Raw genomic sequence first — 72089 nt, 5'->3', positions numbered from 1 at the left:
AATCAGACAAAAGCAGTATCAAAATTCCAAAAAGCAAAAATTGTATTCTGTTGTTCCATGTCTAGCACCCAGGGCAAGCTGTAGTGAGATATTAGCTTCAAAGGCTTGGACAGCCCTGCCTCTATGGCATCATTGGCTGCAGCCTGCATGGCTTCTTTCTTTGGTGACTCTACTCACTGCCTGCAAATTACTATAGTAGACATTCCCCACTCCTGACATCTCCAATTTTCTGGGACCTTTATTTCCCTTTTGGCTTTACTTTCAAAGCTTTCCTCTCAGGAGCATAATGCCCATCCTACTTCTGAAATCTGGGTGGAAGTTTCCTTGACCCTATTACTCTTGCATTTTGCATGCCTATCATGTGGATGATGTCAAGATATACTGTCAACTTCAGCAGTAGCCAGGTACCATTGTATTATGGTTGCAGAGGCCTCTCATAGCTGAGCAATATGAGACAAATCCCAGGGAACCAATTCTCTGGGTCCCCTTCTCTAGCAGGAGGACCAGAGGTTCTCTTCTCATATGAAAGCTTTACAGTTTTGTGTCATTGAGCCTGTTATGAGTAGGGTCTTGCCCATTCCTGAGATGCCTTCAAGCCATCTTTTCTATTGCCTTGATGCAAGAAACGTGGCTTCTTTTTAATGTTAATCTCTTCAGCAACCATGTTGTCCCTTGCCCCCACTCTGGAAGTACTTTCTTTCTGATGAAATGAAAAATTTTCCAAATCATTCAACTCTGTCATTTACAACCAAGAAGCAGAGAGCAAAAGAGGGAGTTGGGGACAGGAATACACCCGTCCAGGTCACCCCCCAGTGACCCACCTTCAATTAGGCTCCGCACTCTAACAGCATGCTCAGCTTCTGAACTGGACAATGGATGAATTTACTGAGGAGTATAGTGCTCCCATGATCCAGTTGCCATCCAAACACATGAGGATTTGGGGGGACAATGTTGAAGAAAAGCATAACTCCTCTTTAAAGTGAACCTGAGCCAATAAACCTGGAGAGTGAGCTTTTCATCTCTTGTTCTTGCCCCTTCTTTCCACCCAGGCTTAGAACTTTCAGGATTGTTTGTCAGTCTTACTTTGCACATGTTATCCCGCTCTCTCTACCTCTAGTTCTGTCTGCTATTTAGAGATTTATTACAAATATTTGGTAAAAAAAAAAGGCAGTGGACATTTTCTATTTTTTCTTCCATATGTATAGGGAAAAACAGAAGATCAGTAGTTTAGCAGATTTGTAGAATATACTTTGTGAATCCCAAAATTTAAAGTGCATAAAAATTATTGGGATATTTCATATGCTATTTTCAGGCCCCATACTTATAGATTTTGATTTAGTAGTTATGGCCCATGGCCTTAGAGTCTGCATTTAACAATCAATCCAGTTGATTCTAATGGTGGTAGTTTTTAGACCACATTTTAAGAAACTGTTTAAAAAATAAATTCTAATGTGTTCCCATTTTAATAGACATACAGATATCTACATGGTTGACAGGTAAATTTATGCCTGGCCCCTGTCTTCATGCTAATCTCTCTCTCTCCCCTCTCCTCTCTCTCTCAACATTTTTTTTTTTTTGTACTGGGGATCAAATTCAGGACCTTGCACTTGCAAGGCAGGTGTGATTCCACTGAGCTAAATCCCCAGCCCTCTCTCAACATTGTTAGGGAAGTTTTCAATCTATAAAAAATTTCAATAAAAGTAGACCCTCTAAAAATTCCCTGTGCTCTACTGATTCATCCCTCCTTTTCTCTCTGAAAGTCCTAGAAATCACTCATCTTTTTACTATCCTCATAGTTTTGTCTTTTCCAGAATGTCATACAGTTGGAATCACAGTATTCAGCTTTTTTAGATCAGCTGACTTCATTTAGCAATATGCATTTAAACTTATTCCATATAATTTTATGGTTAATAGCTCTTTTCTTTTTACTGTTGAGTTTGAAGGAATGTAATGAATAATATTCCATTTTATGAAAGACATTTTATGAAAGATATATATATGTATATATGTGTGTGTGTATATATATATATATATATATATATGTACACACAAATTTACATGCACATAAATATTTTTAATTTGATATTAAGGGTCCAGGGATTTAGCTCAGTGGCACCATGCCTGACTTGCAAGCACAAGGTCCTGAGTTCAATCCCTGGTATCAAAATTTTAAAAAATTATGTTAAGGACATCTTAATGCTCCTAATTTTTGACAATTGTGTTACTTAAGTTTCTGTTACTATAAAAAATACATGAGATTAGGGCCAGGGATTTAGCTCAGTGGCACTGCACTTGCTTTGCAAGGGCAAGGTCTTTAGATCAATCCCTGGTTCAAACAAAACAAAAAAACAAAACCTGAGATAATCAACTAAAAAGAGAGTATTTATTGTGGCTAGTTTTGAAAGTGTGAGTGCATGGTCAGGTGGGCCCATTGCTGGTGGGCCTATGGGGAGGAAACATACCATGGTGGGGTCCATGTGGTTGAGTAAAGCTGCTTATCTAATACCTGGTAATTAATAAGACTGAGGAAGAGACCAGAGTCCCACAGTCCTTTTCTAGGGCATTTCTTTAGTGATTTAAAGTGTCTCACTAAGCCCTAGCCCTTATAGTCGCTACCATCTCCCAATAGTGTAACTGGCTGGGGGCTGAATCTTCAATATATAGCCCTTTAGGAAACATTACAAATCCAAACTAAAACAACTTATTAATAAAGCTTCCATAAACATTCATGGTCAGGTTTTTGTGTAGACATAAGTTTTTACTAATTTGTTTAAATAGTAAGGATTGCAATTGCTGTATTATATATTAAGATTGCTCAATTTTTTATTATTAGTTCATATATGTGGTATGTGATGAATGCCTTTATTGTGGATCATTTGTACATGTACAAGACAAATTTTAATTCTTTTTACATTCTCTTCCCCCTCCCAATATCTCCTTCCTATTTGCCAAAAATATATCTCCTTATTTCCTATTATCGCAGATAGCTAAGTTAGTTAGAAATCATTATAAGGCAGTAAGACAAAACTGAGACTACAGTATAGAAAAACAATTGAGGTACATTTGTTGGATAGCAATTGATATTCTATTTTTTCAGCTTTAATTGAGTTTATTGGTACATTTTAGGGATACAGTACAGTTACATTCATTGTTGGGATCATGTACCTCTACATGGCAAGTCTTGATTCTCATTTTTTCCCCTTATCCCTGCCCTCTCTTCACCCCCTCCTCCCCTCCCCATCTACAAACACTTTATTTTCATCTTTTCATTATCTCACATTTTTTCCTTTTCCCTTATTACCCTTCCCCTACCCATCCCACCTTCCCTACACCTTTAGCTCCTTTCTTCCCATTTCTAAATGTCAGTAATCTTATTAGGATCTTATGTATTATTGCAGATTATTCACACCAGGGAAACTATTTGGTATTTACATATGTGTGACTTATTTATTTCACTTAGGAGTATATCTTCAATAAGGAATTGATATTCTAAATAGACATTAATCCACCTAACCCAGTCCCTTTCCAGAAAATCCTTATATGTCGCTTGTTTTCCCATTTGACCCCCATTTAATTAATATTACCTGGGCAACTGTACTTGTAATCAAATTTGTCAGTTATGGTTTTGTCCCTCCTCATGCCAACTTTGTAATTTTCCATTGGGTCTTACAGTTTTGTCCAACTTTGTACCCACCTCACCTCAAGGCATGTAAAATACCTTTGAAAAATGGGGTGGGTGGGCAACCCATTCTCTGGTCTCCCTTCTGTCTCTCTTAGAAGCTATCTTTCTCTCAATAAATTTTTCCTCTTCTTATCCTGCATCATTCCTAGAATTCATTCTTCTATTTTAAAGAAATAAATTTACATTTCAGATACCTAGTAGGTTTGGGAGTTATATCTATTTCCCCTATATCACTATTGTCTATAATTAGTTTTGTGAGAAACTGCCAAAATGTCTTCCAAAGTAGGTGAAATATTTTGCATTCCCAACAATGAGTGACATTGTTTCATATCCTCCCCCGCATTTGGTCAGTGTCTTGGTTTAACCATTCTAAGAGGTATGTAGTAGCATCTGATTATCATTTTAAGTTAATGTTTTCTAGAGACAACATGTTGAACATCCTTTTGTAGACTTACTAATCATTTGTATATCTTCTTTGGTGAGCTGTATGCTCAAATCTTCTTTTTTTCTTTTGAGATAGAGTGTTGGTATGTAGTTCAGGCTATCCTTGAACTCCCTCTATAACTGTAAGGGGCTGCTGTGAGATGTGTCAAAGCCCAGGTGTCTGAAGGATTTGAGGGCATTTGAGGGCAGCTGAGAGCATAATCTCATCATTCAGAGCAGGTGCACAATGGGGCTTCATTGTATAATAACGAATCAGCATAGACAACATGCATGTGCAATGGCCTACAAGGTCTCCCAGATGTTTTGTCTCACTATGTCTCAGTAAGCTGATAAAAACTACTGTAAGCACTGCGCTGTAAAATAAAGTTTTGTTCCTGCTTTCTTGTGATGTCTGCACCAGGGATGTTCTTTTCTTTGGGAACCTCACCTAATTGGGCCTCCTTTCAGCCCACCAATCCCAACACTTGGTGTAGTGGGCAGGATGGTCAGGTCAGTGTCACCACCACAGCATCTGTGGAAGCAGTGCTGGACCACACGGAGGAACCCCAGGGAGCTATTGCAATGCATACCCCACCCTTATTCTGGCTGCTGGTAGCAACTTTTTTGGCAGCTTGGAAATCTCCTGAGAACTGAGAGGCAGACCACCTGACACCTGGAGATGTTTTACAGGCTTTAGAAATGCTGGAGACACAAATTCCTCTCCTCTGCTGTGAATCAGTAGCTTGGTTGTTTTTTAATCTCTTCCACCTTATGAGACAGGAGGGAGGAGACCTTGTCCAGCAGGTGAAACAATTGCTGTGAACTGAAGAAAGCTTGGAACAATGCATGGCAGCTCTGAAAGTCAAGTTAAAGGGTGTCTAGAGAGCACTACCTCCTCCTGGAGTATAAGTCCCACACACTGGGAGAGGCCCCTGGTGTTGCAGGCAAGATCTGCTGTCCCCCAAAAGGTGGAGGTAGAAGAGCCCTTGACCCAAGAGGGGTGACCAGGGGGTCCACCTAATAGGTTTACCGGCCACACAATGTGTACGACCTACATAGCTATGGAGCTATGGGAACTGGCAAAACAACCGAAGCAAAGGGTGGTGAGACAGTGCCTGTATGGTTGCTATGGCTCTGCGATGAAGGGGCTAATAATACAGAAGTAAACCCATGGGAATTGGCCCAATTAGCCAGCTTTGCTGGTATCCCCTCTATGCACTGGATTTTGCAGAATATGTAGAGGCTGGCCTAAGGAGCAGGTAACTGTGCCATGATACATTGGCCCAAACCCAGGCAACTTGCTGGAGCAAGTCATGAAATGGACAATCTGTCTGGGCTTGGTAGGTGTGGTGTATGAAAATGGACATGTGGAATATAATATTTGCTGCTCGCTATAGCAGCCCCAATGGAGAACTGCTCACAGCACAGCATCCCCATCATGCACTGATCCTGGCCAGCATCCCAGCTGGCACATTTGGCACAGTGGCAGCCCTACTAAGCATCTTTTGCAGATCACCCAGTTCATGATGCAGAGGACAGCTTAACATGTCTGGGTGATGTAAAAGTAAGTGCCAAGGTAAGGTGAGACCAGTAAAAACACAGCCACCAAAGGAGAAGAAACAAGCAGCCTCAAGAGGAACAAGATCAAACCAACAGGACAGATTCTTGGTGCCTTGAAGGTAAGCCAACGTCAAATCTGGATGGACCTGATAGCAGCTGGCTTAGCCACAGAGAAGCTGTATGGGCAGCCCTTAGATATGTTGTATTTGTGGAAGCATTTGCACCCTGACCAGTGATACTGGCTGATGGGCCCAAAGGTAAAGGCAGCCCCTGTGATGTAGGATGAGCTGACGCTGGCAGCCTTTTACCCAGACTAGGAGACAGGCCAAGATACCCAGGAGACCAGAGGCTACATGTAGAATTAACTCTTTATTGGTCCTCAAAATATGTTCAGTATATACTGGCACTGGTGGATACTGGAGCCGAGTCAACACTAATCAACAGCAACTGAGACTGTTTCACAGGGCGCGCTGTATGCATAGAACGGTATGGAAGTCACAATACTATGGTCTGGAAGACCAAAGTGATTTTAGGCATTTGGCCCTGAGTCTCTTGATGTTTATGTTTCCCTGATTGCTGAATACGTCCTGGGGATAGACATACTGACTGGTGCCCAGTTAGACACCATGCAGGGGAATTCTGTTTGTAGATTTGTGTGGTGAAAACCATTGTCAGAGGACATCCCCATCATGCACTGTGGACTCCTGCTGTGTGTGTGGAGCAGTACTGGCTGCCTAGGGGTCATGAGGAAATAGGATAGACTGTTCTTGGAAAAAGCAGGGGTGATATGCCCTGCACAAAGTCCTTTCAATTCACCAGTTTGGCTCGTGTGGAAGCCAGATGGGACTTGGTGAATGACTGTGTACTGTCAGGAACTGAACAGTGACTCCTCCTTAGTACCCAATATTGCTGACTTGATGGACTGGCTGACCTTACCTTGGATCAATACCACTACGTAGTGGACTTGGCCAACTCATTCTCCATCACTATCATGCTGAGAGTCAGGACCAGTTTGCCTTCACCTGGGAGGGCAAACAATGAACTTTTGAAGTGCGCCCCAAGGGTATTTTCAAAGCCCTGCTTTGTGTCATGGCCTGATGTCCCAGGATCTGGCCACATGGACCAAGCCACACTCCGTCTTTGTTCCATTATATTGATGATGTCATATTAACCTCTGACTGCCTTACAGCTGCTGCACACAGTCTAAAAGAAGCTTTACTGGCCTGGGGATGGGCCATCAATGAAGACAAGGCCCAGGGTCCTGGATTGTATGTCAAATTCTTGGGTGTTATCTGGTCAGATAAGACCATAATAATCCCCCCTGCAATAATTGAGAAGATGCAGGCATACCATAGACTGACAACTGTACATCAATTACAAGCATACGTGGGCTTGCTAGGTTTCTGGTGGATGCTCATTTTGCACCTAGCCACCTTGTTATGCTCTCTATATGAGATGACTTGAAAGGGTGCAAAATGGGACTGGGCTGACCTAGGGGAAACTGCACTCCAGGACTCAAAGAGGGTGGTCTTGTAAGTATAGGCCCTTCCAGTCATTGACCCTACCCTGCCTTTCACCCTAACTATGAATGTGAATGAGGTGGGGTTTGGCTGGGGTTTGTAGCAAAAGTATGGGAAGTGGAAGCACCCTGTTGGCTTTTGGGCACAGTTGTGGAAAGGAGCCAAGAGTAGGTACTCCCTGACTGAGAAGCAGTTGGCAGTGATACATGGTGCTCTGCACGCCTGTGAAAGAATCATGGGGTAGCAGATGTGGAAGTTCAAACTGAGTACCCGATAGAGGGCTAGGTACACACATAGTTGTCTCATCCCAGGAGTGGAGTGGCCCAGGCCCCCACCCTGGCACGAAGGGGAACATATCTATAGCAGAGAGCCTCTTTTTTGACTGACCCACTCGTGGTCAAACTGACAGCGGTTCTGGGACTCATGATGTACCTGGCCCAAGAAACTGTACAAGATAATGAACTATTTATTAGTTACAACTCCTAGTTCCTATGTGGAACAAAGAGATCCCCAGCTGAGGCCTGGTATACTGATGGCTCCAGTCATGGCACAACCTCACAATGAATGGTGGTTGCTGTTCAACCCAGTATGGAGTCACTTTGGTGTGAAATTGGGACAGACAAGTTGAGCCAGTGGGTAGAACTGTGGGCAATGGACTTGGGAGTAGCCCCCAGATCCCATGCTGAGAAATTAGGTGTCCCTCTTGGAGCCCTGGGAGGAGAGACTGCGCTATGCCATTGAGGTGCAGCCTGGATTTCAACATGACCCTTGAAGGCCTCGGTATCCTCCTCACTGGATCCCAGGGCCACCATTCTAAAGGGAAGTGACATCGTGGCTATGTGGCCTATTCCCCTAGGGTTGATAGACCTGGCTCCAACTTCCTCACCTCCGGTGGTGACGAGGACACAGGTCTGGTATTCTAAACCAGGAGGAAAAAGGATCCCAGCCACTGTCCTATCTCAGGATGAACATGTGGCCTGCATCTTCCCCAAAGGGCAAGACCTCCCTATGATGGTTTCTCTTTCTGCCCTGTTCTTCCAGCTAGGATAAGTCAAACTAACAGCACTGTCTTCTGGGCACACTCATTTGCTCATGTGCAACAGCAGTCACACTGTTGGATATGCACTGAACTCCCAACAGATTCAACCAAAGAACTTCCGTGGAGAATTGTTCTGGCATCTCTGTGTAATTGGATGGACTGGACCTGCCTTGGATCAGCAACACCAGGCTGTTGAGGCACTGATCTGGAAGAGCACAACAACTTGACAAGGACTGGGACCTGGGATACATAGTGATCAGGGTGGATGACAGGAATCAAGTAATATTGTTGGATGTTGTCTCACTGTGTCTTGAACAGATCAGTTCAACAGTGGGACCGCACAGTGAGACAGATACCACTGCACTTGTGTGATGACACATGAAGGGAAAATAACACAAATGCCTGCTGGGATGGCCAAAGACTCATAGGTACAGTGCTCACTGATCAGCCCATGGTGGATGCCTTATGGACCTGTGGCACAATAGTTAGCCATACCTCTGAGCACACTGGATGGGGTGCTACACCTGGGAGTTTCTCTATATTCAGGGTACTATCAGGCCCAATTTGACAAACACACCTCACAACTGGGACACTATTTATCACAGGTGGTACTGCATCAAATGGGTGACCTGGTGGTTCTATCCTCTGGCAGTACTGGTACTGGGGCAGAGACTATTAGACCTAGCCCTCCAAGTTGAAGCTCTAGCTCAACACATTGCACAGGCCCTAAATATCATGCACCAGTTTCTGATGTTGCTCATGGGTGAAATGTCTCCAATAAAAAAGGTGGTGTTACAGAACCATATGGCTCTGGATCTGCTGACCGCAGCATAGGGAAGCACTTGTGCCCTTCTTCATGTAGAAAGCTGTATTTTTATTCCTGACCACCAGGAACAAGTACAAGAGGACTTGCAAGAGATGGATATGAAGGTGTCCACCATCCAGATCTTGCAACAATACCCCTGACCCAATGGTGGGAATCCCTGGGATCCACCTGGTACAAGGTGGATCTCAGTATTGCTGCAATAGAAATAGTGTTGATGATTATGTGTTGTTCCTGGTATTGCTTTTTTTTGGCGGGGTGGTACCAGGATCAAACTCAGGACCTTGTGCTTGCCAGGCAGGAGGTGGAACCACTTAGCTAAATCACCTGCTCTTGTAGTGCTTTTGTGGGCTCTGGGTGCAAGGGGCAGCCTTATGTGGTGTTTGCAAGAAGTAATAGCCCCAGATCTTTGAAAGGGTGGGATATAGGGGGCCACTGTGAGATGTATCACAGCCTGGGCATCGGAGGGCATTTGGGGGCACCTGAGAACACAATTTCATCATTTAGCGCAGGTGCACAATGGGGCTTCACTGTAATAATGAATTAGCTTGAACAGCCATGCATGCGCCGTGGCCTACAAGGTCTCCCAGATGTTTTGTCTCACTATGTCTCAGTAAGCTGATAAAACTACTGTAAGTGCTGTGCTGTAAAATAAAGCTTTGTTCCTGCTTTCTTCTGATGTCAGTTTCACATGTGTTTTTTCTTTGGGACCCTTGCCTGATCTGGCCTCCCTTCAGCCCACTGACCCCGACAGTAACCCAGGCTGGCCTCAAACTCAGGGCAGTCTTCCTGCTTCAGCCTTTTCTGAGTGATAGGATTTCAGGCAAGCATCACCATGGTTGGCTACTATTCAGATTTTTTATACATGTTTTAATGGGGCTGTTTTGTTTTCTTATGATTGAGTTTGAAGCGCTCTTTGTATATTTTGGTTACCAGTATTTATCAGATACATGTTTTGCTGATATTTTTTTATATCCATGGTTACCTTTTCATTTTTTAATGGAATCTTTCATAAGTGAGTTTTAATTTTTTTTCTTTTTAAAATTTAAAAATTTTTTTGCAAGCTTAAATTTTTTGGTACCAGGGATTGAACTCCGGACATCGTGCTTATGAGGCAGGCATGGCACCACTGAACTAAATGCTCAGCCCATGCAACTTTTAATTGTAATGAAGATTAAATTGTCTATTTTTTCTCTCATGGATTATTCTCTGATGTTATCTGAAAAGTTATTGCAACCAAACCCAAGGTCATCTAGATTATCTCTGGAATTTTACAGGTTTACATTCGAGTCTGTGATCCATTTTGAGTTAATTTTTATGAAATAGTTCTTTTCAAAGTAAAACACTGACTTACTCTAGGATTGCCTGGCCTTTTCCTGTTCCTCCTTTTCTCCCTTACTTTTTACTATAGAAATTTAAAACCACATATAAAAATAGGGGAAAATAGTATAATGAACCTCCAGCTAACAACCATCTACCATTTATACCCTTAATAGTTTATATGTAATCAATTTTATTTCATATATCTTACTCTATCATCTATCTGTCTGTCTGTCTGTCTGTCTATCTATCTATGTGTTTGTTTGTTTGTTTTACTAGGGATTGAACCCAGGGTTCTCTCATGAGCTACATTCCCTGCCTTTTCAAAATATCTTTTTATTTTGAAACAAGGTCTCACTAAGTCACTATGTTGCCCAGGCTGGGCTCAAATTTGGGATTCTCCTGTCTTTACTCTCCCATTATTTTACTTGTTTTTGCCGAAGTATTAACAAGCAAAATTTAAAGCCAGACATAGTGGTGCATGTCTGTAATCTCAGCACTTGGGAGGCTGAGGCAGGAGGATCACCATGAACTTAAGGCCTACCTGGGCTACATACTGAGTTCAAGGCCATCCTGCACTACAAAGTGAGACTTTGTCTCAAAAACAAGCAAAAAACAAATTCTAGGCAACATTAACTCAAAAGAAAACATGACTATGATTACAATACTTTTATCACAGTAATTGCTAATTCATCTATCTCTTAGTAAAGTTCCATTGTTCTGATGTCCTTAGTTCTTTCTCAGTCCAGGTGCATTTGCTTTGCTGTCCCAGTAGAAGGTAAGTGTTCCATGCATTGCTTTATTCCCATCCTTCTTTGGGACTGAGGGCCAGGGGTTTCTCAAACAAACACTAGGAAGAAAGCAGTTTCTCTAGAGGTTTTGACTTGGGCTGCTGACAGAGAAAACTTTATTAAAGTTTTGAAAATGATATTATTCAAGAGACTCACAGGGAGATGAGTGGTGGTAAGAGGAGGTACTATAATGAAAGTAACCCAGGACATTAGGTTTATCCCAGAATCTTTTCCATGAATCAGTTAATCTTTTCCATTTTAGTTTCAGGAAGGATATCCTACCCCATGAAATTAGAAGTCTTTTCCCAGTTTTGCCAAACTGCTAACACCAATGAATATTCAGGTGAAACCTTATCCAAATTTGGAACCCTGCTGACCATAGAAGATTCTCTGAGTTATTGCTCCTGAAACCTTCCCACAGCTGCCTCTGGAGAGAGAAGAGTGGGGGCCAGGTTTCTTGGATGAGCTGTGGTCAGTTTTCTGAGGATGTGGTTGATCCCAGAAAATACACAGCTAATCTATAAGAGACTAGGAAGAAGGCAGCTGCTTTGGGAATAACATATTAAGGATTCCAGAGGTCAATAAATGACTTCAATTCACATGAGCAAATTTCACTGGTGTGAATAAAAAAGCCTCCATGAAGCTATAGTCCATCTAAAAGCCCCTGTTGATGCTATTTCAACTTTTAGACAAAAAACTTAAAATATAGACTCATTCTCTGCATTGGCTGAGAGGAAGTTGGGACTCCTTTATCCTTCTGGCACTAGTTTCACTAGGATCACTATGATTTAACCATTATTTTTAGTTTAACAGAGCCCAAGAGGGAAGGAGTAGAATCATCTTCACAATCTTTGAGTCTCTGGAAGCCAATAAATCACAGAGCTCCAGAGTATCTGTCTTCTTCATTCTCAGTGCTTCTCTAAGATCATATATTATTTCACAAGATTGGAATGTGACAGAATCTATTTTGAATCTTCCAATGATTCCTTCATTTAGCCTTTCTGAGAACCAGGGTTCAAAAGTGATTGTACCACTGGGAGTCATCCCCAGTTCACTAGACTTTTGCAGGCCTGGTTTCAAAGAGGTCAGTGTCTTCTTAAGAGCCATGTGCAGGCTCCACTGTGTTCTCAGGAGAATGAAATCCTTGTGCTGAGAAGTTATCTACAGAGCATCCTTGACAGAGTTCTATTAGGTGATGTAGTAAAATGTCTGTGGGCTAAATAACTTTTGAGCATTTAAATAGCAGAACTGTTTTAGTGAACCCAATAAACTCTAATTAATGAAATTCTCTACTGATATGGAAAAAATTTACTTCCAATGAAACTAAAAAAATTAGAAACTCACACAAACAAGTATACTGCCCTAACTTGTTATATAATGCAGCAGCCGAAAGCTTTGACCATCTTACCTCTATCTCCTTTACTGATAATCTAGTTTGTTCAAAATACTCAGCACATGTCCAATGACCTACTCAGAAATCATTTTCGGTATCCACTACCATTTTGAATTCTAGGATGGCAAGTTGATTGAGAGAGAGAAAGAGAGAGGAGGGAGAGAGAGGGGGAGAGAGGGAGAGAGGCACACTTCAGTAGCATTAAGTTTATTCACATTGTCATGCAATTATCACTATCATCAATCTCCAGAAGTTTTTCTTCTTCCCAGATTGAAACCCTATGTCCATTAAACAATAACTTTCCATTCTTTTCTCCACCCAGCTTCTAACAATCACCATTCTATCTTATGGATTTGACTACTATAGGTACCTTATGTAAGTGAAATCATTCACTATTTGTCCTTTTGGTGTCTGCTTTATATCACTTAGCGTAATGCTGGCAAGGGCCATTCATGTTGTAGCATGTGTTAGAATTTCCTTCCTTTTAAAGGAAGGAAAGAGTATTCCATTTCATGTATATGCCTATCTTATTTACCCACCCATCCATCAATATTCACTTGGTTGCTTTAACCTTTTGTCTCTTATGAATAATGTTACTATGAATACGAGTATACAACTATTTTTGAGACCTTGTTTTTGAATCTTTTGCTGTATATATCCAGAAAAGGAATTACTTGATTGTACAGTAATTCTGTTTTCAACTTTTGGAGAAATCCTCAGACTGTTTTACACAATGGCTGTTCCATCTGCATTCCTCCTGGATGTACACAAGGAATCCAGACTCTCCATATCTTTGTCAACGGTTGTTATGTTCTGACAAAACAGTCACTCTTTTGGAGGTGAAGGGGCATCCATTTGTGATTTTGATGTTCATTTCTCAAATGATTAGATATTAAGCATATGTTTACTGGCTATTTGCTTATCTTTGGGAATGCCTATTCAAGTCATATGCCCATTCCTCTTTTGTAGTAAGATTTGGAATCAGGAAGGTGAGACCTCCAAATCTATTTTCCCAGTTTTTTTTTGGGGGGGGGCAGTATTTAGGATTCCTCGAGATTCCATAAAATTTCGGAAGAATTTTTCTATTTCTGCCCAAAATGTCACAGATATGCTAAAAGAGATTGTATCAGACCTGCAGACCACTTTGAATAGTATTTACATTTTAATAATGTGAAGTCTTCCGGTACATAAACTTGATGTTAGGGGATGGGGCTTGGACAGAAGAGGAAATGTGACCTGGAAGGACTTCCTCTCTAGCTCCTCCCTTGCCTTTCTGCTTCTGGGCAACCATGATGCGAGCAGCTTTCCTCTGTGGCAGACCCCACTACCATGACATTTCTTCAGTGAACCTGCTGACCATGGACGGAGACTTCTGAAACCATGAGTCAAAATAAATCTCTGCTCCTTTAAGTTGCAGGTGTCAGGTATAGGTGAAATCTTTAGGTTTTTCTACATATACCATCTTATCATCTTCGCACAGAAATAATTTCACTTTTTCCTTTCCAACTTGGATAGCTTTTTCCCCCCTCTGAATTGATTCTTACTAGGAGTAGTTTCAAGTGCTTTGTCAAATAGAGGTTGTGAAAATGAGCATTTTCTCTTTTTCTTATCTTAGAATAAACATTTTTTTCATGAAAAAGATTGAATTTTATCAAACACCTTTTCTGCATCAATTGAGATGATCATGGATTTTGTAACTAGGGTAATGGCTCTAATTTTTAGGCCAAGAAAATATTGTCAACAGCATTAGCAATTCAGAAATAGTATTGTTTCATAAAACCCTATTCCCTTCAGTGATTCTTGGTGAGGTCAAACACTGTTGTCACTTATAGCAGTTAGGCCTAGATATTTTCCTTTCCCACCTGGTTACTGTTTTAAGGCCAGCAATAGGAGCTATAACATCCCCTTCTTGCTTGTTAATAATTTGAGGGAAAAATCAATTGGACTAATCAGTAAATAAGAACCATTTTGTTATGGAATAAATTTACTTTCATTTTATTTTTTTAACTGTAGTAAAATTGAGCTCTATTTGATGTATAGTTTGATGAGTGAATACATGTGCAGGTTAACATAGCCACCACTACAATCAGGACAAGAAAAAAAATCCATCATTCAAAAAACACTTTCATAAACTATCCCTTTCTTATCATACCTACCTCTTCCCTGGAAACCCTGGCAACTACTACTAATGTCCCTCATTACTCTAGTTTTACCTGTTGGAGAATTTTAAACAGTATATAACATACTATATCTGTGATTAAAATCTTAAATACAAACGATTTTGCCAGAAACCATTTTGAGCAACATGCTTCCTGTTTTGCAGAATTGTCCTAAATTGTGAAACTTGGTATCATTTTTATAGTAGGGCATTTTTTCTTTCTTTCTTTCTTTTTTTTTTTTTTGGTACTTGGGATTAAACTCAGCACCTTGCACTTATGTGGCAGACGCGGTGTTACTCAGCTAAATCGCTGGCCCTATAGTAGGACATCTTAATTATAGATTTATATGTTAGCTTCAGAACACTAGCCTCTGAGCTTCTATCAGTTTCTACCTTCTGTTAAGAAATGGTATTAGCCATGGGGCTGGGGATTTTGCTCAGTTGTGCCACTGCCTGCCTCTCAAGCACAAGGTTCCAAGTTCAATCCCCCGTACAAGAAAAAAAAAAAACCCAAAAATCAAAGAAATGGTATTAGCCAGATTATAAAGCTAATGATTGAGGGTAAAGTTCAAAAATTTTTTCATGTCAAATTTGTATTAAACATCTTAGCTATTTTCTAAGTGAATATCTTTTTTATTGGATTTTTCCCAATTACAAATGAAATTTCATTTTACATTTATAATTAGAAACATATTTTTAGTACCTTGCCTATACAACATAATAACAAGTAAGATTCTCATCTATGATAATTCACGGACCTCCATGTAGTAACATCTCCACATGAAGGGCAGTGAGGAGGAAATGTATTAAACTTGAAAGTAAAGGACTGCAGAAAATACTGTCTCAGTATAAATCAGATATGGCCAGGGATTTAGCTCAGTGGTTCCACCACCTGCCTTGCAAGTGCAAGGATCCGAGTTTGACCCCTGGTACCAAAAAATAAATAAAATAAAATAAAGCAATTATGTTTTGTTCTTACTGCAGGAGTTGATGAATTAACTCTCTCATTTGTTAAATGAAACCTATCTAGTACAATAAAATGGAAATATTCTATATTGGAATATAAAATATTATAATGATTCTGGCCACAAGTTAACAGAATATCCAGCTAAAAATAATTAAAATAATAAGGGTATTAATCGACTCACATAAAAAGATCTTTAGGGCTGAAACAGTGGCCTCAACAATGTCATGGAAAATTCAGTTCTTTTCATCCTCCATCTTCTATCTTCAGTATGAAAAATTTTGGCCTTTTATTTGCAAGGTGGCTTCACAGCTCCAGACATCATGTCCTCTTACAATTGCATTCATACTTAGGAAGTAGAGGGCTGCTAAGGTGACAAGAGAGTTCAGTCTCATGTGCACTGTTTCTTTTCCTTCTTCTTCTTTGGTCTGGGAGGAAATTCTTTACCCAAATCACTCCAGCAGCCTTGCTCTTAGAGCCCATTGTCAGAACTGGCTCCCTTATTTATTTACAGTGTGAAGGTAAAGTACATATCTAGCATTCTGACATGTTATCATGTGATATGAGTTTGCACAGAGTGGGTGGAGTGTGAGGACATAACTCCTGGAAGGGTAACAGATCTGCCTTACCCCATTGTTGTAAAAATTAAATATAGCAGTGTAGATAAGGCACCTCCAACTGACTAGGTGCACAAAAGGCTCAATACTCATCAATTTTCTTTGTTTCATTTTTCTCCTTTTTCCTTTCAATTCTCCATTATCATTTTTCACATTTAAAAGAAATATAGAAATCCAAAATATGGCACAACCTCCTACCCCTGCCCCTGTATAAAGGCATTGCTTATCTTTTCCACTTTAACTTACTCTTTGGAGTTCTGTAGCTCTAGTTTCCACAGACTATTTGGCATTGCCTTGACTTTTCAAGAAAATGCCTAAATTTCAATCAAGTAATACATTTTTATGGCCAGTCCATATATGTCAATCATGAACAAATAACTGAGAAATCCTTATAAATGGGAGCAAAATATCGAGTATACTATTTTTATATTGGCCTACATTGAAAATCATATTTCAGTGGAGTGAAGCTCTTTCCATAGAGAAAGAAGCAAGACGCATCCCAGCCCAAGTCTGTCTGTACTGACTGCTGGTTATGAATGCCACAAGATATTTCTTGCCATCAGAGCAATGACTTCAATTTTTCCATTCCAACTGTGGCGAAAATTAATAAGAAAACTGGATCCTGCCTCTGCAAGCAGGGTACAGGCTTCACACTAATCAAAAAAGGAAGAGTCATTGTTAGACAATATTTCATTTCTCAGACTTTGAGGAATTCCTGCATTTGTCAGAGTAGCTCTGAATCATTTTGTGGCTGCCACAGGATTAGAATGGGGATATTGTACAAGCCTCAATCTTTGCAAGAAAGTTTTTTTTCCTCCCTTCTAAATGAGCTGGCTCTGCTGTTCGGAATCACTATAATTCACATATCATAATTTTACCTTCTTCCCTTCTAATCATTTTACCAGATAATCTTTTTAAGGAGGAAAAGGTTGAGATTAAAAAAAAAAAAAAGAGTGGGGTCCCTGACGTACCTTCAAGTGCATGTAACTATGAAGTGTCAATAAAGTATTGGCACTGAAGCCAGGTGAAAGGAGAATAAAGTTTTAGGAACCTGTGTTTGCCAAACCAAATCTGAGCGGCAAAGGAACTGTGAACCAGTCCTGGTGAAGAGACTTACAGCTGAATCCCTGAGTGACTCTCCTGGCTCTGAGAAGGAGGAAGGGACTTCCTTTGTCTTATCTGGCAGAGAAACCAGCAGAAACTACTCAGCAGCACAGTTACTTTTGAACACCCAGAGACAAAAATGTTGACAACCACAGGCAACAGTGCTATGGAATCCTGTTGGACACAATGCAGAGGAAAACCACCAAGCAGCTGTCTGAAGCTGGTTTTAACATTTGGTTAATAACATTTCTATACCATGAAACACAGCGGATGAAAAACCAGCATTCATTTGGAAGGCATTATTGCAGGCTGGGGAAGATGATGTTTTGTCCAAGTCAGTGGGTGTTCTGATACAGTTGTTTGGGGATTACACAGAGAAAGTTGGAAGCCTGATCCTGCCCTGTGGGAGCATTTCTTTTCTCCATTTGGAGAAGCCAAACTGACCTATAGAAAACTGACAAATATCCAAATAGGGAGAATATGGTATCATGCAAAATGGTGGGGTGAGTATGAGCAGGTATAGAGAGACACAAAGATCTGTGTGAGATGGGATCCCTTCACAGCCCAAATCACAGCTGGCTTATGTTGATATCCTCAGCATTGTGAATTTGTCACAAAAGACAGGGGTTGTATAAGTAAATTTCAGTAAAGGTCAACTCTATACTCTTATTCACTCATCATTTCATCTTACTCAGTTTTATATTTACTGTTTGCCAATGCACTTAAAATCCTGAAATTCTGAACAGTCACTCTCATACACACCCATCCACTCAAGCATGCACTCATAAGCTTTCACTCATTTTGTTTTCTTCTCTTGATCTCACACTTACTTTTTTCTCTTTTCTCCAACATTATTGCACCAGACTATCACCCACTTTTTCCAAACTTTTACGATCCAGTTCACAAAAACCCAAAGTGAACCAGGTGTAGTGATGTGCACCTGTAGTTCTACTCAGGAGGGTGAGGCAGGAGGATAACATGAGTTCAGGCATTTGAGACTAGCATGAACAGCACAGTCAGACCTCATCTGAGAAACAAAACAAAATTAAAGAAAAAAGACAATGGTACACACAAATGAAGAATTAGAAAAAGTGGAGAAAGAAAATAAAATATGATTGGGACTGGGGATAGAGGGGTCAAATAGGAAAGAAAAAGACAATCAGAAAAGTCAAATTAGTGGTGGATTACTATACTCTTCCTCTGTCAAAATCAAGGAGGATGGCTCCTACCCTTTATAGAAAGGTAAGGTCCTATGAAGACAAACTGCTTTGAGTGTACTGGCTTATGGGAGAGCAGAGGGGAAAACTGCAAATTTACACTCTGTTGATTTTTCTCAGTTTAGTTTCTTTCTTTTTTTTTTGGTACTGGGGATTGAACTCGGGTTTTTGCGCTTGCGAGGTTCAGTTTAGTTTCTTGTGACTATGGCTTGTGTTTCTGCATAGGTCCTTTCCATTAAGCTAACTCTATCACAAAGTGAAAAGATGAGAGCTGTTTTGGAATACTGTTTGACTACAGAATGAACATAAATGCCTTATTGGTTAACTTTGTATGGCAGCTTGCCTGGGTCATGGGGTACCAAGGTCAAATATTGTAGTGGATGTTTTTGTGAAGGTGTTTTAGATGAGATTTACACTTCACTTGACGGACTTAGAGTAAAGCAGATTGTTCTTCCTGATGTAAGAAGACCTAAATAAAACAGAAGGCTGACCTGCTTATAAACAGAGGGAATTCTCCAGCACCCTATTTTTAGACTTCATCTGCAACATCAGCTCTTCTGGTTTTCTAGAAATGTAGCTCTTTCCTGAGCAGGCCTTACCTATCTGATTTTAGACCTATCAAGTTCCACAATCATATGATTTTTAAAAATAAATATGCCCACACATGTGTAAATACCGAATAGTTTCCTTGTGTGAATAATCTGCAATAATACAGACAATCCTAATAAGATTACTGACATTGAGAAATGGGAAGAAAGGAGCTAAAGGTGTAGGGAAGGTGGGATGGGTAGGGGAAGGGTAAAAAGGGAAAAGAAAAAAATGTGACATAATGAAAAGATGGAAATAAAGTGGCTGTAGATGGGGAAGGGAAGGGGGTGAAGGGAGGGCAGGGACAAGGGGAAAAAATGAGAACCAAGACTTGTCATGTAGAGGTACAAGATCCCAACAATGAATGTAACTGTACTGCATCCCTAAAATGTACCAATAAAACTTAATTAAAGCTGAAAAAAAATAAAAAAATAAATATGCCCAATGGCCCATCAAACACACAAGCACATACTTTCTCTCTCTCTCTCTCTCTCTCTCTCTCTCTCTCTCTCTCTCTCTCCTTCACCCTAATTGTCCTATTTATATAGAACACTCACTCACACAGCACCAGGTAAATGGACAAACAAGGCTGAGATACAGCAAATGTAATCTTGTCTTTCCTAATCAGCACAATAACTAAGGAGTATGGACCAAAAGGCCAAGATCCCAGGATCTTAAGTCAGCAGGCCTGGTTCATGCAGAAATTCTGTCACTCCCTTGTGCTATGTCCTGGATAGGTCACCTACACCCAAGAAACTATTGCTCAGATGCCTAGAGCATTGCCAATCTTTAGAGTACTCATTTTACATCATTACTATAACAAATCACCACATACTCTTTACTTAAAACAGCATAAATTTATTAATGTATTTCTGGATGTCAAATCAAGATATTGATTGTGCTTCTGAATGTTTCAAGGAGGCCGTTCTTTTTAGTTTCACATTTTTGGGGTCATGGCTCCTTCCTCCCATCACTCCTACCTCCTGCTTCTGTTGTCACAAGCACTACTTCCTGATCTTCTGCTTCCCTCTTATAAGGATCTTCATGATTACAATGGGATCATCCAGAAAATTTAGGATAATTGTGTCATATCAATACCCTTTGTCACTTAACACAAAGTCTTCTTTGATATGTATACAGTAGTGTTTACAAGTTCCAGTGATTGGGATATGGATATCTTTGGAGACGATGGGTATCTTGGTTGATTTTCTCACTGCTGAGACAAAATACTGGATGCCCAAAGTTAAAAGAGGAAAGGTTTATTTGGCTTATAGTTCATAGAGGTTTCAGTCCATAGCTAGCAGGATAGCATGGCAGAGGGGCACTGTAGAGGATAAACAGTCCAGGGCAAAGCAGGGTAGGCAGAAGGCAGCAAGTAGCAAGCAAGCAACTAGCAACAAACAACAACAGTAGCCTTCTTTCTGTCTCTTATAGTTTATGTAGGGTTATAGTTTATCCATGTAGCACTCATACCCTTAATCCTAGCATCTTATCTTTGATCCCAGCATCACACACCTGAAATCCAGCCCCCTCCAAAAAGCCCCACCTATAACTCTCTGAGGCTTTGGGGGGGCATCTAGATGCAAACCATAGCAGTGGACATTATTTAGCTGGTACACAGGGTCACCACAAATAATTGGTTATACATGAGAGCTGAGGTGGGGAAGGAGTCTAAGATTTCAGAGTTAGTAGTTAAACCATTTCATCTTTTAAAAAGCACTCTATTATTTGGTGAATGCAGAAATATGCAATAAAGAAATGCTTTCTTGGATGTAAAGAGACAAATTTATTGGTACTGTATTTTTTTGTTTTTTGTTAAACATGGCAAATCTGTTCTTAGAGTCATTACAGAGTAAGTCTTTTTCTCCTCAAAAATTAATATAAAATATTTCAAAATATATTTTCCTTGGGGCTGGGGATGTAGCTCAATGGTACAGTACCTACCTAGCATATGCAAAGCCCTGAGTTCAATTTCTAGCACACACACAAAAAATCGTGTTGTCATCTAGGGACACAAGTCTTTGTGCCCTGGCATGTTTATTAAGCTTTCTAGTCGAGTTTCCTGTAAGTGACTTTGGCAGCAATTAAACACTTTTAAAAGATGGAACTTGAGATGCTCCCTCAGCATATATATTTCAAGTATCATAAATCCATGTCATCATTTGTATTCTAGAGTATGTTATCCCATTATAAGTACTAGAATTGTTTTGCACCTTTAACATGCTGAACACAATTTTTGAGTCAGTAACTTTCAATGATTCCCTCCTGGACATAAGACAGCTATAAGAAGACTTGGCCTCTCCTTTTTGTGTACTGTTGTATTTTGAGTGCTCAGGGTATTGCCATCACCTTTACTTGGTTTATTATTATTATTATTATTATTATTATTATTATTATTACTATTATTTTTATTATTATTGTACTGGGAATCAAACTTGGACTTTGTACTTGCAAAGCCGGCGGCAGAACCACTGAGCTAAATCTGCAGCCCACTTGGTCTATTCTTAGCAGAGAAAACTTAGTTTTTGACTCCATAGAAGAAAACATTGAATAAATCAAATTTCAAAAATCATTCTGATGCTCAGTTCAACGATTTCCTTGGGAAGGCCATAATAGTTTCAGCCAATAGTCTGAACCCAATCGGATAGTTGAAAGCATTCACTGAATTTGGACATCCTAGTCTTGCTTACACTTGTCTGTTAATGCTGTTGTTCTTGGCCATTCACCTGCTCTCAGGCACACGGACTTCAAATAAATAGCTGAGACTTAATTTAGAACTCAGGATGATTTATTGTTTCCTTTCCAAGAACATTTTACTACATACAAATATTCCTTCTCCTTCTCGTCCTCCCACCTTCTATTCCTCTTCTACTTTCAGCCCTCCCCACCTCTGAAATTCTCATTGTTTATTTTTCTGGGATTGTATTTGTTCAGTCAATCCAGTTCCCCTCCTTGAAATATCTCAGTCATTTCAAGCCACGTCAGAAATTCTTTGCCTGTTACTTCATTGTCCATTTCTGTTTTCCGTTTTTCTTCTTAAAGCATAACTTTTCTTTTGGTAGGCGATTTTCTTTTTTTTCCACATCAAGTGAACTGCCATTAAGGCAAAGGAGGCCAACCATGTCAGTGCTCCTGTCACTGTGTAGGCAACTCCTAAGAAAAAGCCACCACCTCCACACCATGTCAGGGTGGAAAGAACAACGGATTTTTCTCCATGGAACCTTGTTACTGGAAAATCTAAGAAAATGTGTTAAGGACATGTCTTAGCACTTCTCATCTTCCCCACTGCATATACCAATTATGTTAGGTTAAACCATATAAAGTTGCTCTTTTGGTAGTTAGAAAATGGTTGAATATTTAATCTCATGTGGTTTAACCTAAAAAAATAATACTTTGTATCCTGGTAGAATAAAATTAAGTAAAACAAGCCTTCACTATACATCATTTTAATTGACAAGAGATTCTGATACAGATAGATCTGAACGACTTACAGACAGCTAACTAATGAAATAATAAATAATTTTTCTTAATGAATCCAAGGGAGTTAATATAGATAGGTTTTATAGCAAACCTAAATTTTTATTTTTTAATCGGTAGACTCAGGGAAGACTAAGTTTCCTAATAGGTTAAAGTTTGAGTTTCTACTTCAGGGAAAATTTTTCAGGAAGAATGAAGAACAAAAATAAATAGATGGATGGATGGATAGATAATAGGATAGTGAAAAAACATTTTTGGTGGAAAATCAAAGTTGGTACATTTGTTTGGGTTTTGAAATGGCTCACATCCTTGCTGCTGGGGAGAATGCATTTGAAGTGGGTTTGCTATCATTAGTGTTTTAATGATGTCATTTTGATTATGCTGTGGCCTGAGGTTTTTAAACATCTGGTCTTTTGTAAATAGAACTAATAAGCAAAGGCTTCTCGTAGCAACAACAGAGGACAGAGACATTTCCCAGCAAAGCTCTTAAAATGCCTTAAATCACTTGGAAACAAGCTATTTAGAGACTAGAGATGTGAGGAAACAACTTGTTAGGAAACTAGCTCTCTTTTTCTTTTACATCAGAATTCTTCATTGTCACTAGGCCCTAGAATGCCACCCCAACTCATCTGCCCAAGTGTGTTGTTTCTCACTTCCTTTTGAAAGGTAGGGTCCCTTTCCCTTACCTACCAAGCAGTTTTTCTCGCTTAGAAGGGGTAGGCACTTGTCTGTAGCGCATGCTTGGTTTTTCTTGCCTGGCAGTCTGACATTTGGCTAGTTGGGTAATATACCAGGGCTACACACAGGAGAAAGAAGTGTAGGACTGAAATTCAGGACCACAGTTCTGTATGGAGATCTAGTTTTGAGAGTGCTCAACATTAAAGCATGACTGTGAATGAAGGTACAACAAAGAGCAAGTTCAGAGAGGAAAAACAGAGTGCCTTTCATGTGGAACACAGCCTTCTTTTCTCATCCCCAACCAAACTTTATTGCAATGCACTGTGAGGACAGCAGTGCATGACTTTTCTCCCATTTCTTGAATGCAGCTATAACTGCGTTACTGATAAGGCAGTCACAAAGTGGATGGAGTTAGAAAGTCCAACTTGAGAGACAGTTGTTAACAATTTTCAACCTATACTTAAATTTTCTTGAGGGAGAGAGGGGTTCATTGAAATTTCCTTCAAGAGGTAATCTACAATTTGCTCTTTGACCAATACCTATATTGAGGCATTTTGTGGCTTTTATTTTCATAAAATAGATTTAGAGACCCCGCTAACAGCAAAGTAGTACGAAAAGATGCCCCATTCCCCTGTCAGATGGAGATAGCCACACCCCTACTCTAGGCAATGAAGAAGAAAACATGTAGTGGGGAACCAGAACACATGCTTCATGTTTCATTCATATTTGACATTTCCCATTCAACCTCCACTGGGGGTAATGAGATTAAGGAGGTGAACAATTTTGTGTTAAGAACCTCAGGCTTGTTGGAAGTTCCACTGAATAAGAAGCTCTGATACCCAATCTGGGTGAAGTTTCAAAGATGTACACAAACTGGAAAAGATTCTGCCTCCAAGAGATTTTTGCCTGGGGGATAATCAGAGACTTAAAAATTAACTTTACAGACTGGAGTGGGTATAAATTATGTTTAAGTATATAACTTCTTATCAAAAGTATTTGTTGTCATTTTAAGTTTAAATCCTTTTTGCTTTTAAATTGACCCATACTTCTATTTTTAAATTCAATGAAAAATTCATAATCTCTTATTAAAGCATATGTTTTCTAACTTGGACCATATTTCCATTACTAAGGCATTATTTGCTGGTTCTGTACCTAAGGGTAGGAGGAATATGGCATCCTCATTGTACAGCTTGTAGTGTACTTGGCATGGGTTGGATTAACTGAACATATTTCTTGAGCCCATGGATTCATTGATCTATGATACTTTCATCTAGAATAAAATATTCTAAAATATCTTGCAGTTCCTGCCAATTTTAGTCCATATTCCAAATTTACCTCTTATCAAACTCTTTTTCTCTGTTTTCATGATTCTTCATCTTATCCTATCCTAAATGATATACTTCTCTTTCTTCACTGTTTTAGATCTTTAGGCTCACTATATGTAGTTTTTCTTTAAAACAGGAATATTCCTTCTATATTTATCCATAATATTCTTTACCTGAGACTGCTAGTAATGGTTATTCCTTCTTTTTAAAAGTACACATTTAGGACCAGGGATTTAGCTCAGTGTTTCCATTGCCTGCCTCGCAGGCGCAAGAACCCTTGAGTTCCATCCTCGATACCAAGAAAAAAAAAAGTATGCATTTAAGCATATATTGTGGAGACAAACAGTGGTTAAGAAGAGGCCACCCCAAAATATGCCTCTTTGGCATGTTATTTTGAGTTAAAGGGACTTGAAAAGCAGGGAGTGCAAGAAGGGCATTCTGACTTCCTATTTTCTTCTCAAAGATAAGAGATAAAATTCCTATGTGAAAGACCTCCTTCTACTACAAGAGAAAAATGTTTTAATCACCAGAGATTAGGTGTTGAGGCCAAGAAGAATCTGTGCAAACAAACTCAGACTGTTAACTTTTAATTACCTTCCTGTAATTGCTACTCTTTTCAACCTAGTGTCTATATATATATATATATTTAGGATAGGTCACTTCTCTGGGTGTTCATTTTTCTTTTAAAGGTTCCCAGATATAAGTAAAAATTTCATATGTTGTTGATCTGTCTTATGTTAGTCCCAGTTGGAGACCCTACGAAAGTAGAGGATAATTATTTTCCTCCTCTACACAGTATTGCTTATAAGAGAATTTACAATTTTTTGATGTAAATATTTGGTTGGAGAACAGAGAAGGGAATGAAATAGTTTAATAACTAGTAGCCAGATTTTCCTTTAGCTTGAAAAGTAAAAGTGGCATAAAAGGATACTATAGGATATATTGAAACTGTAATTACCAGCAGGCAAACCTTCAGTAAAATAGTGAATTCGATAGAGTCTACGGTACAGTTTTTTGAATGTGGGAAAGGCAGCTGTCCGCATCCAGACAATGAAGTCATCATTGAGGAAGCCATTGTTTTCTACATTGTTTCTATCCAGATCATAGATTGGTTTAGGCCAGTATGGGGGCTTTGTGCTTCCTGAGAGAAGAAAATAGAAGATATAGTAGAGAAAAGTAGTCTATTCCCTTTAGTTTTCCTTAGAGTGTAAACAATGAAAGAACTGCATGCACAGGAAAAGAGAAATTACAAATACAAATACAAATTACAAATATAAGGGTGTCTGTGTAAGCTATTTGAGTATGCAGCCATTAAAAATAATAGCTTTAGGGCCGGGGATTTAGCGCAGTGGTTCTGCAACCTGCCTCGCAAGCGCAAGGACCTGAGTTTGATTCCGAGTAACAAAAAACAAAACAAAACTAAAAATAATAGTTTTAAAGAGGCTGACACAATGCTCATAATAATTTCGAAAGGTTAAAAAAAAACAGTACAGGGCCAGAGATTTAGCTCAGTTGTTCCACTGCTTGCTTTGCAAGCCCAAGGTCCCAAGTTTGATTCCGGTACAAAAAAAAAAAGTATAAAATTATATGTATACTATGTCTTCAACTATATTAAATGCATGTAAAGATTAAAAAAAGCATAACAAAATGGTAAGGATCATTTTCTTCAGTGGTATTTTCATGAGAAATATATGTATTATATTAATTTCACTAGCAATATAAAGAAAGCAAATTAAAAACACGATTGTTTAACATTTAAAGAAATTATTGGTGAGGTTATGAAAGTGGGGAACTTCTATTTGGAGCAGATATGTGAATTAACATCTCTAGCAATTTAGGAAACTTCATTGAAAGCTTTGCTATTTTGGGGTCTAGAAATTCTACTTCTAGAAATACGTTCTAAGGAAATAGTCACGAAAGTGCAGGAAATTGAGTCTTCATCCCAGCACTGCATCTTAGAGTTCAAAGCTGAGAGTGAGACAGAGGAACTGATAAGTGGGAGGGGGTTCATAGCACAGTTCCTACAAGCCAGTTGGAAGCCAAAAAGCCAGGAAGGTTTGGGCACTGGAGGAACTTTGGAGGCACAGGGCGTCAGGTGGGCCAGGAGATGTGTCTGTTGACCTTACCCTTATAGTCACACTTCCCACTTACAACTGTCTCTCTTACTCTACAGCAGACACTTGAGAACAATATTGTCCTCACCTATTTTCCACTACCATTTAGTCCAGTGCCCGACACATTATAGTACACAATAAATATTTGATACAGAAATGAGGGATTCCAATTAATCTGTCTGGATTTCCAAGAAGGCTGCCAAGTTCCTTTCAATACCTAACAATTCAATTATAGGTAAAATGACTGCATGTAGCAATGTGCCAAGGACAGTCCCAGTTTGTATCTATGGTCCACAATCTTATCTGATAATTTAGCATTTTTTTTTTCACATAAGTAGTGTACACATAACTTCATCCATCCTTCCAGCTTCCAGGCTTAACCTTACCTCAATGTGAGCTCCCCTGTGCAGTGAATGGGGTGCTTACTTTAACTTGTGATTATGTATGAAAAATGAGTGGATACTCTTCTCATCAAAACATAATGTAACTTATCCCTGTCACTCCTGCCTGCTGTTTGACATTCCAGCCAGCTTGTCCATAGTGTCTGTCTTGGCCCATGAGATATATGAGGCTGCCAGCTGCAAATCAGTGGGGTCAGTGGGAAATGCAGGAAATTATAGGTTTGGTTATGCATACATGTTACTATGTGTGGGAAACAGATGCTTAGCAGCCCTGCTGCGAATAGTTTGCACTCTTTTGCAACAGTGGTTTTGTTATTTATTTTACAGTGTAATGATATAACTATTGTGTTGTTTGGTATTCATTTTTTATCTGCTAATAAATCCTCTTAGCAGTGAAGGACTAAAAAAATGGAACGTGTGTGTTTAATGTAAAATTCAGTATGGTTTCTTAAGAAAGTTAATTATTATGATATTTGAAGTATTGGTTAACATTATTCTATCATGGGAACCATAGTGATGTCAATGATAGTGTGGAAATAAAAAGTTATAAATTTGCTCAAGAATTTCAGAACCTGCTTCAAAAGACTGGTAAATTTTAAATGTATCCAATGGTGGTGGTTTAACTTCTGTGAAGGTCTATTTATATATCATTCTGTGAGTATGACTTTTCATTAAGACCAAATGGATTTCCTTCTAGTTATACTTTTTTTATTTTTATTTTTGTACTGGGGATTGAGCTCGCCAGGCAGGCACTATGTCACTGAGCCACATCCCCAGCCTATTATACATTTTTTTGCTTTGTTTTGTTTTTGTTTTTGGTAACCAAAAAGAATATGTTAGTGTGTTGTTGACATCATGATCACACAAAAAACTTCATAAACAGTTAATTGAAGCCAGATTTACATGAATCTCTTCAAATAGAAAAATTGGGTGAGTTAAGTATATTAATAGTTTGATGGGGGGGTTAATTTCCCATGGAACCAAAGGAAAGCTTTTAGAAATTTGATCATTCAAGATGAAACCTATGACATTATTACAAATGTTACTATAAATTCAGTTAAAAATTTCAACAATCAAGTTTAAATTGTTAGATTTTGTAGTGATAATATAAGGGCATCTTTGGTGGAGCATAACATCAGAGAAAAGATAATGCTGTTAGTAAATTGAGAAATCAGCAGAGAAGTAGTATACTTAAAAATTGGCTATGGTACATACACAATTATCTCCACAGAAGTAACAATATTTTATTAATCAAAAGAAAAGCTGCAATTATGCATAACTAAATGTTTTTGTATATTCACAGAGAAAGTAATTGTGCAATTTCTATAATGAAACAGATGATAAACATATACTTCAGTATAATAGTAGTCTTATCAACCAGAATTTTAGAAATGTTTGAGGCTTTTAGGAAATGTTTTGTATATCAGATGATGTATCCTACAATGATCCTGAATTTTTCCTGTAAATGAGTTCTCCAACTTTGTGATACATTTTGTTCAAAGTATTTTTTAAAAATATCTAAAATATGGAACATGTAAAAATCTTAGTTTTTGAAGATTTAGTGTACTGGATTACTGACAACCAAGCTTGCAAACAAGAAAAGATTGATATTTAGTTTTGTAAGAGCAAAGGAATAATTGAACATATTACATAATGAGAATTCAAAATGTATATGAGAATGGGGAAAAAATAAGAACCAAGATATACCATGTAAAGGTATAAGATCCCAATGATAACTGTAACTGTATCATTTGCCTTAAATGCACCAATAAACTTAATGAGAAAAAATGTATATGCGTTAACTTTAAAATTCTATAGTTATGCTCTGGAATATCTCAATTTATGTGATGACTATTGATAATACTGTGGATAGGTAACAGGTAACTTAATTAGATATCTTGTAGGCAGTCAGACAGGACTGCCCCACAAGGAGCCAACATGAAGGAAAATTAAAACACATTCACTGAAGGCCAAAATTGTAAAAGAGAAAAACTACTACACCCTTGTGCTTCCCCTGAGGATAAATAGCAGTGATTGATGTCTTAAATAGGTATCAATCACCTGGGTGGGGGGGCCAAGGTCTTAACCCAGCCTTTCCAAGAAATATCCCTGACTCCCACCCTTATTGAAAATCCTTGTACTCTTGCTCGGGGACTTGCTCTCATTTAATCAATATTATCTGGGTGACTGTACTTGTAATCTTATTGGTTGGTCATGGTTTTGCCCCACCTCATGCCCACCTTGTAATTTTCCATTGGGTCTTACAGTTTTGTCCCACTTTGTATCTATCTCACCACATGGCTTTGCTGTATAAAATATCTTTGAGAAGAGGGGTGGGTGGGCAACCCACTTTCTGGTCCCCTTTCTGTCTCTCTTAGACAGAAGCTTTCTTTCTCTTAGTAAATTTTTCCTTCATTTAACCTCCGTTGTTCCTAAAATTCATTCCTTGATTTTAGAGAATGCAAACTTGTATTTCAGATATCTAGTAGTAGGTTTGGGAGTTACATCTCTTCCCCCTATATAAACAGCTCTTCTGTTTTAAATTGGGTAGAATTTTTCATACCAGAATGAAATACTGAGAAAGTCTGAGATTTTTGTTTTAACATCTACATTTCACAATGCATTCAAAAGAATCAAAAATACAAGTGAGGCTTAAAAAATGTGAAAACATTTGGATTAAAATACTAGCATATTTCACTAAAAGAAATTGAAATTGAGAATTCCTCCAGCTAGCAAAACTGATTGTAAGTATAATAAGATTTTGAAACCTGTAGAATATTTTTTTTTTCAGTACTGAGAATTAAACTGAGGACCTTTTCCTTGCCAGGCAGGCATGGTGCCACTGATCTAAATCCCTGGCTCCAATACCTATAGAGTATTATCTCATTAAAACAAATAAATGACAGAGAAGAATCAGTTAGAGGTATCAAAAATTTCAAATTGATTAATTATAAAATTAAAAAAAAGACAATTTTTGTGAAAAAATTAGTAAGACCATTATAAAAAGAATAAATTCATTAGAAAAATACAGGTGCATATAATGAAGACAGATATGGTCAAGAAATTGATTAAAGTATGTGAAAATATATGTAAAATAATTGTTCTGCTTCTTATTTTTAAACTTTCAGACAGTTTTAAAAAGTTGCTTCAATGTATACATATACGCTGCTTTAATTTTTGAAAGAATTGCTTTCTTGCTTGTGTGTTGTTTTGAGGCAGGGTCTCACTATATAGTTCAGACTGACCTTGAACTCACCACGTAGCCTAGATTGGCCTGGAGCTCATGGCGATCCTCCTCACTCAGCCTCCCTTCATAAGTACTGAGACTACATGTGTGCATCATCACACCTGGCTCTAAGAACTGTAGTTTTGAAGGTAGATTTTTGGTAGAATTATTGTGTAGTATGTTCATCAATGTGATATTAGTTTATTTGTCAGTATATGAAAACTTTAAAAAACTCTGTACCTAGTTATTCTAGTACCCCTTTTTAATCTCAAAAGGAAATCCAGGGCGGGGATTTAGTCCAGTGGTTATGCTGCCTTCCTCACAAGCACAAGATCCCAAGTTAGATCACCGGTACCAAAAAAAAAAAAAAAAAAAAAAAGGAATCCAGTTCGATACTGAATTATATGGTCATCTTAATTATACCTGAAACATCAAACATCTTAAAACATTGCCTTTTTCTTAGTGGTAAACTGGAAAACAGGAAACCAATCATTTTATATTTCTGGTAAGTATTTAATGGAGGTATCCCAACAGTGGGAAAACTTAAAGCAAAAAAAAGCCAACAGAGAATTAAAAGAGGACTCATAATAATCTCCCCATCCATAAAAAAAACAAGATTTTTAAATAAACAGATAAGAATATTGAGTTATTATATGAATCTTACCTGCAAATTTGCTAGAAAAATTATTGAAACTTGGATTCTGAAATTTGACATACTTATCTGTCCACCATGTAAGTCCATTCTTTAGCATTGGGACTGTAATATGCATAGATGAATTAAGTTTGTATGAAAGAATTATGGTATCTGAAAAGAAACAAAACACTGTGTCGGACATACAAGCTAGCAGTTTTGTTATCCTTCAAATGCAGAACCAGACACAGCTACAAAATAAATCAGAGTGCTTGTAGACTTTCAACATGCCTGTATGGCATAGATGCTGCAAACCATTCTTTTTCCTGCCAAGGTCAAATCAGTTATTGAAAAATACTCTTAAGCTCTATTTAACTCATGTACACTGACTACTTTTCTATATTTCTGGGAAGAGAGAGCTTATTTTCAAATGAAAATACATCAGTGCTCTAGACCGGACAGGATAATAGATTCAGTGTTTAAAAGACAAAACAAAACTCTGCTACTCAGCTGCTGTGGTAATCTGGACATCAAAATGGTAACACACTTATGAAAAGGGACATCACAGAAACAGAAAAACATCACCTACCATTGAACATGCTGTTGGCAATAGCACCACAAGGAACAATGGGAGTACCATGGTGAGACACTTTGAATGGAGCACAATCCTCAACATCCTGAATGCAAGATGACAGAGCAATAAGAAATGCTTTTGGTAAACTCTCTTAAAATCTCAAAAGAGAACACTGGCCAAATAGATCATCCTACACTAATTTATTGGCATGGGTCAAGCTATGAACCACTGTATTTTTCCAGTCATTTGGCTCACTTAGGCTAGAAATCTTTGTGTTTCAGAGCTATGTGTGTATAGTACATATGTACTGTGTCTAAGAATGCTTTTACCTCAATAATATATAGCATTATGTCTGCAGGAAGGATTTTTTTCTCATCAGCTCTCCTGTATATTACATTAACTTTACCCTGGAATGCATTTTTAAAATCTTTTTATGGAAGTAAAATTTATATTCAGAAAAGTGTACCGACTATGATACTATAAATAGATGACTTAGACGAATTTCATCCAAGCACTTACCAGATACATTTTAAAGAATAATTACTGAAAATCATTTGATTATCATTTTTACATAATGTCAGTATGGAAAAGGTTTCTGTTTACCTTTCTTGCTAGCATGGTAAATATCATCTAGCAAGAGTTAAAGTTTGTATTTCTAGGTCTTGAAAAGATATTTGGTTAAACCAAAGGCATTATTCAATCAAAAAGAACCCGGTTTCCTCAAAGTAGGCTGGATTGAAATTCCCAACTATGATAGATATCATTGGAAGATAATGGTAGATATCAAGTGAGCCAACCTGAAACAAGATCTCTCAAAATAGTGTATGAGAGAACCTTTTAGGTGGGTAGGATTACTACTGTAAAAAGACAGTATTCTTTCTCAGTAACAGTTATTCTGAATATCCAGTCCCTTCAATTCATATAGAATGAAATGAATATTTCTGTTTTGGAAAAACTTAGCTTGTCAAATCTTTGGTTTTTGAGTTTATTTCCCAACCTTCCTTTTAGACTGAAAGACCCACCTGGTTTAAAAGAAAGAAAGAAAGAAAGAAAGAGTATTATAGCAAATTAAATAAATCCTTACCCTCAAAGCCTCACCCACCAGTTGATTATTACTTCTGGATTGAATATATCGATAGAGATTCTGATAGAAGCCAGACAATTTGTAGTACATATAAACATTACCCTGTATGAAAAAAAGCAAGAAGAAGAGAGTAAGAGAGATTACCTGGAATGTTAATAAACATGAGCAAGAATTTAAAATTTAAATTATTTATTTATTTATTTAGTTGGTTGGTTGGTTGGTTGGTTTAGACAGGGTCTTTTATTTTGTCCAGGTTGGCCTCAATTCTCCTTCCCCAACCTCCTGGGATTGTTGGCACACACCATCATATTCTGCAGAAATTTAAAAAATATAAGGCAGTACAGAAAAAAAAATGATGGGAACTGAAAATTTCTGGAAAACAGAAACACAAATCATTTTAAAAAGTCACTGTTGGAAGTCCTAGTCTATAAAGATAACTGAAACGATTAAAAACCTATTATATTAAAAAGAAAAGACTGGGTGTGATAGCACACGACTATAATTCCCAGCTCCCAGGAGGCTGATGTAGGAGGATTACTGTAAATTCAAGGCCAGCCTGGACTACATAGTGAGTTCAAGGCCAGTCTAAACTACATATGGAGACCCTGTTTCAAAAAATGAAGCAAAGCAAAACAAAACAAGAGCCACTACATATTTGCCTTAAAAAAATTATAACCAGTTTCTGTACATGGCAATACTTAAAATTTGGTTTCAAATATATTGTTCTTTCCCAGAAATACCCAGAAAAATACTTTGCTAGGTGTTAGGATAGGTATTAAAAAATCACCAATTCAAAGTAAATCCATGTAATATATTTTAAAGTTGGAGCTAATGAGTATATTTTGGTGCCTTTGTATACTAGGCATATGAAAGGAATGAGACTAGAAGCACCTTGTAGTTGGCCTCTGGGTTTTTTGTCTTTTTAGTACCAGGACCTAGCAGTCTCTGGCACTTAATACTTACTCAAGAAATGGTGAGGCATTTGCAATGGAATAAAAAGATGGAATAAGTCACTGATTCACAATAAAGAAGGTGATTTTCACCTTAGCAGTAAGTAGCTTTGTTGCCATGAGAGAGATGCCTCGTTGTTTGAAGAGGCAGTTTCCCATGAGACTATTCATTTTGCAATGTCCTAAACCTGTAGTCGCCTTAGATTCCAAGGAAAACAATACCTCACAGCACCCCCCCTCCAGCAGGACCAATAATCTCATGGGAAACTGCCCCTTCAAACCATAGGTATTGTTCTGAGCACTCTCAAAGAACAAGTCCTTAAAAAATGACTGACCAAACCATATTTTGACCAGGATTGCCTACATTGCCAACTGTGGAAAACTCCACCCCTTGGCCTTTGTTCCCTTTTCTATAAAACCCCAAAGTTTCTGTCATCCCCTTGAACCTCTTTATGTGACTTTTCCAGCAGGACCATGTTGATTAAAGCACCTGACCTTGAACAATGTTCGTCCTGACTGATGTTTTGAGAATCATGGCTAAACCTACTCGTTAGGACTTTGGACCTGGAGCTTTCGCCCTAAAATTCTGTATCACTGAGGTTTGAATCTGAAATGTCCCCTGAGGGTTCATGTGTTAGATGTTTGGTCCCCAGTGTAGTAATGTTCAGAGGTGTGGTTTTTGGAAAATGGTTGGATCATGAAGGTACTGGCCTTATCAATGGACTCATTAATGAGTTCGTAATTTAATAGGCTATTGGGAGGTGATGAAATTTTAGAAGGTGAGACATAGTTGAAGAGAGTCCATCATCCTTGGGGGCATATTCTTGGGAACTATAAGTTGTCCATTCTCTTCTTCTCTTTTGCTTCCTGTTCACCACAAAGTGAGCAGCCTCCTGTGCCACATCTTTCTGCTGATGGTCATTATGTTCTACCTCTTCACATATCTGTAGCAATGGACCCAGCTGACCGACCATAGGACTGCCGGCTCTGAAACCGTGAGCCAAAATAAACCCTTCTTTGCTCTGTTTTTCTCAGGTATTTTGTCACAGTAACAGAAAGATGACTATGACAAGGCCTTTGACATTTTTGGGGGAGACTTGAGACAGATTTTACTAACAGTATATAGGAAATAATCATTGCATTTAGCTAACATATGCATTGATTTTATTACCAGCACTTATAGGAATGTCCAATGTAGCTGTTTATAATTAATAGAGTAATCTCATCAAAATAATTAAAGGCTATGTCTCAAAATAAGAAGGCCTAACTATTAAGTGCCTCTCTCATGTTAGGTGATATATTCATGCAAGATATATTTGTGCAAGAAACCAAAAACCTCAGTTGCACGTGAATAAGCAGAAAGAATGAACAACTGGGATCTCTTCTTAATGAAAAGCTTCTGCACAGCAAGAGAAATCATCAACAAAGTGAAGAGAAAACCCACAATCTGGAAACAATTTTTACCAGCTGTTCCTCAGACAAAGGTCTACTATCTAGAATATACAAAGAACTTAATAAACCAGACTTCCCAAATGTGAAGATCCAATCCAAAAATGGGCATTTGAAATGAATAGACATTTCTCAGACAAAGAAGTGGAAATAGTAAATAAACACATGAAAAAATATTCAACATCACTGGTCATTTGAGATGCAAATGAAAATAAAGCTGAGATTCCATGTCACTCAGAAAGAATGTCTACTATAGAGAAATCAACCAATAATCAATGCTGGCAGGGCTGTGGAGAAAAAGGAGTCCTCCACTGTTGGTGGGAGTGTAGACTGGTGCAACCACTGTGGAAATCAGTATGGAGACACCTCAAAGAACTGGGATTAGAGGTCCCATTTGACACAACTATTCCCCTGCTTGGTATCTTCCCCCCAAAACTAAAACAATCATTCCACAGTGATCTATGCACACACATGTTTATAGTGGTAAAGTTTGTAATAGCTAAAACTTGGAAACAGCCCAGTTGTTCATCAATGATAGACTGGATAAAGAAAATGCCTTTTTAAAAATAATAAAATAAATTACTACTCAGCCATAAAGAATGAGAAATTAGAGACATTAATAGCCAAGTGGATGCACATTGAGGTGATAGTGTTAAGTGCAATAAATAGGACATGTGTAAATACTGAATAGTTTCTCTGGTATGAGAAACTGAAAGTATAAATAAGGTTCAAAATGTATAATAGATAATGTGAAATAGGAAGAAAAGGGGCAAAGGGAAAGAGGAAGTAGGAGAGGTAGGGGAAAGGAAAGAAGGGAATGGAATTAATATAAGAAAATGAAAACATGGAAACAAAGTCTTTGTAGATAGAGAAGGGCAGAGGTGTTGAAGGTAGGGTAGGGGAATAGGGGAGAATACGAATCAAGATATATTATGCAAAGGTACAAATCTCCAATGATGAATGTATTGTATACCTAAAATTAATTTTTAAAAAAAGAAAAAGAGGGCTGAGGATTTGGCTCAGTAGTTCCACCACCTGCCTCGTAAGCTCAAGGGCCTGAGTTTGATCGCTGGTACCCCCACCAAAAAAGAAAAAAGAAAAGGAAAAAGGAACACAAAAGCATTCTTCTTCAGTTACTGGAGTCCATTGATTCTTTAAGCCTATGCAAAAACAGCACTTTGAAAGGCTTTTGGCTTCACTTTTCAAAGACCTGAAAGAGGATGAATGTTAAAATGGGAGCTGGTACTCATGGTAAGATCTGAAGGAAAGTCATGGCAAGTGTGGCCAGGTATAGAAAAGGGAGGCTGAAGAACTTGTTCACTAGTAAGAGAAATCTCTCTGAACACTGGAAAGGGGATATCCTGGGCCATGACAAAGAGGCAGGCTGCAAGGTAATAAACAGAGCACTGGCATGAAGGCAAATACACCATGGTCACATTTCCTCACCCAAAAAGAGAACCTCCATTGTTGACCCATGACCATAGAAAGTATGAAATCCACAGAATGGAATTTACCACACATTATTGGAAACCAAAAAGTGAATTCCACTTAACCAGAGTTACGTCTTTATATCAGTGACAAAATAAACAGGCAGGGAGCACTTGCTACACCAGGGACGGGAGTGTTTCAATAACGTCTTTTCAGTAACACTATTCCAGATTTAGCTTAGCAAAGCCTCCATAGTCATCATCTTTTTTACTTACTCTTGGAGGCACAGTTCACTTTATGGTCTTTCTTCTCTTTAGGCTCAGTGGCATTGTAACCAAGTAATTTTCCAGGGAAGAGTCTTTTACAAAATTCCGTTCCTCTCATCTTCTCCCTAATCTTTTAATAGCCAATTACTTTTACACAGTATCCTAAATTCATTCTGGGTTTGTTGGTGCTGTTGTCGTTTTTTTTTTTTTTTTTTTCAGTACCAGGAATCAAACTCAGGACATTGCGCTTACAAGGCAGGTATGTTGCCACTGAGCTAATCCCAGCTATAGTATTCTAAATTCTAAACAGAAGCCTCTGTAAAGTTACTCTTCTCCTCAGCTCATATGAATTGACTTGCTGAAAAGTAATGTTTCTGTCTAGAAAATGTAGCACCTGCCTTGCAAGCACAAGGTCCTGAGTTAAATCCCTAGTACCAAGAAAAAAGAAAATGTAGATTCTGTTCTGTTACCATGAGAAAGGAGGAGGGAGGAAAAAAAATATGTTCAGATTCCTGCCCATTATTTCATTGTATTCCCTTTTCTCTTATATAAGCCCTTCAGAACCCGCTGTAAGTGCCTTAAAGAGATTTGAGACTACAAAGAGGTCCCTTCATGTTCTTCATGACTGGCTTAAATAAGCCTATTTCCTTCCATTAACTTCTGTGTCCTGAGTTTTTGGTTTGAGCCATGAGTAGTAGGAAATTTAAAGTCTGGTAACTGCCCTTTGTGTAGGATCACTATGTATGAGATAAACATTTGTGTACATTCATGACCTAAGTTCCAGCACCTGCAGTGATGAGCACATGTTCAGCTGGAGAGCTGAAGGCCCCATGATTGTCCTAGGTAGTTTGGTTGGGTTTTCACAGAAACCTCTGCCTGAAGTGAATGATCAGCCACTGGTAACATAGCAAATGATTTTTGAAGGACAGACAGATGGGCATTTAAGCCCTTTACGGTTTTGTCTTTGAGATTTTTCTTCACAAAAGTATTCTGGGCATTCAAGAAGGAAGGAAGGAAAATGAAATGAAGGAAGGCAAGTAGGGCAGAAAAGGGAAGGAAACAGCAGGAGGAAGCAGACTACAATACATTCTGAAAGTTTCAGGGGCTGGGAGTGTAGCTCAGTGGTACAGTGCTTACTCAGCAGATATGAAGCCCTGCCTCCACCTCTAGTACCGCAGGACTGGGTGTGGTGAGAGGGGGAGTTCCAGCAAGCTGACAGGTGGTCCCCAAAGAGGCTCGTCAGAGGAGACCTCTCTTTCAGAAGGAGATTATTCCTCACTGTCTCTGCTATCCTCGGACACTGTAGTGGGGCCTGGAGAACATAGTTTTGGGGCCAACGTAGGATGATTTCAGAGCACAGCAACTGGGACCACCCTTCCTTACACTCCCTGTGGTAGCACTAAGAGACTTTTCATGGCCTCCACAGTCTTCCTTGATAGTCAAGAGTTAATAAAATGAAAAATGAATTTTCCTCAATACCTCAAAGTTATTCCATGGCCTGTTCTACCCTCTGGAATTTGTACCTCTTCATCCTAACCTGAGCCCTCTTTCCCTAGCAGATGATTCTACGTAGGATGAATCTGAGTGCAGCATCTTTTCTTGTGAGCTTCTCACTGAGCTTCTACCTCAGCTCAGCTGGTCTGAAGCCAAACTCATCATCACCTCCTGAAAACTCTCCTTACTTCCCTACTCCCCTCCTTTCCATTTCATCTCCTTGTCTTCTCAAGGGTCAGAGCTGTCTTGTGGTCTGACAGCTATCCCAGCCTCTTCCTGCTCCCTTCCCATTTCCCTCCCAGGGGTCCCTCCTATGAATCTCTTGCATGTCCAGTCCTGTCCTGGCATCTGCTTCTCAGAAGACCTGGATGGATAGACTAACATGTGACTTTAACAATTGCAAGAGTAGGGCTTCGGGTCTTAGTATTTCTTTGGCATCTCTCACAGTACCTGACAGTCAGGCCAGAGTGACTTAAGAATTAGCAACTGAGTATGTAGGATGACTTGGAGTGGGGGATGCAAGGAGATCCCTCCACACAAGAACCCTAATATTAATTTGCTGTGTGACTTTGACCACATCACTTAACGTCTTAGCCCACTAATTTTTGGGTTATAAAATGATTGGTTAAATTCAATGATCTTTACAGTCCCCTCCAATGCTGACATTTGGAATAAAGCCTGTTTGACTATAAAAATTCTGAAGTTGGGTCAGTAAAGCATCTTAAAACTTAGAAACAAATATACAAAGGAGAAGAATAATCCCAAATAGGGAGGCAGGCACTCAACAATTTATAAAATTTATCATTCCCAACCTGCTTTACTTTTAATATTTTTCAGTCTTGGAGAGCTTTTGATGGAAATTGTGAACTCACCCTAGACAGTTAAATAGAAGTATTCATAAATGAGCACAAAGTCAATTGAACTTTTCATTTTCACTTACCTCCATTTTCTCTGGAAGGTAAAAGGGTATAGAGCAGATGCATTCTTTGTCAAAGTTAAAGGCATTTTCCCGCAATTGAGCACAATTTGAGCATATTTTTGTGTAATTAATCTGTTCAAGCAGGGAAAAGAACAATTATTAATTTAAAAGTTATAAATTACAAGTCATAAAATTTAAGTCCTGAGTCACCAAAACTTCCACCGTATTGAGGGTGATACCTCGGTCATGACTGAAAGGCAGCCCACTGTGCAGGTAAGTGTTTCTGGGCTGTTGGGGAGGAGTGGGCCTATTTACAGTCTTCCATTTGGGGACCTGGCAACATTTTGCAATTGGCCTGGAGTTTAGTGTTTGTGTTGCATAGTTATGTGACATGTTGGGATGAAGCCTTGTTTTTCCATCATAATGAGGTGTCACTGGGAAGGTATGAGTCAACGACTCAGGAAGACTGGGCTATGGCCCGAATCTAATCACATTTATGGTGAAGATGCTTCGCTGTTTTTCCATTTTACTATATGGAAACTATTCATACTAATGAATTATTTTACATGACATTCAGAAGAAGTTACTAAAACTGACCAAACATAGAAAAAGAAGCATTTCCAAATAGGATTATTGATGTATGTGGAATAATTCTAGTATTAAAAACTATTGCATTGCACCTTTTAATAGCTAAATTCTGTGGAAAATAGTATAATGAACTCTTTAAAAAGCGGTCCTGTGATTGTTTTTTGGCCTTTAGGCTAAGTTCTAGTGTAGAAACGATTTATGTCCCAAATGGGGGACTCCTGTGAGCTCTGGCTGACAGTTTTTTGAAGACGCAGTCAGAAAACAGTAAGGAGGGAGGCTCAGAGATCAGGGTCCAGGAGCTGTGTGGCTCCCTTACCCTACAAGGATGCCCACCTCTGGGGCCTGGGACTACAGGGGGTGCTGTGGTGGGCTGCTTCTGCTTTTCTCTCACCATGTTGAAGAATAATTAGGGAATTATAGTGGTATGAGACAAGAAAGTAGCTTTCTCCTTGATAAAGTGCCATTTGATTTGGGAGAGAATGCTAACAAGAAAGACAGAAGTTTTCAGTCTGACCAAAGCTACTGAGGGTTTTGAAGCCTAAAGGTAAAATATAAATACTAAAGATTAGTGAAAAGGCTGTTTTTGTACTATTTACTTAAACCATTGTTTAAATAGGCAGCATGGCTTTAACTATTATTTTGGATATATTTATTCCTTTTCTGTTTGTGAAATACATCTCAATTTAGAGAAAGTAATAAAGACAGGGCTATATCCTAATTGGAAGAGAGCACACTGAACTCTCACCAAAGACACTAGCCCTACTTCAGCCAACCTCTGATCTTGGGTGAAGTACTTAACCCTAAGGGTCCACATTTTGTTCATCAGCATCATTTTATGAATCAATGAATCCATCTATGAGGTCACTGTAATAGTAAACATTCTGCTTCACAGATTTCATTTTGAGTTATATGAATGTAGAATTAGAAAAATGTCTCATGGCAAAATAATTTTTGAGATGATATCAATGTTGCCTGCTAGCTTTGAAAAATTTAATGAGAGAAATACGTTCTTAATTTACTGTCTATGTAATGACAGTATCCCCAATTTGGTGCTTGAATGACTCTTTTGCACTGAGTCTGTGCTTGGTTTCACACTGGCCTAGAGTATGTACTCTACCATATCACTCAATATAGTGGAACATTTTCACATTCAGAGAAACCATTTGGGTGGTTTCTGGTTTTTCTGCATAAAAGTAAAGTGCTAGAACTAATCATATTATATACAATTAAAAATATCTATTGAAAAGAAAAAAATATGATAAAGTGAAAAATGGAAATGAAGTGTTTGGAAAGTGGGAGAGGAGGAGGGGTGAAGGGAGAGCAGGGACAAGGGGAAAAAATGAAAATTAAGACCTGTCATGTAAAGGTACAAGATCCCAATGATGAATGTAATCGTACTGTATACCTAAAATGTACCAATAAACTCAATGAGGAAAAAAAATCTATTGAAAAGTGTCCTTACTCTCTATGAGAGAAAAGCATTTTGTCAATAGTTGTTTGCAAAGGGGCTTAGTCAGTAGCCAGTGATGGCGTGAGGTTACCCCCTGATACAATAACCTGATGCAGCAATGTCTGCCTTTTAAGGAAGACTACACTCCAATGGGTGAGGATGGGTAACTACAAGGTAAGAAGAAATGACTGCGAAGCTAATAAAAAACGTTAGTAAGATGCCCTGTTTGTGGAAATAAAAATCAACCTTAGAAGACCATTACTGTGCTTCCCCCTTTAGCAAAACAAGTTTAATTTCATCCTGCCATTTTTCCTCTGTACTAAGCTGAGGTCTGGTGAAGGTTACATATCACAATGGAGAACTCAGGAGAGTTTGGGCGCATTAAACTCCTGGGGAGACAAACTTATAGGAGCTAAGCAGGGGGATCAGAAAAATGTAAGCAGAGAGACAACAGAACAATGTGCAATGGAATAAGGGGCAGGATCTGCTGTTTGAAATCTATGCTGTTTTCCCTAACTCGCTGATCACATCCTGGGCAATGTGCAAGGAAAGTGATTAGGCCATGGCTGAGTTCTCTTACTTCATTCCATCATTGGGTATTTGTTAAGGCTTCTCTGCAAATAACTGGTTTCTTTTCCTCATTGAGTTTATTGGTACATTGTAGGTATACGGTACAGTTACATTCATCATTGGGATCTTGTACCTTTACATGACAGGTCTTGGCTCTCATTTTTTCCCCTTATCCCTGCCCTCCCTTCACCCCCACTCCCTTCCCTATTTACAAATACTTTATTTCTATGTTTTAATTTTCTCAGGTTTTTTCCTCTTTTCCCTTATTACCTTTCCCCTGCCCTTCCCACTTTCCCTCCACCTTTAGCCCTTTTCTTCCTATTTCACATTATCATTAGGATCTTATGTACCATTATAGTTTTTCACACCAGAGAAACTTCGGTATTTATACATAAGTGACTTATTTATTTCACTTACGAGTATGCAAATAATTATTGAAAAAATGCATTTATCTCATGGAGCCTAACAAACAATATTTTCGAAATTTTTTCAGTGACCCTCCATATCTGTGGGCTCTGCATTTGTGGATTAACCACAGATGGAAAATACTGAAAAAAAATTGTGTCTACTAAACATGCACAGGCTTTTTTTCTTGTCATTCTCTAAACAACACAGTATAACAGCTATTTACATAGGATTTATATTCTACTAGGTTTTAAAAATACTCGAGATGACTTAAAGTAGGTAAGAGGACATGTAAAGTTGTATACAAATACACCATTTTGTTTAAAGGACCTGAGCATCTGTAGATTTTGGTGCCTTTTTTTTTTTTTTTTTTTAGATTTTGGTATCTTTTAGGTTTTGGAAACAATACCCTGCAGATATGAGAGACAACTGTATTATTTAATGTTCACTATCCTTAGTTCAGTGATGATAGGCATTTTTTTTACTTATCAACCTCATCTGCATACCCAACAGAATTCTTAAGATACCTTCTGAAACTCAAAAATGTTAAATTAATGTTGAAAGAAGTGGCCTTCATTATAAGTTTGCCAGTAGCCATATGCAGTGTAGAAACAGGTCTGCTTTCTGTGGTTGCTTTCTGAGTAAATATCATTTTGTCTGGGTTGTTTGGTTGTCTATTTAGAGCTAATTTAGAGGAAAGGGCACTTAATTCATTATACATTACATTGAATATAAGCATCCTTAAGATATCAGAAAGTTTTGGGGTCTTGTCTAGATCTCAGAGGGTGTTCATTTGCAAAAAGAAGGACTCAATTCTTGAGAGAAGTAAAATTATTTCTGTTTGCAGATGACATGAAAGCATATATTTATATAAATAGACTCTACCAAAAGATTATTGGAGCAGATAAATGATTCAGTGAAGTTGTAGACTAAAAAATAAACACACAAACATCAGTAGCCTTTTTTATGCACTGATCACAAACAAGAATATGTAACTTGCTCACAAATTTGCTGAAAAAGAAATCATGAAAGCAGTTCTATTTACAGGAGCGATAAAAATAAAATAACTAAGAATAAATTTATCTGAGGAAGTGAAAGACTTCTAAAATGAAAAACTAAAACACTGGTGAAAATAATTTAAAAAGTTACACACACAAAACATGGGAACACCTTCCAGTGTTCATGAATTGGAAGAATTAATACTGTTAAAATGTCCATAATACTAAAGCAATTTACAGATTTGGTACAATTTCCATCAAAATACCAATACAATTCCTCACAAAACTAGTAAAACAATTCTAAAATTTGTATGGAAACATAAAAGATCCTGGATATCTAAAGCAATCTTGATAAAATAAAATAAAACTAAGATATCACAATACCTGATCTCAAAATACACTATTAGAGTATAATATCCTAGAGAGTATACTGCAGGAATAAAAAACCAGCACATAGATAAATGGAACAGGTAAAGCTATGCATCTACAGCCAACTCATTTTGACAAGGCTCCAGAAGCATACATAGGAGAAAGGACACCCGAGAAAACAGAATATCCATGTGTGGAATAATGAAGTTTTATCCTTATTTTTCACTCTATGCAAAAATCAACTAAAAATAGATCAAAGACCTAAATGTTGGCCTGAAACTAGGAAATGACTAGATGAAAACTATAGGCAATGAAAGCAAAAATCTGATATATGGGATTATAACAAACTAAGAAGTTTCTGCATAGCAAAAGAAAAATCAACAAAGTTAAGAAATAACTTGCAAAATGGGAGAAAATATTTGTATACTATTCATCTTGATAAAGAATTGATATCCAGAATATACAAAGAACACATAAAGACCCACCACCAACAAAAAATAATTAATTCAAGTGGTCAAATGATCTAAATAAACATTTTTCAAAAGGAGAGGTATAAATGGCTAAAAAGTATATGAAAAAATGTTCAACATCATCAGCCATCAGAGAAATGGAAATCAAAACCACAGTAAGATATCATCTTACCTCAGAGTCAAAATGGCTATTATCAAAAATACAAAAATAACAAATGCTAGTGAGGGTATGAAGGAAAAGGAATTATTATACTCTGTTGTTGGAAATGCACATTAATGTAACTATTGTGGAAAACAATATGGAGGTTCCTCAAAAAGCTAAAATTAGATTTACCATGTAATTCAGCTATCCCACCTGGGTTAACATCTGAAGAAAATGAAATCAGCACATCAAAGATATGTGTAACCCCATGTTTATTGCAGCACTATTCACAATAGCCAAGATATAGAATCAGTCTAGATGTCCATTGGCAGATGAATAAAGAGGATGTTGTATATGTATGAGGGACTATTATTCAACCATGAAAAGAATGAAATCCTGTTATTTCCAGCAAAATGGATGAATGTGGAGTACATTATATCAAGTGAAGTAAACTAGACACACAAAGACAAATACTTCATATTTTCACTCACATGTAGAAGCTTAAAAAGTCCATCTGGAAGTAGAATAGTACTTAGAAAGAATTAAATAGAGTGTGTTGGTTTAATAGCGTCTATTAAGATGGGAGTGGATAGAAAGGGTTTGAATAAGGGCATCAAAGCACAGCTAGGAGGAATAAGTAACACAATAAAGTGACTACAGTTTACAATGCACTATTACATATTTTATGGAGAACTGGAAGAAAGGAGCTCAAAGGCTCCAAATAAAGAAATAATAAGGAGGAGCTAGAGATGTAAATTACTCAGATGTAATTAGTACAGATTGCATATATGTATTGAAATATCACTTGTATCCTACAAATATGTGAAATCTTTACACGTTAATTAAATGGAAAAAAGTATGGAAGACCTGTAGCTTTGGCTCTGTGCTTATATCAGCATGATTCCTGTCTCTGGCATCATTGGCTTTGCCTGTTCCTCTCATTTCCATTCAGTGTTTACTAACTCCTCTGTCAGGGTAAAAAGCACTTAGCTAAGCTGAGTTGCTCAAGAAGTGAATGTCCTCCAGAAGGAAGTAACAGCGGTGAATACAGCCTTTTTGCATGGACACTTTGACTATTTGGTTCTGCCAGCTGAAAGTGGGATGGTTCAATCTCATCTAGTTTCCTGTTGAGGCACTGTGTTCTCAGATTGACCGTTTCCATTTATAATCTCAAACTGAACATTCTCGGTAATCCTAGGTGTGGGAGGCTGAGGAAAGACGATAGAGATTGAGGTCAGCCTGAATTCTATAGGAAGTTGGAGAGTTGGAAGTCAGCCTGTGCTCCAGTGAGCCTCTGTGGGGAAAAAAAAAAAAAAAAAAAAAAAAAAAAAGAAAAAAAAAAAAAAAAAAAGAAGGAAAAGACAAAAAAAAGTAAAATGGACACAAACCTCTATTTTCTTGGTGCTCTTCACAGACAATATAAGGATGACACCCATGCAAAGGCAGAATACTCCTGTGCCAAAAAAAATAGACAGGACTACCGTAGCTGAGAAACGTAGTTGATAGGCAGGCAAATTTTGCTGCTTCATGGCAGTGTTGTCTGGCATTCTGGACAGATGATGTTCAGGTATTCCCTTCATTTTGGCTCTGTAGATGACTCAGATACATTTTTGGGTTATTTAGAACATTTCTATTCATAGTAATACCATGTAGTATTAATGTTAAATGAAAAATAATACAAACTTTCCTTTGCAATTGCAGTCTTTCCTGATTCCTGGAACTATTTCTTAACCAGACTTAATGTTCACCAGGAGCACAGTTCTCTTCAGCCATTGTTAGGTATATTTTACTTAGGCTCAGAGTCTGTTGTGCTAAATGCCATGCTTAGGAGAGATAGTCCCTTAGAAGGTCTGTCAGAACCAGTATCTGGTGACACTCAAAAGTAGTCACTATGGACTACTTCTGGGGTTGATGATTACAGGCAAGCCTTTGCTGAAAGGGGCGCAATAGATGTATATGTGGAAACCTGCTTAAATCCTTGGAGACTGATTAAAAAAAGGGATTCAGCTTTTTACCAAATATGGATGTTATGTAATATGAATATAAAGGGAGTAAAAAAATGCTCTCAGTTTACAACTAGTTTTGCTATTTGAAACAATGAAAGGAGAAGCAAACAGGGAATTGCATAACAGTGGTTTAATATGAATATAAAGGAAGTAAAAAATTGTTCTCAGTTTACAACTAGTTTTGCTATTTGTAATAATGAAGGGAGAAGCAGAGAATTGCATAACACAGTGTTTAATTTCAGTAGTTTCCAGTGTTTTTCTTCTATCCATAAGAAGGACCCTGGTAGAAAATATAGATTAAAATTTCTCCCCTAGCTTCTCCCAAGTGCACGGTTTGGAGTAACCCAAATGAGGTGAAAGAATGATAATTAATATTCAGCATTGAAATAGGCATTAGTTTGGTGTTTTTTCCCTTGTTACAAATCCATTAAACATTTCAGTGTTAACTGTTAATTTCAGGTGTTAATTAATAATTACTTCTTTAAAAATGGGCATTAAGGATGTAGGAAATAGAATTTTTACAAAGAGGCAGTGTATTCTTTTCTAATTTCTTCTTTTTATTAGTATTAGGCAGAGAAGCATTGCTACATTACTTTTTTATGGCAAAGCTGGCAGACTTTGTGTACCTAGTTTAAAAGAATACAAAATAAAGGCTAATACTTAAGGTAGGAAGTTTCCAACTAAAAATAAAATCTCCCTACTTGCAAAATTGTAAAAAAGGCAACATACCAATGGGAAACTTTCAGCATGCTATTTCAATCTGATAAAGGAATGGAGACTAGGATGGCTCTTATTCACCTTCTGTAAGAAGACAAGGAATAGTTAACATTTACCTTTTTTTTTTTTTGGTACTGGAGCTTGAACTCAGGACCTTTGTGCTTGCCAGGCAGGCGGCAGCCCCATTGAGCTAGATATCATGTTATACTAAAGAACCTGAGTTTATGTGCAGGCCTGGCCTACAAAATATTAGATATGTATGTGACTTAGATGCTTGTTCCATTGTTGGAACTATAGTACATAGATGATGCTTAGTAAAAGGGTCATTCCTATAACAAACCAATAAAAATAGTATTTCTTAGGCTTTTCTAAAAAAACAAAACCAAACTAAGATCCCAAACTAGCATGAACTTCACATGTAAATGTATTAATCCTTGTTCTCCAGAGATACAGCACCAACAGATTTTGATTACTTATATGTAATTATAATTAGCTCACATAAGTTTACAGGCGAAGTCCAAATCTGCAGAGCGAATGTCCCAGTTGAAGTCTGAAGGCCAACTGGCTGGTACAAACTCAGGAAGTGCTAATGCTTCAGTTAGAAAGTACCAGGTGGGAGAACTCTTTTAAACCTTTTTTTTTTTTGGTACTGGAGCTTGAACTCAGGACCTTTGTGCTTGCCAGGCAGGCGGCAGCCCCATTGAGCTAGATATCATGTTATACTAAAGAACCTGAGTTTATGTGCAGGCCTGGCCTACAAAATATTAGATATGTATGTGACTTAGATGCTTGTTCCATTGTTGGAACTATAGTACATAGATGATGCTTAGTAAAAGGGTCATTCCTATAACAAACCAATAAAAATAGTATTTCTTAGGCTTTTCTAAAAAAACAAAACCAAACTAAGATCCCAAACTAGCATGAACTTCACATGTAAATGTATTAATCCTTGTTCTCCAGAGATACAGCACCAACAGATTTTGATTACTTATATGTAATTATAATTAGCTCACATAAGTTTACAGGCGAAGTCCAAATCTGCAGAGCGAATGTCCCAGTTGAAGTCTGAAGGCCAACTGGCTGGTACAAACTCAGGAAGTGCTAATGCTTCAGTTAGAAAGTACCAGGTGGGAGAACTCTTTTAATTGGGGGAGGGTCAGCCTTTGGTTCCATTCAACTTTCAACCAATGGGCTGAGGCTCACTCACAGTCTGTTTTACTAAAGTCCATTAGTTTAAATGTTAATGTCGGAAAACACTGTGTTAATTACTTTTCTTGTTTGCTAAGACAAAATACCCAAAGTTAAAGGAGGAAAAGTTTATTTGGCTCACAGTCTGTAGAGGTTTCAGTTCACAGTTGCAGGCTCCAAGACAGGGTGGCATGGCAGAGGGACATCAGAAGAGATAGTTCATGGGAGGCAGAAGGCAGCAAGACAGCAAGCAACAAGTGACCCTCTTTCTGTCTGTATACCTTATCCAGGCTACTCATCTTAGGACAGGTAGCACTCACATGTAGGGTGGGGCAGCCTTGATTCTAGCATCACACCATAAATCAATCCCAGCATCACATCCCTAATCACAGTATCATGAACCCTAGTTCCAGTTTCCAAAAAGCCGCACCTATGACTACCCAGGCTTTGGGGGTATATCTAGATACAAACCATATCACACTCCCACAGAATGCCTAGAATAATGTTTAAGTGGCTACCTAAAAATTAATTCATAGGTAGCAAGCACAAACATTTCTGGGGGGACTATTCTCTAGAGATAACCAGATATACATTTTACATTCACCTATTTCTCCCTTCTAAATAAATCTAGTTTAAGTTTTTTTAAAAAATATATTTGATATTCTTTACTTTTCAATACTTTTAGAACAGGGTTCCTTAAACCACAACACTATTTGACATCTAGGGCTAGGTATTTCTTTGTTGTGGGGACTGTGTTTAGCTAATATCCCTGGCTTGCTAAATGTCACTCATGGCCCCTATTTGACTTTAGTAGTCACTCGCTAACCCCCACAGTTGCAGCAACCAAACATTATTTTGACACTGCAAATGTCCCCTTCGACGTCTGACAACGACTGCTCTAGATTGATACCTGTGTGACAGTTTGTTAGCAGCCGTTGTGTTATGGTATCACTAGAAATTTCAGAGTGGGTTTTAACTTTCTTGCCTTCATTTTTTTAAAACTAGTTATAGACTTCTTGGACATTTTTTTATTTGGGGTTGCCTTATATTTCATTGTCTTGGAATTGCATTATATCTCACTGTCTTTTCCTATTAGCTGCAAATATACTAATTTTAGCTACAGAATCAGAAAGAAGTATGTGAGGTATACTCACACACATGCACACATAATGTTCACAAGTCTCATTTTTTGGATTTGGCAACTCTATAGCAGCTTGGTGGATTGGTCTACATTCAGAGAGGAAAAGATCACAATCATAATGCCTTAATTTGCAATCCAGCTTGAATGAAATTTCATTCTGTGGAGGTTCTATTTTATTTTCCCTTAGCTTGTTGTGCTTTAGTCAGGATTCTTGAGAATGGAAAACACGTTTTCTTTCACAAGTCCTTGAGTGTAGCTTTTGGCCTGCAGAGGTGCACAAACAGAGAGTTGCTGGTCAAAAATTTTAGAAAATTCAAATGAGGAATTTCAAGTATCAGGGAAGAGGAGTTTATTTTATTTGGTGTACGTGCCTGACTCTCCAAACACACATGGTGTCCTGAAGTGAAATGGGAAACCTGGGTTTTACTGCTGTTCTGCTATTTGAACTGTTATGTCCCTTCTGAGATTCAGTTTTATTATGTAACATTTTCCCTTCAGGACTATTTCATTTACCAAACATGACAGATAATGTAAATGAAAGCCATAAATACAGGGATTGGTAGAGTGAAAAATGAATAACATTATTAAAATGAGTAAGATAACTAAATGAATTTGATTAACAAAATAAACAATGGTACTGCATTATAAATCATATAATAAAATATTCATGAGTCCATACTGATGTAAATAATTAAATAAATGGGGAGAAGAATCAAGTTTCCTACAGAAATTTCAATATATTTCACTGAACAAATATGGAGACAGAAATAGAAAAATCACTATAGTAGTAATTGTTGCAGGCAAGAACTACTAACAGATACTAAAAACTCATTGGTAAGGTGGACATGGTAGTTCATGCCCATGATCCTAGCTACTTGTGAGGTTGAGGCAGAAGTATCACAAGTTTGAAGTCAGCTTGGGCAACTAAGTGAAAGAGTTTCAAAATTAAAAAATAAAAAGGGCAGAGGATATGTCTCCTTGCTTCCTGGGTTTAATCCCCGTTTCCAAAAAAAAATGGGTGGGCAAAAGGTTGAGAAAAAAATAAAAATTTGCATGACTTCAGAGGGTCTTCCCCAAGATGAATATTAGTTATAAAAGGAAAAATAGTATATATTGTGGAGAAAAAAAAAATTGGCAGACGCCACCTTAACCAGCTGATCAAGGATGACACAACTGGTAATAAGTCTTTTACCTTAACGTTATGTATCTCTTGATGTGACATTGAGAAAGACATAGTGCTACTGTGGTTCTGGCCAAAAAATTGAATCAAACCATAATAAGAGATGAACCCAAATTGAGAGACATTCTACAAAATGCATACTCATCAAAAGTATAAAGGTCATGAAGGAGAGGGAAGAATGAGAATTATCAGTACAAGCAGACATAACACTGAAATAGAACATGAGACTGGAGTGGGTCCTAGACTAGAAAAGGACCTCAGTGGAAAAATTTGTTAAATGTGAAGAAAGTCTAGTTTAGTTAACTGTTGTACTGCTGTTGATTTCTTAGGTTTTTTTTTATTCATTTTTATTGGTACATTTTAGGTATACAATATGACATTCATCATGGTGAATTTGTGCCTTTGCATGATGTATCTTGGTTCTTGTTTTTTTCTCCATTCCCCTTTCCCCTCTTCAACCCATCCACCCTTCCCTATTTACAAAGATTGTGTTTCCTTTGTGGGAGGAGTAGGGGAAAGGAAAGAAGGGAAAGAGTTTCTTAGTTTTGCCAACTATTTCATGGTTATATAGGATGTTAACATTGAGAGAATTCAGGGGAAGTGTACCTGGAAATTATGTGTTGTTTTTGCAACTATTCTGTAAATCTGAAATTATTTCAAAATATAAAGTTAAAGAAATAAGTAAGATAGCCTTTGTTATGGAATTTAGATCTAGAATGTGTGCCAAAGGGTTTATAAGTTCAGAGGTGGGGCTTCTGGAAGGTGATTGGATCATGGGGGTGCTATACACATCTGTGGATTAAGCCACTAATGATTTAGAACTCAATGTGCTCTTAGGATGTGGGCCTGGTGCATGATCTGGAAGGGTACATCCTCCTCCCTTGGCTCTTGCCCTTTCTCTCTGCTTATAGGCTGCCAAGAGTTAAGCACCTGTTTTCTACCATACCTTCTACATCCTGTATCTTCCTTGTAGCTAGGCGATCAAGGACTAAAACTGGGAGCCAAAATAAATCTCTCTTCCAAGTTGAAGACGTGGGGTGATATGTCCCAGTGATGAAAAAGTGATTAAGACACCTGCAGTTATACTATTAATTAATAGTTATAATTGCAATAGCTATAATAGTATAATCACTCTATTATAAATATTAATGTTATATTAATAATTATAATAGTTACACTATTAATTCATTCAGCATATCTGGAGGAGTAACTCCAAATCTCTTCGACAGTTACTGCCAATGATCATAAAGTTACACACACATTTGTGGCTCTTACTAGTTATTCATGTTGGGACCCTGTTTCACAGATTATAAACCTGCCCCATAGGTACTATCTCATGAAATTTTCAACAGTCCTGTGAAATATTCCCATTTCCAAGCAGATGAGAGACCAAGGCACAGAGAAGGAAGGGGCTTGCGTCAGGTTGTTCAGGTACTCTTGTCTTCTGTGTATTCAATGACAAAAGGCCTCGGTCGTCTCAACAAAATTCACACACAGCCTGGTGATTCTTTATTATACAAGGGGATAGGCAAAAGCATAGATTCATTTTTTTCAGAGACTCCCCATCAAGTATTCCCAGTGATGCAGTTAATATAACAAAAAGAAATAGTTGATTTACTGAGTGCTTGCAATGTGCCAACATCATTAAATAAGATGCAAATTCCACTGTGAAGACTGGAGTCTTCATTAGGATCCAGAATTAGAAAAGGCCTAGCTTCAAGGATTCTGACTTGCATAGGTTGAGTACTCCCAATTCTAGAAGTTCAAAAACCTCCTTTCTTATCTAAATGAGAAGAAAAAAAAAAAAAAAAAAAAAAAAAAGGTTAAGGTCAAGCAAAGATGGTAAAAAAATTCAGCCATCTGAGCTCCCGAGTATTTACACAGCTGCTTTGGCCACAATCAGAGTACAAAAGTTCTAATTCATTATTTGATTCTAAATTGAAAGAGTCATATAAAGTGATTTTATAAAGAGGCACTTTATAAAACATCAGTTTCATTAAAAGTGTCTTTTTGTTTGCAGACATTCAAAATAAAATGTCATGCAAACATGGTTTAAGAACTCCAAAGTATTCTGTCTATAACCCAGATTATATACAACATTCCAATGTTATTGCTTTAGGCTAACTATTAATGGCATAAACATAATAAAACCAACTATGATTGTATTGGGGATCGAACTTGGGTCCTTGTGCTTGCCAGGCAAGTGGAGGAAACACTGAGCTAAATCCCTGGACCGATGACAATATTTTTAAAGTTTTTTTATTTTTTACAGTACTGGGGAATGGCCTAGGGTTCCTGCACTAAACGGTATCCCTGGCCTTTTAAAGCTTTTTTATTTTGAGACAGGGTCTTGCTAAGTTGCTCAGGCTGGGTTCAAATTGTGATTTTCTTAGTTCAACCTCCCAGAGTCCTCGGATTACAGGTATGCACCACTGTGATGGCAACATTTTTTGGAATTATTTCTCATTATTATAATCAGAAAACTAGTAGATTACTCAGACTCAAAGCTATTACAAAAATATGGCTTCATGTTCTTGACATCAAATTTGTTTACTAGTTTTTAAAAACCAGAGGGCAGATTGCAGGGTGTATTTCTGTGTGTGTGGTATATGTATATGTGGGGAACTAAGTGAATTGTCTTTGAACCTGCACTAATACTACTCATCAATAAATCAGGTTTGGTTAATCTAGGAACATAGTTTCATGTGATAAATTAATTTTGCTGGAGAAGTAATTCCAGTTCTCTTTGACAGTTACTGCCAATATTTACTCCTGGTTGGAGACTGGCAGCCATGTTTGTTACTGAGTACATCTTTTTTTTTTCCTAACATTTACTTAAAAAATTACACTAGACTGAAAAATTGGTCCTGTGTTATCATAGGTGCGTAATCACATGGTGGGCAGCAAAATCAATTTTTCACATTTTGACAGTAATGAATGGCTTTCATAAATACATAATGAGCTAATGCTGTCCCCGCAAAGGCATTCAATCAGCTGATTCTAATCTATAGGGACATCAAGAAATTTTTCCATCTCAGAAGACCAAAACATCTTCCTAAATTAAATAAGTGAGTTTTGGGGGATGTGGAGATGCCAGCAATGAAGCAAGTTTGTGTCCCCCTTCCTCCTCCGGAATTACACAGATGAAAATGAAAGGCAAAGACATCACAGGAAAAGTACTAAGTCTTCAAATCTTCCAGGCTTTCAAAGGTAAAGTACATATGTTTTCCTAGGGGACAAGTGGGTCATTGGTCATTTATTGAGCAACAAAGCAGAATCCTACAGTAAATGGGAAAGACACAGTTATATGCAAAGGCTTGGGGTAGCCCACACAACTGTAATTCCTCCGAGTTAAAAGACAGAAATTATTTCAAAAGCCAAAATATACTAGCTCACCATGTCAAAGACTTTACTACTGTTTGAAGTCAAGTTCAAATTGAAAATAAAACAAAACAAAACAACAACAACTAACAAAAGGTAAAAGACAATTGCCTCGGGAATGTCCATCATTCTTCTCAACTTCTGATCTCTCCAGTTCCAGTCAAAAACCAGAAACTTTAAGGGGTTCAAGTTAAGGCCACCTGAAAGAGACAGCAAGAAAGCTGTTATAAGTAAAGACCTCATAACAAACATTAAAATGATTTTTTTTTCTGGTTGCTTTTGCCTCACTTGCTGTCCTCTCCCCCATCAACTAATCTCTGCATGTTAAGTGCTGCCCTTGCCTGATGGGAAACTGAGGCAGCATCTGGGACTGGCTCTCCTGAAGTCCTCTCACAGCTTCTGAGGAAGGCAGATGGGCTGTTTCAGTTAAATCTGCCCCATGCAGTTTCGTGTACTGGCCAAGCTTCCATTTCATGAAACCCAGAATGTGGTGACTCCTTCCTGACAGGGATATGATAAATTCTACCCTGCAGGTGGAGGCAGTGTCCTTTCAGAGGAGTGGAGTACAACAGAATATGCATGACAGAGGAATGTGCATGAGAAGGAGGACAGGTGGGTTTTAGGTGGAAGAGGAAGTTTCCATGAGTGGGCTCTACTCAAAGTCCGCTATCTTTTGATGAGGCTGGTCAATAACTTAGACTCCATTGCCTCTGTTTTCCTGTCTATCTAGAAAACAATTATTGAATGTGGGGTTGGAGGAGACTTCAGGGATTGTCCAATCCTCAGAGGTCTTGGGAGTTGGGCACACAGCTCTTCCTCCTGCTCCAAGTTGTTGGTTGTCAAACTTGCAAATGCCTGCAGCCTTCCTCTGCTGCAGCAGTTCTCAGCATTTCCCCTAGCTATTTCAATATTCTTCTCTCTGACCCCAATACTTGTTTCATATCTCTTGCAATTAAAATATCTTATTTAAAAATTTCTCTGCAAAATAAAACTGAAAATATTGAACTGAGAAAGATAATAGGGTGATAGTCTTTCTTTAAAAATAATTTACTGCTGGTGGGAAGCAAGTCTGGAATGAAAGTTGGCATTATATAATAAAAGCATTAAAATGCTTATTGCTTGACAAAATAGTTTTCCTTCTGTGGTGTTCCGTAGAAACACTAGAAACTTAAACTTACTTGCAAAGATGATCAATGCAGTGTTATATATACACTGGTACCTTGATTCATGAAATGATTTTTTTCCATGATTCTGTGTGTAGAATTTGTTCTACAAACATGGAAAGAATTCAGTTCCTGAACTTAGGTACCACTGTAATCATGAAAATTAGAAAAGACTCAAGTATCCTACCATAAAAATATTGCAAAAAATATAACTTTACAATAGGTTGTTATAAAGATATTATAGAGAAAAACATAAACCTATTTTATAACAAGTCTGATGAGATATAGTAAGTGAAAACAATAGGTTGTAAAAGTATGATATACTATGATGTCTGCTTTATAAAAATATATAAATATGTAGAAAAAAGACCGAAAAGATGGAGATACTTCAAAGAACTAGTATTAGTGGTTCCATTTGTCCTAGCTATTCCTCTGCTGGATATCTCTCCAAAAGAATTAAAAGAATCATACCACAGTGATATATCTGCACCCATATTTATAGTGGCACAGTTTGTAACAGCTAAAACTTGGAAACTGCCCAATTGCCCATCAGTTGGAGCCTGGATAAAGATGTGGTTTTTCTACGAAATGGAATATTACTCAGCCATAAAGAATGAGAAACTAGAGTCATTCATAGGAAAATGGACGCATATTGAGGCCATACACTTAAGTGAAATAAATAAGACACACATGTGTAAATACTGAATACTTTCTCTGGTGTAAAAACTAAAAGTGTAAATAAGATCCAAATTATATAACTGATAATGTGAAATAGGAAGAAAAGGGCTAAAGGTGTAGGGGAAGTGGGAAGGGTCGGGGAAAGGAAATAAGGGACAAGAAAAAATATGAGAAAAGGAAAAAATGGAAACAAAGTCTTTGTAAGTAGGGGAGGTTGGAGGAGGTGAAGGGAGGGAATGGGTTTGAGGAAAAAATGAGAACCAAGATCTTTCATGTAAGGTACAAGATCCTAATGATGAATATAACTGTACTGTATACTTTGAAGGTACAAAGAAATTCAATAAGATAAAAAAAGACTGAAAAGAAATATATTCATTATGCCAATAAGATGTTGCTCTAAGATGATTTTTTTTTCTTTACCTTTTTGTGTTTTTCTTGTCTCGCAGTCAGAAGATGCCTGTCATTATTAAATTAAAACAACAAAATTCAGGCTGCAATTGTACAGATCCCAATGTTATGGGATACCTTCCAATGTGTGGAAACCCTCCTTATATATCAGCCATTTAAATATCTTAAGCCATATATAGCTACATAAAATGAGTTATGTACTGTTAGTCTCACTTTGTTAGATTTTTTCAGTTTCTAGAGTGCAGGGGCTTAAAAATTTTTTTTTTGAGGCTTAGAGAAGGTCAATAAACTAAAAATTCTCTGGTGGATCTTGTCTGGAATACTTGGTAGGTATAGCAATAAAAGAGTTGGGGAGGATTATTCCAGAATACTCATATTTTATCCATAGAAACTACATTTTTTTGTTTAGATATTTTTTAGAATATTGTAAAAATAAGCAATTATTTTAAACAAATTTCAGAAAAACATGCTTATGAAAACAAGGTTATTTTGAAAACTGACAGCCCGACACTAAGCAAAAAGTGTTATAAGGAAGCAAGACATCAGTTAACAATATCACACACACACTTCTTCAATTATACTGCTGGTTATCTTGAGAAATGTAGTGGGAACTCCAAGAATTTCAGATATAGTTCTGGGCTATGGCATGATTTGCTTATCATGTTTTATTTTTTCCAACTTTAAAATATAAGGTTGAAAGGTAATACTTTATGAAACTGAATCAAATGTATATCCAAGGAAAATTCCTCTCTTTTTATATACATGTAATCTTTGTTTCTGATTCTACGCTAGTATTTTATCTTTTTGTTGGTTTGTTTCACCCCACCCTCAGTACTGGGGGCTGGACCCAGAGCCTCACACATGCTGGGCAAGCTGTCTGCCACAGAACAACACACCCAGTTCTTTTCTTTTTCTTAACATTTTGACAATGGTCGTGCTAAGTTGCCCAGGCTAGGCTGAATTTATGATCCTTCGGCTTCAGCTTCCCCAGTAGCTGGTATCACGGGTGTGTGTCACCACACTCAGCTTTGTTGTTGTCTTAAAAGTTTTGATTATCAACTATTTAAACCTTCAAGACTAAATTGTCTTCCTTTAGCTAAAATGAAGACAATTGTTCAAAAATTTTCAATATTACACCTTTGGCCCCTTTCTGAAGAATAATAAAAATTAAGTTTAATTAATGCTTATGCTCTTAATGGGAAAAAGTCTAACTTTGTTTTTCCTTCCCATTAAGTTATTGGTACATTTAAAGCAAACAATACAGTTGCATTTATTATTGGAATCATGTACCTTTACATGATGTATATTGGTTCTTATTTTTTTCCCCATACCCCTGCCATCACTTCACCCCCTTCATTCTTCCCTATTTACAAAAACTTGTTTCCATTTTTCCTTTTTTCATATTTTTTAAAGCAACTAGAAGGCGTAAAAAATATGGCACTATTCCAAATCAGATGCCAGTAAAAATGGCATCAGTATAAAGACCTAAGCAAATATCAAATGCATGAGATTAATAAATAGAACGTCATGCAATGATTTTGTTTTAGCAAGAACAAGAAGCTTAGTAACAGGTAAAAGAAACATATGGCAATATAATGAATACATTAAGCTAAATAACCATAATTTTTTAACATATTCTCTGATCATAACTGCTTGATTTTGAATAACTACATTTTAGCTTCATATTTTAAATTAAAGGCTATCCTACAAAGCTAATTGAACACCTGTATACAAATTTAGACCATAGAATACCAGAGTAATAGGAGACATTATTCAAAGATGAATAAGAAGGTTCTATTCTTTTTTCATAATTGCTGTAATAAGGTTGTAAAGGATTGATGTTTTCTTTGTTTTTCCTAAGCTACTACTTCTGGCTCTTCAGGAATTTGATTCTCTTTTTTAGAATCTTTAGGGGAAAGTCTGAAGAATTCTCCAATTCATTTTGCTACTTGGGTTTTGGACATACACAAAGTAGATTTTCTTGTGAATACTTATTTTCAGTTTTCCTCAATGAAAGTAATGTAGAATTAGTGGCAGAGGTGGAGGAACCCAGTAACTTCCTGGGGGCTCGAGAGCTCACCAATTTCCTGTAAGTGCTTGGGACAATGTCTGCTTTAGTTCACACCATATTAGACCACAAAGAGACAAGGGAAACCCACTGACTTCCTGGCTCAGGGTGTTTCACTGGACAAGGACCTTGAATGTGTTTTATATACCAGCTTCAAACAGAATGGGAATCCCAAGTGACCAAGACTCAATTACCTAAGAAGTAAGTACTCAACACATCCAGTTCTACAAAGTCCAGAGAATGCAAAATGGTGGACAAAGGCCCTGTGGATCTACAACTTTCTTACAGCAATCAGAATTCTGAGTGTGTTTAGGTGGGAAAACACATTTGTTTGCTGCAATACTTATAGTTTCTCATTGCATTTTACTTACTTTTGGCTTCAGAGACTAATGTCTCAGTTTCCCTTTGGGTAATTAACACAGAAATCACATTTCTTTGTATCTCAAATGTAGTTTCTTAGCTTCACATGAGAGTAAGGCAAACTTTTAGTTCTGGGTAGCAGCATCACTGCTCTTTTCATACCTTGTTTAATGAGTTCTTTAATTCTCCCTGGAGTTCCTACACCCAGATGCACGACACGCTTCTCTAACAACTTCACCTGCTCCTGGACCTATTCCAATATAGAAAAGAAGAAAGGAAAGGAACAATCATTTTAAAAGTCAATCAGCTGGGTATTGTGGTGTGCTATATCACCTGTATTCAGGCGGCTGAGACAGGTGGATCATGAGTTTGAGGCCAGCTTGGGCAAGAACTTGCCTTAAACAACAATAACAAACAAACAAACAAAAACCAAACACAAACCAAACAACAATAAAAAACAATCATAGGCCAATTTAAAGCATTTTATCTCAAAGTTAAGGGCAGAGGAGAAGGAACAAATATAAATATAACTACTCTTGATTAGGATCAACTTCCAGAGCAAAGAAGAAAACCCTAGAAAACTGGCAAACCCTCAATGAATCCAAGGTCAAATGCCACTTTCTGTAAAAGAGCGAAATGTGGCAGAGGTGTGGCTACTGTAGGGTACTAGATACAGAAGCACAAAATTCAAAGAAAACCAAAATGCTTGCTAAATATGTAATATAAAATGGGAAAAAGAGGTTGAAGGGAAAAAGCTAAGGTCTGGGAGTGACTCTTAGGGATCTCTTATACCCCCTCCATCAGAAACTACAGACCCTTGCTTACCTTTATGTGTTTTGCAAACAATTTTATAACTTTGCTTTCTCCTCTGAATGCTGTCATTGACCTAATGAAAGGAACATATTAATGCTTAAGAAACTCATTCTGGGCTGTGTTGACTACTGAAGTATTATATCTTGCTTTAAAGAATGTACATATATGTTTATACACATGTTTATTTCCATACAGAAATATTCTGAAATTTTCAGGTTAGTCCATCTCTTAATAAAATTGGCATGGGAGGTTAAGGCAAGATAGTGAGTTTGAGGCCAGCCTGGGCAACATAGTGAGACCATGTCTCAAAAACAAAAAATCAGAAATAGGGTGGCTTTTTACTCAGGCACATAGCTGGGTTTGCTTCTGTCATACCTAAGGTTAATCTCAGTTAGACTTCTTTAATTCTGCAACATATGGATCTGCCTTTCTCTAACCATACAGAATTCTTATGCTCCTATGAGAAGAATTTATCTTTGAATTTTATAATGTAACTTTTACACAAAATTGGCTGCAAGAGAAATCCTAGAAAAGCAATATCAGCCTGTACTCTGTAAAGCCTAAGAGTATCTACAAAGGTCTCTTTGTGGGAGCTGTGCAGGAAACCCCTGGGTTGACCTGACAGTGAGAAGGCTTATATCCTTCTATCAGCAGCCCCACTATTTTCACTCTGAAGTCTGAGCTTCTCTGTGTAATTTCACAGATGGAAATCCTTCAGCCAAAAGGAAAGAAATGAAGAAAGAAAGGGAATGGAGAGGAAGCACAGAAGGAAAAAAAAAGAAAAAACAGACACAAAGGACTGGCTGACTGGGCTATGAGAACAGGTAGGCATTACAAATGATTGAGGCTATTGGGAAGTTAGGTGTGAGGATGGAGGGGAACCAGAGAGCATGTGCCCCAGTAAAGGGATCAGCCAGTCCCACCTAAGGCTATTAAGATGTGAGATTGTGGGCCTGGTGTTGAGACCAGATTTTTTGAGAAGCCACACATCTTTTTTAATATATATACTCTGATTTTAATGATGGGCAACTCATTCAAAATTTTAAGAAAGGAAATAGTTATGGGGCAAACTTGATCCCTTGGACTGTTAATGTGCAACTCTTACCTACATGCCAGCTGGCTTATGTAGTTTCTAGGTATTCAATAATTTGGATCTAGCTACATCTAGTCAGACTGCCAGTGCTTGGGGAAGGGTTAGTCAGTACCTTATACAACTACTTTTACTAGCTATAGCGGAGCGACCCCTCAGCCTGTACCAGTGGCTGCTCTATAAACAGCCACTTATTTCCTCTGCCCATTGTTGCAGAGATGATACCAATAATGTTCTTACTATGTGCCACAGAAAAAGCTCTATTTCTCAGGGAACCGTTTTTAAATCCAGAGAATACTATGAATCTGCCACATGGTAATGTTTCCTGACTTATTCTGGCTGCTAGAATGTATAGGCCCATAGAAATTGTGGACACAACTGAACAGGACTTTACGGAAGTGAGTCTGAACAATGACCCTTACTTACCTGATTTTATGAATTTAATTTTTTCTTTATGTCAATTTTGTTACCAGTTTTTGTTTCAGTTGTTGTTTGTATTTCTACATGTCATCTAAAATTCTGTTATGAGTTGAAGTGGATATAAATGAACAGCAAGAACAACAAAAACAACAAAAATATAATTTTTTTGGTACTACGGATCGAACTTGGGTCCTTGCACTTGCGAGGCAGGCAGCAGAACCACTGAGCTAAATCCCCAGCCCAGTAGAAACTATTTTAACTGATATGAGGACAACCTAATATAGGAGTATTACTTTCTTTTATATATCATTATGTTTTGAGAAATATCATTGACCAGGAATACATGAGTTTACAAAATAGTGAATCATGCTATACAAGTTCTATTGAAAATGAGGTTTTACTTGCATATTGGCTTTCTCTATGGCAAAGTTAACCAGAAAGACAATTTAACAGAGCTCATATCCCTCAAGAGAACAGATGTTCTCATAAAAGTTAGAATTATTGAACATTAGTCTTTATAAATATAGCTTGTGCTCCCTGCTCAGAAGTCACCTTTTGCAAATCATTTAACCTTGAAATGGATCATAATATTACTGGCAACACAGAAATAGTGAGAATTTATAAATGAAGTATGACAACACAGTGCTTTTATACCCCTTACAAAAGAATTTATATACATTAAAAGCTCAAATCAATTTGACAATTTATTATTAAGAGTTCACCTCTAGGTCAACCTCTTTGCCATTATTATTTTAATCAGAGATGAATTCTATAGTTGTTGGCTTTTAAAAGCACTGAAAAGTCAACGCAAATTGGTCCGACTTCAGGATAAACAAATATAGCTAACCCAAGAATGGGGTATTGAAGATCAATTATATTTGGAAGCAAGTTGAAAGGAACACTTGCTTTACTGGGAAGGTGATACAATTTAGTGCATGTACATAAATAGGAAAAGGAGCATTTGAAAAGCTATTAAAGTTTAACAATTATTTTTTTAAAATCATGATTTATAAAAATATACTCCAAATAACTTTTGAGGGGCTGACAGTAGTATGGCTTAGTCTAGCTGACCAAGTTTCTTTTTTTTTTTTTTTTCATGACAGATTTTTTTCTTTGTTTTGTCTCCTGTCAGAGTCCGGCTCCCAGAAAGGGTTACCCCCAGTAAATTCCATCTTACTCTATCAGTTCTTCTCTAGGGAGCTGAATTTTACCCTGAACCAATGGAGAGCTTTTTGTTGATTCTAAAAAAAGTGCAGTAAATGAAAAGCTAAGTAAAAACATAGGCAACTTTTCTGTAACATAAAATTTTTGCATTTAAATGATTGGTCTTTATGAAATTTATCTTGGTTTAAGAAATGAGATATGAACCTAACTTCATTTTTACAGATAGCTATGCAGTGCTCCAAACCAATTTATTAAGTAATCGATGTTTCTCTGCTGATTTCTGATTTGTCACCTTAGCCATATACTACATTTTCATATGCATTTAAGTCTATTTCTCAAAGACATTCATGAAAGAGGAATTTTGGAGCTGAGGATTTACCTCAGTGGTTTTGCCACCTGCATTGCAAGCACAAGGACCAGAGTTCGATACCCAGTCCCCTCATCCTGCCAAAAAAAAAAGAGGATTTTCAAAGGTGCTTCAGAAAGTGGCAAAATGATGGGATAAGTGTGTATGACTCAAGGGGAAATATTTTGAGAAGGATAGTAATGTGTTTATTACTGATATATGTGTTTATTACTGTAATAAATTACAAATTTAAAAATATTCACTGTAAATTTTGACCATATCTCATATGTAGATGTTTTCTTTATATAGATTTTGGTAAGTTTATTCTTTGGTATTCTATCATTCGTCCATCCCTGTCCTCCACAATGCATTTCTTCACATATCAGTTGAAGATCCTTTAAAGTGATGGCTCAAATCCCAGGATTCCTCTCTACAAACTTCTTCAACAGCATCCTTCCTTAGTGTCTTTAGGTTTACTGTGCCTTCTACTGAATGGACTGTCCTCCTAGAAGGTGGATTAGTTCTTTTCTTCACTTTGTTCAAGCCTCCTCTCAAACATCTCCTTAGAGAAGGTTTCTATGACTCTAATCTTTTATAAAGTCCCCATCTACTTCCATTCCTTTTTCATACTTTATTTTTTCTCCATATGACTTATCACTCTACCTAACATTATAACATATGTTTCCTTGCTTACTATCTGTCTTCCCACTGTAGTAAGTTCCATGAGGGCAGAGACTCTGTTTTGCTCATTGCTGTAGCTCTAGCATGTAGAACACATCAGGTTGCCATGCATCAGTTATTTCGCAAACACTTAAGAAAGAAGTAGAATTGGTGAAGCTTCTGACCTAATGAGCTCTAGAGCTCGGACAGCTGAGCTGCAGATGATCAGCATCAGGACCGACTTCTTCTCACTGTGATTTTTCCGAAGTTTTACCCATTTAGGACAAACTAAAACAAACAAACATAGAAACAAATCACAGAAATTTACTCTATAGCAAAAGTTTCTAAAGCTGAGTATTTTCCAATTACTTGTTAGTGTTTAAGCAAAACGAACATAATGATCGCTGTTCATTGCAATTCTATTTTTTGATTGTTCTGGATATTCAATTAGAATAACATGTAATTAATTAAAATACATATTATAGCAAGCACCTAAATGTGACTAATTTTTGAAATAAGTAAAAATATTTATACTAATAAATTTTCAATATTTTAATTTGTTTGAGGCTTGAAGGTAGTCTTGACTAAGTAGGAGAAGAATTCTAATTCAATACTGTTAAATTTCAAAATGATACCCACAATAAAACATACAATGGAATTCACATTTAAATAAAAGCCAATAGTTCTCACACAGTATTCTAAGCACTTAACATACATTTTAAAGCTCACATAATAGCAAGATTGACTCTATTATTACCTACACTTACATTTGCTGAATTTGTTGCTGAGAGGTAAGTGAACTCAGGTTAGTTATCATCAGAACTGCTTACAATTTGAAAGAATGTTAAATCTCTACATCTAATATCACTGGCCACAAAATAAATGATAACACGATATGAATAATCTAGTTATCTGTGACTATACACAATTCATACTGAAAAGATTGAGTTGGACTGATTTTGGAATAGCTCTGAGTTCTGAACATGTGAAAAGAATTTCAGGACCTCACAGTTGGTATGGCATAATTATAGTCAAACTTCCTTATCTCTTAACTAACAAAATCAAGTCCAAGGGAGGATTCAGTGATTTGTCCTTGGTCAAACAACAAATTACTGGGGGACATGGGTCCAGAACACTATTCTCTAGGTTCCTAGACCAATAGTTCCAATGTGTTATGAAACAAAAGTGAGACCAAAACTCAAGTTTCCAATGCCAGACCAAAACAAGAATAAATTTAAATAGGTTAAAAATTAACATCAAGATGGAGCCAAAAAAAATCTCCACTTAAAAATTCACTTAAGATAGAAACTTTTGATTTTAAATGTGGTTTTTAAAGTTTAAAAAGAGACATCCTTATTTTTAATAGAATAATATCCTGGTGAATAATTTTGTTAAAAACTAGAGTTTACTTACTTTCTTTTAGGTATGATGAAAAACTGTGAGTCAAATCATTGGTCTTGAGGAAACAGGAATCTAGAAATATGAGAAACAGGCTTTGTAGAAAATTCTGCAAACATGCAATTAAACCAGTTTGAATATAAATGATGTATTCTTTACAAGTTATAAAAATTAGTGAAGCTCATTATGCTTTTTAAAGTGTTTAAGATAACAATAGCATTAAGAGAAATAGTTTTAACCCTCCACAAAATGGCCATAAATTTTTTCAATTTTAATTTTTATTAGTACACAGTACATAATTACATTCCCCATGGGGAGTTGGTAAATGTACATCTTAATTCTTCTCTTCATTCTTTTCTCCTCTTTTCATTCCTTCCTTCCATTTCTTGGTCCACTTCACTTTTGTAAAACATATTATTATCTCCCTATGTCCTCTCTTTTGTTTTGCTATTTATTTATTCTTTCTTTATTTTGTTCTTTATATGTTGTGTTTCTCATAAGAGAAACCATGCAACATGTGAGCTCATGTGTCTGATTTGTTTCACTTAATATATCTGAAGGTACATCGATTTTCCTATAAATGACTCAAGGTTATCCTTCGAGGCAGAGCAGGAGTCCATCTTGTATAAATACCATACTTTCTTTATTCATTCATCTGTTGATGGACATATAGGCAGCTTTCAAGATTTAGCTATTATAAACTGTGCTGCTAGAAACATGGGTAATGTATATATCACTGTAATATGATGTCTTTAACTCTTTTGGGAAGACAACTAGAAGGGAATACCTGGGTTGCATAACCATAATTTCTGACAGTAGGGAAAACAGAAGAAGCTTTTTATATCACTCAACAGACTGATGAAACATTTTTATTTTTCAAACCTATGGAACAGGCAATATTACAAAGACAAAGTGAAATAGCCAAAAAATCTATAAGAGATGCTCAAACCCATTAGTCATCAGAGATAAGTGCAAATTAATACAACTATGAGACAAAACACTCAAGTGGAATGGCAAATGTTAGAAGAAAGATATAATACCAAGTGTTGAGAATACAGGGTGATGTACATGCTTATCACCTTTAGGTGGAAATGTAAACTGGCATACTTTTCTGCAAAGTAGTAACATTCAGATTATATACCCAAGGATGCAAGCATACATAATGGAAAGAAATTCAACTTGGAGGCAAATAAAGGAAAAAAATTCTTCTGTGATCTATTAAGGGACATATATAAAGATATATCCTGGGAATATTTGTGGTACTGAGATGTGGGAGGCAGCCTAAGTGTCCATATATGGGAAAATGGATGAGTAATATTTGGTAGATGAAAACATTGGAATACTATGCTAGATTTAGTTGCAATGAATTAGATGTACATAAAGTCACAAAGGTATACTTAAAAAATATGTGAAGAAACAGAATGGGGATAAGTACAAGGTCATTTAGTTAAAATTTAAAACGTATCCTCAGAAACATGACATATTTTATAAAAATATATACATATTTGAAAATGTATAGGAATATATTAGAATGAGGGAAGGAAAGAATGTTTATTTGGAAAGAATGGGAATAATGTATCAAGATACAAACTCACATTGAAGACAACACATTAAAATAAAACATGGCCCTTGTTGACCAAAGACAATCATCACTGTATCAGTTATGTAACTGACTCAGTATGTATTGACTCTGCACCTGAGATTATAAAAAAGCAACATCATGATTATCAATCTCTTGCTCAGACTGTCAGGGAATAAACTATTTCTAAATAAAATGAAATTTATATTGTGACTCAGCACATGTAACTCACATCATGTATCTTATGCTGATGTGGAGCTTTTGATGGTCTTTAAAACTGTAACCCCCTAAGCTTGTATATGATCAGACTGACCAGGATAGTTTTTCACAAAAGATACAGATTCCTAGGGTAGATCCTCCATGGCATAGTGAGCAGACCTGGGCTGCTTTTAAAGAAGTTCCCGGGTTATTTGATTGCAGCTAGCCAAAAGTATTTAGAATCACTGATCTAAACCACTCTAGAGTTATCAGGAGACAGCAGAGGTTTATTAGCTCCCAGTAAAACCTAATCAATGCCCGTGTGTATGAGATTAACATGTACAGCATACAATGTTAATTGAAAAGACATATTCTTGACTTACAGACACAAACAACCTCAAACTAAAGCCAAGTTTGACACCTGCACACTAAATAGAAGTGATATGTTATTATTTATATCCATCTTATGCTTAGGTCCCTTCTCACCTAGCAGTCTTCCTTTCTTTCCTTGGTTTCATCAGGATAGTAACAAGGGCTTCTTTTTTTTAATTTTTTGGTACTGGGATCAAACTCAGGTCCTTGCACTTGTGAGGCAGGTGGTAGAACCACTGAGCTAAATCCCTGGCCCAGGGCTTCTTCTCCTAAAGCTTCAACGATTCTTTAGTTTACTGTGTCTCAACATGACCCAGCATCTTTACTGAGAATGAAAGCCTGTATTTCTAACATGCTTTTCTTACTCTCTAAGCAAACCTATGACTACATATTCTTGTTTGTTACTGAATTCTAATAAAACAATAGCACACTCGCACTGGAATTTAGAAGATTGCTTAAAAGTTTCTTTTGACTTTTATCACTAACAATTCTGGAGAAAATCAACGTTTATGATATTCCGGAGATTACATAATAGCAGTGGTACTCTTTAACTCACAAACCTTTCTTAAGTTCAAAGTATGCTCTAACAAAGAACAAGAATGGAAAACTGACCGTTCTAGTAAAAACTGACCCAACTTAGTAAAAGAAGTGCTTTGACTGTAGCTCTTGGCTCTTGTGACAGAGCCATCAGGACATGGAGCTCACACTGAAGGAGCTGGGTGCTGAGAAGAGTGGATTCTAATTGTTGCTGGGGCCATCTGGGATCAGTGAGCCTAAAACCCTTGCTCACGTGCAAAAACACTCTTCAGTTCCCCAAAGGCAATTTTCTTATAAAAGAAACAAAGGGGTCACTCGCGTCTCCAAACCCAATGTGCAATTTTAATAAAAGCACATTTTAATAAAAACTTCTAGTTTTCTGACAGCTCCCAGTGAGAGAAATTCTGAAAGTACACTGGGATCACTGGGACAGTCTTTCTGAAGTTTTGCTTGGGATGAAAAAGAATATTGCAGCTTCAGCAGAGTTGAACTGTGTTTAAAAATGTGAATTACTGTTCTTGTATACTGTAATTGTTTACATGGGCTGGTGGGGTGTCAAGGACTTGACAGGTTGTGCTGATGCTCTTAGTTGAGTCTTAAAAAGTAAATATGAACTCTAAAGAAAGGCATGAGTTCAATATATTTTTGTCTTTGCTTGCATTTTATAACTTTTAACGAGTGAGTTTAAAATCATTTAATTTCCTAAGAAAAATAGCACCATTTGGAAAAAACTGGTGTTATGAAGAATGTAAATGCACTTTTTTATTTTTATTTTATATAATTTAAATTGACTTTCTGACTGTCTTAAAGTTGAAACTGTTAAGTTGAATAAAAACTTATGCTGCAAACTGCTAATTTCATTGCATAACAAGGAACATACACATGTTTACAAATGGCTTAAAGATTTGCATGGGCAGTGTGCATTTATAACAAACTCCTAACTGCACAGAACCTTGGTAGCTCAAAATTTAGGTGTACACATTTACCCAGTTGAGCATTTTTAGAATAACTACTGCACAAATTGACAATAGGTCATTCTCCACCCCCAACCCCCTTCCCTCTCCCCGACATCCCAACTCATGGAAAAATTCTATGGACTGAAAAAAGTCCCAAGGTGAAAGGACTGGACTGCCTTGATTGACATGGGGAAGGGGGTTAGTAGACTGTGTATTGGCAGTAGAGGCTGCAGACCAATGATGTGTAGTTTTAATGACCAGCACACAGGGCAAAAGCATTTTGCACAGTGTTGGCTTTCCAGTCTTGCACTTACAAATAAGGTCTAGGGGAAATAAGGTCTAGCATGGAAAACATTTGGTGTTTTCCCCTTTAAAAAAATTGCTTTTGTTTAAAATTTGATTGCCTTAACTACTGTAAGCATAGCCTATTTTTGTGCTTAAGATACTGAATGGAAAACTCCATTGTGTGTTGCTGGACTGTTTTGGAAATATTTGGTCAAATGTGTGTTAATTTGACTGTAATGGCATTTAAAGCAAACAAACAAAAAGCTGTGAAATGGCCATGGAGCATTATCTTTAGTTTCTTGAAGAGTTTCTAGTTTTTTAAAAATACAGTTTATGTTAAAATAATTTTTATTAATTTAGAGAAGACAATCAATGTCTGTGAGAAAAATGGACTTTCTTTTGGATTTTCTTTTTGTGGTCACTGTGAGTGAGTGCTTCTTCCTTTTCTTAGTTTCCCATTCTTCCTTTGTTCCAAAACTTAGACTGACATCTAGCTTTGACAATCATAGTGTGTTTTATTATCCTGAGGGGGAATAACTTATAATGCTGCTTAGTTTTGTACTATTGCTATGTTGGTGAATTTTTAAACTGTGTGCTAACCGCAATAAACTATATGAACTGAGAAAGAAAAGCATATCACAAAAAAGAATTATAAAAATTCAGGGAACACATTATTTTTTAGCTTCTCAAGCTTCTGTAAGACATAAAGTTATAGTGGAAAAAGGAAATCAAGCAAACCTTGACTATTTCCAAAAGTAGCATCAGTTATTCTTAGCATCTATAAATAGATAATCTAACCAGGAGTACCCTATTTATAGTTTGCTTTTATGACCACATCTATTCTAGTCTATCCTTGCCCAAAAGAGTTACAGAATATATACAAATTTAACATTGATTAAAAGTAGTTGTTTTAATTTTGCAATAACTTTTAATTATAAATATTCTAAGGCAGTAGATTTGAAATTGTAATAGACCTAAAGAATTGCCTGGATTAATCATCTCTAAACCTTGCTACCCATGCAGAGTTTTCTCACTACATTTAGATAGCTTGCTTGAAAAAAATCTGAGCTATATATTGAAATATTATCCTAAAAACAATACCAAGGAAATCCCTGCTAGGATGCTAATTATGGCAAAGTCATAGTCAACCAAAGTTGCATATCTATATTTTTAAAAGTGTGTTTTATCTTTAATTTGACTTCTAACCTTCTTAGGACTTCTTATTCCTTGAAGAGTCTGCTAAAAGCACATATGCTACAATCTTTCTTTCTCTTTTTTTTGTACCAGGGATCAAACCTAAGACCTTGCACTTGGGAGGAGGTGTGGTGCCACTGAGCTAAATCCCCAGCCTATAATTTCTCTTTTAAACACAGAAAGAAAATACTATAATAAAAATTATGAAAAGAAAATACTATAATCACTCAGTATTAAATTCAACAAATACTATTTGTCACTTTAAGTAGGAAATCATGCAATTGCTAAGTCTATCAAGTCAAGGAAAGGAGTATTAGCACGTGGATAATACATTAATTACTGCTCAGAATACCTAACCATAACACAGTAAGGAAGAAGTGAGCTATTTTGCTTTTCATTCTTAGGAAAATTTAAGCGTGGCTGTACCTGGTAGATTAAGTTCTTCTAATTCAATCACTGAATGATCACTGCTATAATAGTCATTCACCAGCTTCTGTAGATCTTTAGGCGTCCCTGGTTTTGGCTCTGATTTTGCAAGGACATCAGTAATTTTCTTCTAAGATAGGAGAGAAAAAACATTAGCAAGGTAGGTTTTAGAATGACATGTGGCTTAGTTTCATTCTTCTGACATTTAAACAGCTTGTACCTTTTGGTGATAGCCGATAACTCTTATAACTCTTGGCATTTGACTCTAAAAGAACTGAATTTTGGTGGAGAGTTCATAATGGTATTTTCCAGCAAAAGCCAATAAATCTGGTTGTTATGGGAACTTCTCTTTTAGTCTCCTCCCCTTTTAGGTGGTATGGGGGATGACATCAGGGGTGCTCTACCATTAAGCTACTAACCTTACATCCCCACCCCTTTATTATGGACAGGATTTTGCTAAATTACCTAGGCTGCCCTCAAACCTGTCACCTACAAGTAGCTAGGATTAGAAGCATGTGCCACTGCACCTGGCTCTCTTTAGTCTTGGAAGAGTACTATTTTGAGAATTCATTACCCACCTGTATTTTGAGGTGCTGAGTCCTAGTTTGAATTTATAGCATTTGAACTAAATCTGCAGAAGTAATATGCACATAGGAGCTTTGCACTCTTATGGACATTACATCCCTGATTCTCCAGTTCTGGGAGGCTGACAATCTTAAAAGTGGCCTTATGGAAAGTAAAGTAGATATTAGAGGAAATATAGTGCACCCTCAAGTTACAACCGGTCTGACATATAAACAAGTTGGGTTAATTAGGTTAATGGAAGATTAATCTGCCTCTTGTTATCTATAGCATGTTCCCAGGTAACCATCTAGATCTCAGCTGTATTGACTTACAATCAACGAGTTATAACCAACCAGTCCTTGGGAACTGATCAAGTTTGTAAATTGAAGGTTCACTGTAATTTCAGATATTTTTTTTTATTTGATCTCATTTTATAATGCTTTAAATGTCTCCAATATACTGAGAAAATACTATTGTTCTTTTCATTTTCATCATAAACTTCCCTTCTCATTTCTTTCTAACTTTTCACCAAAGATCCAGAAGGAGTCATTCTTCTACCCCTAACTCTTTTCCCTCTTTCCATAATATTCTTATTTCTGTGCCACTGCCAAGAACTGTCAAGGATCTGTCAAAAGTATTAACTTTTAAAAATATGTCATTAGTGGCAATTTTAGCATGACCTCAGCCAAGGCTAAGCTATCTAGTTAGAGTTCTGACCTTGAGCCACCAGAATTTAACACTCATGAAGGCCATTAGTGTATGAATTATCAAAGAGAAGTTAAAGTTACTTCTCTAAGGACTTTCCAGCCCTTAGCCAATTTGGCACCTTCTGTCTTCCTATTTGACCATTTGTGAGAAAAGAAAACATATGCACACATACTTTTGATTTTCTAAAAACTTGCTGTTAAGTAACTGGTTTAAGTCTATCCTCTTTCTTCTAATCCCAATCATATTTCCTCTGCTGACATCAGCAGTAGAATTTTCTTGGCAGAAAGAGAATTACACTGCTGTTTTTATAAATGTAGTGGAAGTTGAAAGCTAACCATATTAAGGCTGTTCCATAAAAAAGTTTGCATAGGAGCAACAGAGACTTCTCTATACTCAGAGGCAAATATTAAAATAAAGGGGGAGTTTTACTGAAAATTATGATTCCAAATTAGTTAGAAATGCTTTATATTACTTTCATGTGCTTATTATTTTCTTTTGATTAATATTTTAAGATATAAGATCTTCAAAATAGGATGTGTAGGAAAAGAAGGTTGGTAAATTATTTTCTTGGACAGATCCAGAGGGGTCATAAGGGAGAACAACTCTGAACTTCTAGAATTGGAAACCCACATTTAACAACTAACCACAAGGAATACACAGATGGGTAACAAAGGTTCTTGGTGCTCCACAAAACTCTAATAGGGCTTAAAAGAATTTATTTTTAGTCCCAGTAGGAATACTTATTGTTGGAGACTTTAGGAAAATCACTGAATCTCACTGAATCTTAGAATTTCTGGATCTGTAAAGTGGGGATTATAATATTTCATCAAAGTATGATATATAAAAATGTGATGGAGACTACACAGGGACATAGCACTGTGA

At 37.2% G+C, this 72089-nt stretch overlaps 2 protein-coding genes and 1 pseudogene across 5 annotated transcripts in view; all 3 read right to left on the bottom strand.

Annotated features, from left to right (window-relative positions):
• Positions 1-21969: 21969 nt before the first annotated feature.
• On the bottom strand, positions 21970-47533 carry LOC104873100 (cell cycle control protein 50C). Of its 3 annotated transcripts, none has more exons than XM_010639635.2 (9): positions 47429-47533; positions 46943-47014; positions 45596-45804; positions 39237-39347; positions 32710-32811; positions 31641-31728; positions 31085-31225; positions 25611-25820; positions 21970-22436 (listed from the first exon to the last, which is right to left on the bottom strand). In XM_010639635.2, the coding sequence occupies exons 3-9, from the start codon at positions 45785-45787 to the stop codon at positions 22204-22206; spliced, it is 1077 nt and encodes a 358-aa protein (XP_010637937.1). In that variant the 5' UTR covers positions 45788-45804; positions 46943-47014; positions 47429-47533; the 3' UTR covers positions 21970-22203. The 3 variants fall into 3 exon arrangements, with proteins under 3 accessions (XP_010637937.1, XP_010637936.1, XP_010637938.1); XM_010639634.2 differs by having other exon boundaries at positions 45596-45794; XM_010639636.2 differs by having other exon boundaries at positions 25638-25820; positions 45596-45794.
• Positions 47534-51935: 4402 nt separating this feature from the next.
• Positions 51936-72089, bottom strand: part of Cmss1 (cms1 ribosomal small subunit homolog) — a 358480-nt gene continuing 338326 nt past the window's right edge. For both annotated transcript variants that reach the window (XM_010639641.1, XM_019209840.1), the window contains 7 exons: positions 69936-70065; positions 64404-64463; positions 63176-63278; positions 59323-59383; positions 58660-58747; positions 53932-54020; positions 51936-52222 (listed from right to left, as the gene is read on the bottom strand). In XM_010639641.1, the coding sequence (XP_010637943.1) occupies positions 52139-52222; positions 53932-54020; positions 58660-58747; positions 59323-59383; positions 63176-63278; positions 64404-64463; positions 69936-70065 (615 nt within the window). In that variant the 3' untranslated portion in view covers positions 51936-52138. The remainder of the gene's footprint in view (positions 52223-53931; positions 54021-58659; positions 58748-59322; positions 59384-63175; positions 63279-64403; positions 64464-69935; positions 70066-72089) is intronic.
• On the bottom strand, positions 57839-58197 carry LOC104873102 (annotated as a pseudogene).

Source organism: Fukomys damarensis, unplaced genomic scaffold (assembly GCF_012274545.1).
Source record: "Fukomys damarensis isolate Sample0158 unplaced genomic scaffold, DMR_v1.0_HiC HiC_scaffold_24, whole genome shotgun sequence".
NCBI classification, from domain to species: Eukaryota; Metazoa; Chordata; class Mammalia; order Rodentia; family Bathyergidae; genus Fukomys; species Fukomys damarensis.
This window is presented reverse-complemented; position numbering and strand designations above follow the sequence as displayed.

What these genes read in the sequence shown, in the direction of transcription:
- LOC104873100 (XM_010639635.2), bottom strand. Translation starts at nt 45,787, where the DNA reads ATGAAGGGAATACCTGAACATCATCTGTCCAGAATGCCAGACAACACT. An exon ending in ACCTTCCAGAGAAAATGGAG is followed by an intron (nt 32,812 to 39,236) that starts GTAAGTGAAAAT and finishes TTTTTCATACAG; the next exon opens with GGTAATGTTTATATGTACTA. An exon ending in TGGTGGGTGAGGCTTTGAGG is followed by an intron (nt 31,729 to 32,709) that starts GTAAGGATTTAT and finishes TCTTGCATTCAG; the next exon opens with GATGTTGAGGATTGTGCTCC.